A 72,089-nucleotide genomic window follows, 5' to 3' on the forward strand; every position below is an offset into this window, starting at 1 on the left:
TTTATTTAAAGGTGTAGTTTAAAATTTAACTGTTTAAGATTATTGTTAAAAAGTGAGTTTGAAAATATAAAATGTCTATTTTAAACATTATGTTCTAAATTAAAAATATAAATTTTAAATTATGTTTACACTTATTAATGCTATGATATCTAAAATATATTAATTTAAACTATAATAAAATATAAAAATTATTTTAAGATAACTCATTAATAATATTTTATAAATGAAATATTTTATTGAGAGAAAATATATTATCAATACTTTTTAAAGTGGATATAAAATTATTACAAAATAATAATTTATATACTTATTTTGACAAAAAAGAATATTACAAAAAATACATTAGTGGTTGTAAATTAAAGTGAAATAAACAATCAATGAGTGTTTGGTACAAGTGGTTGTGATTTATGAATTTGAGATTATAAAATCAAATTCGAATCCTACCACCGTCACTCTTAAATAATTAAAGTGAAATAAATCATGTATTTAATTACTTTTAAGTAACTAAAATAATTATTAACTAATAAATTATTTTTTAAGTATATCAATATTAAATTATTGAAATTAAATGTACACACATAACCGAGTGTAGCCCATGCATTAATAAGGATAAAATTATAATTTGTTTCCAAATGCAAAGTTGAAAATGAAAAATCTATGAATCTTAGTTTCGGTTTGAAACCATCGTTTCCACCACAAATTTGTTTTTATCTTTTAGTCGTTTGACATTAATTTTGCGGTCAAATGAGCTTTCTAGCTAAAATTGCGTTTAAAAAGTCACACCAAACGAGGTCTCGATAGGTATAAACGTGCATGAATCAAACGACTTGAGTGATAAAATAATTGTTATTATTCCTTGAGGTCCAGAGTTCGAGCACTAGAAATACTAGGAGTGTGAGCGTTCAATGTCAAATGGTTAAGAGTTATATTTGAACATATATTGTTTTATATTTTCCTTGTATTAATAAAAAAATAGGTACAACCGTATGATTTTATGTTAAATTTTGTAAAGTTTTAAAAGAAAATAAAATTATAATAAAATTATAAATTATAAAAAAATTAAATATATTTTTTTAAAAATAAATTAGGATAGCAATCGGTTCATCCAGATTAGTAACATAAAGTAATCAAACAATGTGTTCAAAGGGGTCAAAGAATTATGTTGCTTCGAATTGGATCAATTATTTGCTTTGGTTTCTTTCTGTTTTTTTCCCTTTTCTTCTTTTGTTTATGCACACACCGTGTTTATGCTGACGTGTCTCCAAGTCAAAGTCAACCAACTTGTCCCTTCTACCCATCTTTCTTCTGCAACTTTCTTTGATTTCTTCTCCTTCTTCGTTTTTTATTTGATTTCCTTTTCTAAGTAACGAAAACAAATAAAACGTCAAAAAAAAAACCCTAAACCATTTTATATAGTATTGACATTTACATTATATTATCACTTTGCTCTATCCAAAACTAACTGTATATATCTTTTACTTGTGATGCAATTTACTCAATCTGAGTAACATAATTCGAACAACTGATTCCGATTTTCAGAAAAACAAGGTTTTCGAAAGTTTTGAAGTTGGTGGGAAAATAATTAAAAGCCAGAAAACATGTCGACAGAAGGCGGAACACCTTCGAGATCATTGGAAGAAACACCGAAATGGGCTGTCGCGGTTGTTTGTTTTATTTTGGTTGTGATTTCAATCATCATCGAACATATAATCCATATGATCGGAAAGGTATCATCTGTGTTTTGGTTTTTTAATTAAAAGCTTATTCTTCGGCTGGTGTTTTGATTGATCATTTGTCTGCGTTTTGCAGTGGTTGAAGAAGAAATATAAACGAGCGCTTTATGATGCTCTGGAAAAGGTTAAGTCAGGTAAAAAAAAAAAAACTCAAACATATCAAATCATCATTCATTATTACTTTGATTTAAAAGTTGACTAATTTTTATTGGTTTGGGTGACAGAGCTTATGTTGCTGGGATTTATATCGTTGCTCCTAACGGTAGGATCAGGTACGATAACAGGCATATGCATATCGGAGCGACTTGGATCCACTTGGCATCCATGCCCTACGAATCGAGAAGAAAACTTGGATGAGCCGGCTGAAGATTCATCGGAGAACAAACAGCGCCGGAGACTTCTTATGATGTCTGATTCCGGTCGAGTTTTCCGGCGGTCATTGGCCGGAAGCTCAGAGGACAAATGCGCTGATCAGGTATGCAACACATATCCCCTACTTCCCCTTCAATTACGTTTCCCTGAAGCCGAGAAGAGTCTCTTTCTGCGCCATCTTACGTAAATTGACCAACGTACCAGGGAGGGAGAGAAAAGTGGTTAAATATAAGAGTATCGAAGATACACATGATTTGATAATTAATGTTTCTGGGGGTGATGAGTACGTGTATTTCATGTTGAGATTCTCTTTATAATTTCTTTAATTTTCGAAGTTGAATTTAATAATTATTATTATTATAAAAGAACCTGTTCTTTTTTCTACATAAAATATAAAGTGTTATTTACATTTCAGGGTAAAGTGCCATTTATTTCATACGATGCTATCGACCAACTCCATTACTTCATTTTCGTGCTAGCCATTGTCCACGTGATTTACTGTATTCTTACACTTGGATTGGGCAGAGCTAAGGTATAATTCGAATTGACCCGCGTCATATTTAATTTTGATATCTCAACAGATAGTTTCTACATATACAAAATTCGAACTTAAAATCTTACTTAAACGAGTTGATTACCACTTGAACCAATCTCCGCTTATTTTATCTTTCTAATCTTGAGGGTAATGATTTCTATGTTACAAATGTACATGTATATTTTTTGTTTTTACTTGTAGATGAGTAGGTGGAAGAGATGGGAAAAGGAAACTGAAACTATTGAATACCAATACACACATGGTTAGTACAAATTATATTCAAATTAAGCTTAAATACATTTACTTAACACGTCATCCGTGCATGTATTTAAGTACATAGATACATTAATTAATGCGATAGTTTAATGAAAATAACCGAGTCATTGAACAGACCCGGAACGATTCAGATTTGCAAGGGAAACATCATTTGGAAGAAGACATCTGAGCTCGTGGGCCAAAGTCCCTATTCTAATGTGGATTGTAAGCACTTTTATTTTTTTAACCCCTTTTGGTAAATTGTGTGCTATAAAAGTAAAATATCTACCGCCGATTTTGAATTATTAATCTCGGTAAAATTAAGTCTTAAATGACCAAAATTATAGTGAAAAAAATATTATAGTTAACGACAACGGCCGTCAACCACACAGCCATCCAATTATAGTCAATGAAATTCCCCAGAATAGAACCTCTTTGACTTTACATTTGTGGATGGAAAATTCATGGTTTTCAGAACCGAACCGGTTAGTGAACCGGTCATGCTATCGGTTCACCGGTTGAATCAGTCTGATCGATCGGAAGAACTGAACGACGTCATAATTATTTAAAAAATTAAATAAAAATATCAAAATATTTAATAAAAAATAATTTTTTATATCACAAGTCATATTCAAAGCAAGTCATAACATATATAAGTTAAAAACCATAAAATCAAGTGAAACAAAATGATTCAAATTAACTACAACATAATATTTAAGGTAAAACATATTAAATAATAAATATAATTATATAACTATAATTAAAAAATAAATTTGGGGCTAAAAATCATAACAAAATGATATTGTTTGGTTTAATTTTTTTTTAAAAACAATCTCACATGGCTAAAAAACATAGAAGAGCATCCCAAAAGTCTAAAGAGTAAAAATATGATAACAAAACAATCCCACATGGCTAAGAAACATAGAAGAGCACCCAACTAACTGTTGCGGAAGACGGCTATCGGATAGAGTAAAATCGCAACTAATAATTTTAGAAAATAAAAATGAAGATAAAAAGAGACACAAAATTTACGTGGAAAACCCCTAAATAAAATAGGATAAAAACCACGGGCAACAGTAGAAGAATTTCACTATGAGAAAATAGGAATTACAACCTCTCTCGATCTACCAAGGAGAAAACAATGATAATTCTCTCTCGATAAAAAGGAGAAAACAACTCTCAAGAAACTCTCTAAATTCTCTCTAGTATTGGAAGAAAGCTAGAATGCTTTGGGATGGTTTTGAAGCTAAATGGGATAGGGTATTTATAGCTAAATCTTAAAGACTTAATCTTGTAAATACCCTAAAATTTAGTGACTATAGTTTGTAATTATCCATATAAAAAATAAAAAATTATGCACCTACTTTCGGTGCCTTAATTGCACCGAAAGGTGCTTTGACATTCTACAATCTTCCACTTGAAGATTTGATTGGAACAATCATATCTTCACACCATTCTTTCTACCTTGTACCATCATGTTGCTTAAGTTTTTGACAGGCCACAAGAGGATCGACACCAAGTAAATTTATTGGCATTGATCGCCTTCGTCATGAAATCTGCTATGTTGTCTTTGGTATGGATCTTCTGCATATCTATCGTCCCTTCTTCCACCTTTTCACGAATGAAATGGTACTGAACTCGTATATGCTTTGTCCTTGAATAAAATGTTGGATTCCTTGCTAGATGCAAGGCACTTTGACTGTCACAAAATAAAGAGACATACTCTTGATTGTGCCCAAGCTCCTCCAATAGCATCTTCAACCAAATTGCTTCTTTACTGGTTTGTGTAGCTGCTACATATTCTGCCTCTGTTGTGGATGTAGCCACAACTGACTGCAATTTTGAAACCCAGCTTACAGCTCCACCAGCAACTTTGAACACATATCCTGTAGTAGATTTGCTTTTATCCAAATCCCCTGTATAGTTAGAATCTACATACCCATTGATTAGTAAGTTTGATCCTCCGTAACATAATGCAACATTTGAGGTCCCTTTGATGTATCTCAGGATCCTCTTTACTGTATTCCAATGCTCTTTGCCTGGATTCGCCATGTACCGACTAACCACTCCCTCTGCTTGTGCAATGTCTGGTCTTGTGCATATCATAGCGAACATTAAACTTCCCACTGCTGATGCATACAGTATTCGAGACATCTACATCCTCTCTTCTTCACTGCTAGGACTCATACTGGAGGATAATTTGAAGTTAATAGGAAGAGGGGTAGAAATTGGCTTACAATCTTGCATGCTAAATCGTGACAAGATTTTCTTCAAGTAATTCTTTTGTGAAAGCCAAATCTTCCTATTACTTCTGTCTCGGTGAATTTGCATCCCTAGAATCTTGTTTGCTGATCCCAAGTCCTTCATTTCAAATTCCCTAGCCAGTTGTGCCTTCAATTCTTCAATATGATCTTTGTTGGGTCCTACAACCAACATGTCATCCACATATAACAACAATATAACAAAATCGTTATCACCAGACCTCTTGAAATAAGCACAAGGGTCTGCATTAAGTCTGTTGTATCCAAAGCACATAATGAATGAATCAAATCTCTTATACCAACACCTCGACGCCTGCTTTAGACCGTACAGAGATTTGTTCAACTTACAAACCAAGTTCTTCTTTTCGTCTTCTTCAAAACCTTCAGGTTGGAGCATATAAATCTCTTCTTCAAGATTTCCATGAAGAAAAGTTGTTTTAACAACTAGCTATTCCAAATGTAAATTCAATGTAGCACACATTGCCAAGACTACTCGAACTGTTGTTAGTCGAACCACAGGACAAAAAATTTCATTGAAATCAATACCTTCTTTCTGAGCATATCCTTTGACCACCAGTCTTGCACGATACCTCTCCACTTGATCGTCACCATTTCGCTTGATTTTGAAAACCCATTTGTTACCAATTGACTTCCTTCCTTGTGGTAGTGGCACAAGGTCCCATGTATTATTTTTATGAAGGGCTTCGATTTCTTCTTGCAACGCCATCATCCACAGTGAAGCATCTGAGCTGTTTATTGCCTCATGGTATGTTGATGGCTCACCGTCCTCTGTTAAAAGGCAGTATGCAATATTACATTTTATAATATAATCTGAGTGCCAATTGGGACGTCTTCTCACACGATCTGATTGACGAGTTGTTGGAGCTTCAGAACTCTCTGGTTCTTATTCATCATGTATTGGTTCTGCTTCATAAGAATCTCATTCTTCAAACTCTTTTTCCACATGTATCTGAGTAGTCTCTGACTTTTCAGCGCTATCATCGTCTTCTTTTCTTTGTAGTTTATCTTCTACAAAGATAACATCCCTGCTAATGATCACTTTGCGGGCAGTGGGATCCCACAAGCGATACCCCTTTACTCCATCAGCATACCCCAAGAATTTGCATTTCCTGGATTTTGGATCCAGCTTTGAAATTTCTTGGGCGTTGTACATCACGTACACAATACTTCCAAATACATGGAGGTTTGAATAATCAACTGGTTTACCAGTCCACATCTCCATTGATGTCTTCAGCTCTATTGCAGTTGATGGAGCTCGATTCACCAAATAACAGGCTGTATTGACTGCTTCTGCCCAGAATGATTTTTCTAGGCCTGCGTCCCTCAACATTGCTCTTGTTCTTTCTAACAAGGTTCTGTTCATCCGCTCTGCCACTCCATTTTGTCGAGGAGTGTTCGCCATTGTGAACTGTCTTTTGATGCCTTCTTTCCTGCAAAAGTCATCAAATTCTTCGCTTGTGTATTCTCCTCCATTATCTGTTCTGAAACACTTGATCTTATTTCCAGAATCAAGTTCCACCCGCGCTTTGAAGTTTTTGAAAGTTGAAAACACGTCTGATTTCTTCTTAATAGGGCGCACCCAACATCTCCTGGAGTAGTCATCAATAAATGAGACAAAATATTTTGCTCCACCTAGGGACGTTACTGGTGCTTGCCATACGTCAGAGTGAACCATATCTAGAACACTTTTGCCTCTAGAATTTAATGTGTTGAATTTCAACCGGTGCTGCTTACTTGTTATGCAATGCTCACACAAAGAAAGTGATACCTTTGTTAAGCCTGGAAGTAGCTTTTGCTCCACAAGGACTTTCATTCCTTGTTCTGACATGTGTCCAAGTTTCTGATGCCATAGCATTGCCGAATCTGAACTACATGAGGCAACAGAGGCTTCTGCTTCTAGCAAAGTCTCTCCCTTCAGCATGTACAAGTTTGCTGCTATCTTTTCGCCTTTTAGCACCACAAGCGCTCCACGGAACACCTTCATGATTCCTTTCTGTGTCTCAATCTTGCTTGCATTATTATCAATCCGTAGGATAATAAATTTTTCTTCAGGCCTTTCACGTGCCGTACATCTCGAACAACTTTAATTGTTCCATCATACATCTTCAATTTGATGGTTCCCACACCAACGATCTCTAAGGCATGATCATTGAAACTATACACAGATCCTCATGAGACAAGTTCATAATGATGGAACCATTCTCTTCTTGAGGTCATGTGATATGTCGCTCCCAAATCAATGAGCCATATATCTGCAAATCTTTTTCTGCCTTCCACGGTGGTTGACGCTTCACAGCATAGAGCATCTCCATCATCTGAAGTGTTTGCGGTATTGCCTTGTGGATTGGAGTTTTTATTTAGACTCCAACAATCCTTCTTCAAGTGACCATTCTTTCCACAGTGGTAGCACTTTAAATTCTTCTTGCTCCTCGACTTCGATCTACCATGTTTATGACTGCTGCTTTGGCCACGTTATGTTGATCTCCCTCTCATCGTTGTCAACGCTTCTGCTTGTTGCTGATTTACTTGTATGTCTTCCTTGTTCTTGCGCCGATTTTCTTCTTGTAGAACAGCAGCTGCAACGTCATCGAAGACTAGACTGGTGACATTGTTGTTTGTCAAGTTGATGATGAGTTGATCGTACGAATCCGGTAGACTTTGAAGTAGAAGTTCAGCACGTTCTTGTTCTCCTATTTTACAGCTTAAGGATGTAAGCTGAGAAAATAAGGTGTTCAGTGTATTTAAGTGCTCTGTCACTGAAGTATATTCTGGCATACGGAGAGTGTACAATTTCCTCTTAAGGAAAATTTTATTGTGCAGCGATGTGGCCTCGTACAATTTGATGAGATGATCCCATATCTCCTTAGCTGTCTTCTTCTCCTCGATGCTTGACAATACTTCATCTGCTAATGCTAGATGAAAGTTTGCCATAGCATTCCCGTCCATCTCGTTCCATTTGATGTCATCTGCGAAATCCACCGGCCTTTCATTGATAGCCGCTAGACACCCGTCTTTCCTTAGGATGACCTTCATCTTCAATTTCCACAATGAGAAATTTCTCCCATTGAATTTTTCAATATCAAATTTTGTTGCCATAACTTCTTCTACGGATAGCTCCCACTATTTCACTATCTTGAATAGTTCTCTGGAACCTTCAAAGAATGGGTAATAACTTCTTATTTTCTTATGTTGAAGGATCCACCTTTTGGTGGCAACCACAAAGACAATAAGCAGATATTACACACTCTAATCTAGCTCGGATACTAATTGTTGCGGAAGACGGCTATCGGATAGAGCAAAATCGCAACTGATAATTTGAGAAAATAAAAATGAAGATAAAAAGAGACACAAAATTTACGTGAAAACCCCCTAAATAAAATAAGGTAAAAACCACGGGCAACGGTAGAAGAATTTCATTATGAAAAAATAGGAATTACAACCTCTCTCGATCTACCAAGAAGAAAAAAATGATAATTCTCTCTCGATAAAAAGGAGAAAACAACTCTCAAGAAACTTTCTAAATTCTCTCTAGTATTGGAAGAAAGCTAGAATGCTTTGGGATGATTTTGAAGCTAAATGAGATAGGGTATTTATAGCTAAATCTTAAGGACTTAATCTTGTAAATACCCTAATGTTTAGTGACTATAGTTTGTAATTTATCCATATAAAAAATAAAAAATTATGCACCTACTTTCGGTGCCTTAATTGCACCGAAAGATGCTTTGACATTCTACACTAACTTCTGTAAATAATAGAGGTAATTTGGCATTCAAAATCATGGAGCCTCTTGGTGAGTATTGAGTGAACTATTCTTTCACTTCAATCAAGCTCGAATTTTAGGCTTCAATCGAGCTTCTAAATTTTTTTTGAGTTCAAGTCTTTTCGAGTTCAAGTTTCAATATTATATTTCGAGTTCGAGTTGAACTTGATAATTTTTAGCTCGTGAGTTTGAGTCGAGTTGAGCTTACTTTTAAAGTTTTCAAGTTCAAGTCGAGCTCAGCAATACTCGAGTTCGACTTGGCTCGTTTAACAAACGACGTCGTTTGGTTTAATTTAAAAAAAAACAAAATTGACGGTTTTTTCTGGTTTTCAGCCGGTCCAGTTCGAATGGTTCAGCGGTTCCCGATTGAACAGGTTGAACTGACCGATCCGGTCCGGTTTTCAAAATACTTGGAAAATTATAATGTATGGTATTTTATAAAATAATTAAGGCAGTCCATATATTTTTATTAATCAAACTATAGTTTAGAAAATAATTATAGGAATAAACTCACTTTCTTTCTTTTTTTGGCAGGTTTGTTTCTTTAGACAATTCGTTCGATCAGTTCCTAAAGTTGATTATTTAACTCTTCGACATGGATTCATGATGGTAGTTTTTTTAATATAAATTATTTCCACATACTTTTTAATTCCAATATTTTCAATTTTAATTTTCTTAATTATAAACAGTCTTCAAATTTATTTATCAACAGGCACACCTGCCTCCCCAAAGCCAAAACAATTTTAATTTTCAGAAATACATAAATAGATCACTGGAAGAAGATTTCAGTGTTGTTGTTGGCATCAGGTAATTATTGTTCCTTACCTTTTTATTTTTTAAAAATATAAAATTTCTGTAAAATTCTCATACTTTAGTCTAACACAATTTACAGTATATTTTTCCAGTCCTCTAATATGGTTTTGCGCTGTGCTCTTCTTACTCTTCAACCCCCATGGTAAGTGTGTGTGTATGGTATTCTTTATATTTTATTTTTTTTATAAAAAATGTAATTTAAAATATAGGGTTAATTTTACGGTGCAGGATGGTACTCTTATCTGTGGCTGCCGTTCATCCCCTTGATTGTAAGCAAATACCATAAAATTTCGCATTAAAATTATGTAATGTTGATCAATGTTTGAGATCAACGGTTGCGATTTGGTGAAAACCCTGCAGGTGATCCTGTTAGTGGGGACAAAGCTGCAGGTGATAATAACCAAAATGGCTCTACGGATTCAAGAGAGAGGAGAAGTGGTTCGAGGAGTGCCGGTCGTTGAACCGGGCGACGATCTGTTCTGGTTCAACCGGCCCAGATTCCTCCTCTTTCTCATCAGCTTCGTTCTCTTTCAGGTATAATTATTGCCTTATTCATTACATAATTATCGAATGAACTTTTTCAACTCCCAAATTTAACCTCTGTTTACTTTTTACTCTCTTTTTTTTCGCAGAATGCCTTTCAGCTCGCATTCTTTGCATATACTTGGGTACGTAACAATGTTAATTTTAATCAGTTAATTGCTTTTTGACTGTGTAATTGGGGTTTGGGTTTTTCGTAAATAATTATTATTTCTCTAATCAAATTTCTCGTTCTTGTTCTTTTTACAGTATGAATTTGGGATAAGTTCTTGCTTTCATAAAGACTTGGCAGATCTAGTAATTTCAATTTCAATGGGGTAAAACAAGTTGAAAATTTATTTTATTTACCGTCATTCATGACTGCTTATTTGGAATTGTCACTCCAATAGGATTTTCTAACTTTTTTCTTTCTTTCAAAATAGGGTTGTCGTTCAAATTCTTTGCAGTTATGTCACTCTTCCCCTTTACGCCCTCGTTACTCAGGTAATTTAAATATATATTTTTTACCTTTATATAAATAAACAATATTTTCAACGTCTAGATACTGATATATATATATTTATTTATTTTTATATAATTGATTTTTTATTTTGCTATAATCAGATGGGTTCACATATGAAACCAACCATATTTAACGAAAGAGTAGCCACGGCTCTAAAGAATTGGCACGAAACGGCTAGGAAACACGTCAAGAGCAACAAGAGTTCAGTCACGGCCACCCCTTTTTCTAGCACACCCAACACCCCATCGCACCACACATCCCCGGCTCAGCTCTTGAGGCGATACCGGAACGAAACGGACAGCGTTAATGCTTCCCCGGGGAGATTGAGTCTCGATATCAAGCGATCGGAAACGGATTCTCCGTCCGTCTCGTACCACAATAATGCTGATGGTTCATCGTCCCATAATCCTAACATGGTGGAACAAGTTCAAGGAGGTACTGATAGAGATGTAAAAGAACCGAGTTTTAGTGAAGAACGCGAATCCGCATACCATTCGATCAACATCTTACCCAAAGAATTTTCGTTTGAGAGAAGAACGAGTATATGAAGATATATATGTATGTTGGATCACCACGTGTAGCATATTTTTGACAAAATATGGAGTTTCAAGGACTGAGATTTCTTTGTATAATTTGTGTTTATTGTATGGATAGGCTTACATAGTATTTCATTTTCTTTACAACCAAGGCTGCTAGTTCCTTTTCCTAATAAACATTTGCAGCGTACGTTGATTACCGATTTTCTTCTTACCTAAATATCACCGTCGAAAAATATACCAATATATAGCGATGGGTAAATAGGTCTGTCATTTGAGCAAATGTCACCTAAAAAGAGCAAATGATACTTGTCAAATAGGCTTTGCCTTTGAAATAAAAGATGAAACGTCAAAAAACATGGAGACGAAGGGAAGGGAAGGGAAAGAGAGAGAAATTGAAGAAGACCCGAAATAATCTCCTTGACACTGGGGATTATCGGAATATAGGAAGATCATATTTCGTACGTGGGTCGGAACTTGAAGCCGCTTCACTGACTGCAACAATGGCATCTGATGTTGCCCCTCCGAAGTCGCTTTCCATCTTTAGAAAGTAACTATGCCTGCACGAACAAACCATTTACCGCTTTAACTTAGCAACCAAAAATGAGAAACATTTAAAACCTCAGATGAGAACATGAACAAAACTGAAGAACTTAATTGAAGGTTAACATATTCATACCATCTGGTATCTGCAGTCAACTCAGGGTGGAAAGCAGTTCCTAGCAATTTTCCTTGCTTTACGGCAACTATTACTTTCTTTTCAGGCACAGCAGACTCCTGAAATACCCAAAATTTTAGATGACAAGAACCGATACAGATGGAGTTGAAGACTAGGAAACAGAGAGATGAAACAAATAAACGAAATAAATGTGGAATCAGTTACTTGGAAATTTACACGAAAGCATGATTAAAAAACCTAGACTCATTTAGTTAAGGGAATGCATACAATTTTATTGTTTTATGTTTGAATATAGTAATGAAGAATTCAATAGAAAGAATGTCGATATACCTCTTGAATTTCAACAGCTGAACTCGAGTATAGCACTTTATTTGATGGGATAGGATAATCAGCGAGCACTTCAACTTCAGGCCCCACCTCAAGGATGGCAGGAGCACGGATGAAAACACCGCGAAATGTGTCAGGGCCACCTTCTTTGGATGTAAGTTCTGGCACTAAAAGCTCTGCCTCAAAGCTTTGGATCTAAATAAAAGTTAGTTTGTTAAGAAAAACAATTTAGTTAAATGTTAGAAGCTTGAAAACAAATTGGGAAACAAGGATGGGGGGATGTTGAAATCTTCTTTGCCCCTGTAAAACTGATTTCAGTAAGTGAAAGAGGTTTCTACATCCTAGATATATGAAAACAAAAGTGTTTTATTCACAAAACAGACTTCTGATTTGTCACTGTTTTCTTAACGTCTACCTTTCAGTTCTTTTAGTTAACAAATATGTTTAAGCAAATTTATCACTATAAATGGGAACGGTGAAAGGTGATATCTTCAAGTAACAACACCACCACCAACATGCATAGCCTTTTGTCATGATAAAGAATTCAACTACCATATCCTAGTGAAATTAGTGAAAGTAAGCTCTATTCTTAGACTCCTTCAATCATCCCCTACCCATTTGACATAAATATTTTCAGTATATCCAACAATCATTTAACATCATCATAGCATCATTATTGCATCATCATGGCAGGAATCATTTAACTAATCCAACAATCATTTGAGGTTTTGGACCCATGTTCTATGAGTGGTATTTCTCTAAAGAAAATTTTGCATTTTTCTGGATTTCCATTCTACTAAATGGATGTCTTTATTAACTAATAGCAATGCAACTTCTGGCGGAAAAGGTTAGTTCAACTAAGCAATGCAATTATGCAATACAACGGTATACAGTTTATAAGCATCATAGAAGGCATATGTTAGTACCTGACTTCCAAAGTAGTTTCTATGGACGGTGCAATCCAGACCCCCGACTAATTCTTGCCCTCCTTCTTTCTGTCCTGAAAAGGTTGCACAATTTCAAATTCAAATGCTTTTGAATAATCTTTTTGGTAAATTGCTTGGTGCAAATTGTATACGGTTCACAAACAGAACATACCAACAGCTTTGTTTGCCAAAAATATAAGACCTGCACAAGTCCCCCAAACCGGTTTCCCCATTTGCACAAACTCACGCAGTGCTGGAAACTGACCAGAAATGAAGATTATTAACCAAACATTTGCAAAGGAGAGACACAGGAAATAAAAAAAGCTGTTTGGTCAGCCAGTCTTTGCAAATAACTCATTTGCACACTATAAGAATTATGAACTCAAATCAGAGTTAGGTTTAGCAACTATTTCATTTATGAGCAAAGCCTTCAGCTATATATATCCATCAAAGGATCTAACAATGTCAAACTCGTTCAAACCTTTTGCATAGATCAAAAAAGTCAATCTCAGGTACCAAAGCATCTCAAAATACACAAAATCAAAAACCTCCAGAGTTGCAATTATCTTCGTTTGAAGTACTACTTCATTCTAATTATTTACTCATTCTTAACCAAAATGATCTTGAATCTTAGCATTTGTTTTTTGCTTTAACTACTAGCAAAAAGCAAGAAACAACAAAACAAACCAAAACGGCGTTTCCGATCTTCCATGCTTTTTATTTATGGGGAAAAACAAATGCACATATAAAAAACTAAAGAGAGAGAATATACAAGATTGTGAAATTCAGCAAGTTTAGCCATGGTGGTGCTTTCTCCACCAGGAATGATAAGAGAGCTGATACTCTGAAGCTGCTCCGGCTTCCTTATCTCCACTCCTTTCACTCCTAACCTCCTCAGCGCTGCAAAAAGCAAATAATACAGCATAATATAAGGCTTTCAGCCAAACATGAAAACTCGTCAACAAAGCATTCGGAACATCAGGGTTCGAAGATTATTGCCCGCTATGTGTTCGTTGAAAGATCCCTGTAAGGCCAACACTCCGACAACGCCCATGCTTGATTCTTTCGCTCGGCGAGAGAAACAGAGACGTCGAGTAATTGAATTGTTTGCTTTCTTTGGTTGTCTTTCTATGGTTGTATTTTAATTCTTCAGTAGTGGAAATGTTAACCAATCAGAACGTAATCGGAAAAAGTTAAAAGAAATAGGTACTGGCGGCTGTTGCGCCGTTGCGTATTTGCCACCAAACCACTACCCACTCCCGCATCAAAATTATTAATATTTTTTGGGAAAACAAAAGTTTCATTTCATAAAAATGATTAACTGAATAATATTTCTAAAAATGTTTTAGTGTTTAAATTTTTTTATTAAACATTTTTTCCGTCGTTTTAAGTGTTTAATGTTTTTTTCGTTATTATTTTAGATAATCAGACGTTAATTATCGTTAAATAATCTCGTTAAGTGACACATATCATATTTTGGTATTTTTGAATTTTTAAAAAATATTTTATTAAAAATAAAAAAATTTTAAAAAAAACTCAGCATAGGTGCGTTTCTCCCCCTTCTCCCTTCTCGATTTTCTTCTCCCCCTCCCCTGCCACACCTAATTACCACGACCGACCAAACAGTAAACGACCAATCACCACATCCAATCAAATGATTGATTACCACAATTGATCTAAGAAATTTTTATGGTTTCTAAACTCTATAACAAAAATTTTCAATACATCATTTTTTGGCGTTCGATTGGTCGTGAAAGCATGGGGGTTATGGTCGTGGGTGGTTCACCGACCACAAATAATTAGGTATTCGACCAATTGACGGTGTTGGTGGTAACCATCAGTAGAAAAGGGATTAAAATGAAGTTTTTAAAAGTGGAGTTTATTACTGATGTGGTTTTTAAAAGGGATTAAAATTGACGGTCGGGGATAAGATTTGATTTCAGTTTTTTATTTTAAATTCTTATTTGGCATTAAATATTCATAATTTTTATTTTTTGTCAGTCTGATGTGATTATTTATTACTAAACTGTCCCATGTTATCAAGCTTTAAACTTTAAACTGTTCCCCGTTATAACGGTGTTATTAGTTTAACAGTGGAGTGAATAAAAATAATTCAATAGGTAAAATTTAATAAGTAAAATAAAAAAATTAAAAGTTAAGAAAAAGAGTAAAATTCAGTGATGAATGATGTGATTTATTCTATTTAAATTTACGTGTTTTAATTTGAAATATAATTTTTTAATGTCTCATAATTTATTTATTTTATAATGTAATTTTTAAATAAATTTGACGAATTTTAAAAAAATAATTGTTTAAAATTTGTTTTACAATATAATTGTTTTAATTAATACATAATAAACTATTTAAAATTCATATATTTTATTATAAAAATAAATATTACTAAAATGTATATACATATACCTCAAATACTAATTTGATTGAAGTATTAAAATATCAGACTCACTAAATAGTCTTTTCCGAAATGATTTTTTTGGATTAATATGATGTAAGTAGGCAATATATGTTTAAAGATAATTCTCAATAATTTGAGATTGAATGTTCACACTCTTGATATTTCTGATACTCGAATCTGAGACCTCAAGAAATGATAATATTTTTTTACCAACGAAGTTGTTTGGTTCGTATTTCCGAACCAAATTTGAATTGCTTGAAAGTATAATTACTTTTAGACCGTAATCCGGTTGGGAATAATTAGTCTAAGTTGGATGGTGTTAGGGTAATCAAACAAAACAAATTTTTTTCTTTTTTTTTTTTTTTTTTTTTCATTTTATTTAATTAATATTTATAATGTAATGACAAAAAAACCTTGAAAATATAAGAGAGCCACATTTTTCTAAAGTTACATTTTTCAAAACGTAAAAACAAAAAAGAACTTGTTTCTGTTGTTGTTGTTGTTTTTTTTTGTCGATACACGTTGCCTTCGTCACTCCTTGAATTCAACCCCAAAAGCAAAAGCAAGGCGAAGAAATAGTTAGGAATTCGAAGTTTCGATTTTCTTATTTGTGTTTAGAGCATCTCTAATATTGTGCTACAGTGGAGATATTTCCACTGTAGCGCGCTCCAGCCCTGCGCCACATCTGTCGTTACAATAACGAATTGCTACAGTACCACGCTACATCTAGCGCAGTACTATAGCTAACGCTACATTTTTTTTCTTTTTATTTTAATTAAAATATATTAAATTATAAAATAGATAAAAATACATTAAAATTAGATAAATAATCATATAAATTTTTTTTATAATTTTTCAGATTTTTTTATATTTATAAAATTATAATTATAATATTTAAATATTATTAATAAAATAAAATTGATGATAATATAGAGATGACGTTGAAGATGAATTATTGTTTTATTTATAAAATAGAGATATATAGATGCTCTGACCTTAGAGTTGGAAAAGCAGAGACCGAAATCGTAACTGGGATCCAAGATTCAAATTCCTCGGGTTAATCAAATTTTCTATTTGGCTTTGAAATTTGTAATTTCTTTTTCCCCTGTTTCATTAGTTTTTTTACGGATTAAATCGAATTCAAAACTAGGCTTTCTATTCATGATTTCTTAGATATTTGGGGAAAATATTGGGGGAAAAAGGTCAACTGGAGGTTTAGCGATTAGCAATGTTGGGTGTCGATCATCGTGGCTTTGATGTTGAAAGTTGTTCCTTTCATTTAGCTGAATGGCATCCTTTGGAGCAGTAAAGCTGATTAGGGCTTCAAGCTCTCCTTCCTCCTTCTTTATTTTTTAAATCAGGTATATTTTTTTTCCAAATCGGTTTCCCCTTTTTATTACGTTTTATTTTATACTTTTTTTTTCTTCTTAATGTAGTGTGTATGTTTGTTTAAGTTAATTTTTATATTAGCCTGAAACTTCTATTGGCAATTTCTTGATAGGCGGTTATGTTCTCTTTGCAGGTCCAAGAATTCGTTCTTCATTTGTAACTTACAACTTTCAAGGTTTCAGGTGTTCTAATGTTAAGTAACAGCTTTTCATTTGCTAGAGCAATGGGCTGCTTTGGTTGCTTCGGCTTCACAACGAAGCCCAAACAACCCTCTAGGCCCAATTGCAGGTCAAATTTTCAACTGTCCCAGGAAATTTTGTTAGATGAAGAAATAGAAGATGATGATTGCTCATATAATGGTGGTGTTACCAGCACTGCTGTTGGAGACGAGGCTGAGCTTCTAGGCCGTGGCAAGCTTTCTGAAGAGATTTTGAGGTTCATACTTAACAATGGATTAGCTTGCAGGCAGTATCCTGTCAAGGAAACTAACATGATTATACGCTCTGAGGCAAGCATTTGAAATGAGTCACAAAATGCTATTGTGTATGTTAATATTGTTTTCTTGTGGATGTGTTTCCAGCATGTGAAGTATCTTTCCTGTTTCATTATTCTGTGATTATACCAGTAATCTTCATTTCGTTGTTTCTGTCTCTTATGCTTATGAAGGAATGAGATCCTGATTCATTTTTCAGGATGAAAATGGGAATAAGATGATTAATGAGTATGTACGGGAATGTAAGATTGGTTCTGGCAGCTATGGGAAAGTGGTAAGGATATTGTTGGAAATTCACTTTTTACGTAATTTTCATAAAAGATTCAAATGTTAACTATTTTGTTTGCTTTTGTGGCAGGTTCTTTATCGGAATAATGTAGACGGGAAACACTATGCTATTAAGGTTAGTAGCTTGTGTCAGTGGAACAATTGAGAACAAATTCTTTCAGGAAATTCAGTTTCATTTATATGTTTGGCAGCATAGTTTTTAAATTCAAGAAATATTTGTTTCATTATGCTCTTTTATAGGTTAAACTTGGTTGTGTTTTGTGGATCTAGTGCAATTTATGCGAAATTAAGTTCTCCTTTCCTTTCAGTAATGAATTCTTTTTACATTGAACTACAGGCCTTTCATAAGTCTCATTTATTGAAGTTGCGGGTTGGTCCATCAGAGACTGCAATGACTGATGTTCTTCGTGAGGTATTGGCTTGATAGTTTGTGGACAGAGCTACCTTTGTAATCTACTGTTGTCATGTGAAGTTCCTTTTTTTATTTGACCATATTTCTTCATCCATTTCCCTTCAGGTTCTGATCATGAAAATTTTGGAACATCCCAATATAGTTAATCTCATTGAGGTGATTGATGACCCAGCAATGGATCAATTCTACATGGGTATTTATGTTTCCTTTTCTTCTTCTTTTTCTCTATCAAGTGATGTGGTTAAAAGACTGATTGGGTCAGCCTTTCTTTTTGTTTAGTTCTTGAATATGTTGAAGGCAAATGGGCTTGTGAGGATTCTGTTCCTCGAGGAGGCATTGGAGAAGAGACTGCTAGGAAATACATGCGAGATATCGTATCTGGGCTTATGTACCTCCATGCTCATGTATGATTTAAAACCCAATTTTTGTGCATTATTTAATTTTTTTCCAGTACTCTATTAGGGTCGTGTGTTTTGTCTGTTATATGTTCCTGTTTTAGATAAATATGATGAAGTTTTTTTCTGAACATGGCCAGAGATTTTTTCCCCTTGTTTGCTGTTTTTCCTTTTTCATTCATATTTGTGTAAACACAAACACAATACTTAAAGAATTAAGGTTGTCAGCTAAAAGCAACATCCTGAAGAAGAGAGTTAGCTAGTTGTGGATTGTGATATCTATGATGTATATTGCAGTATGTCCCTGCATGTCTGATGTTCTATCTTTTGATACTTCATTGATGAAATTTATTCATCTTGAAATCTTCTAATCTTCTGTGTGTCATCAGCCTTGCAATTTTCTTTCCTAGAATTTTGCTTCTTTATCCTTAATACTACTCGAGTGGAAAGTTTTTGCATGCTCCCATTTACTTTACTTTTTATACCCTTTATCTTGTTTGCTGCACTAGACAATAAAATAATCTATTAAATGTTGTGCTTACTTGGATCTTTTCTTTTTTAAAACAGAATATTGTGCATGGTGATATAAAACCTGATAATTTGTTGATTACTGGCACGGGTACTGTGAAGATAGGAGATTTTAGTGTCAGCCAGGTGTTTGAGGTAATGATACTACACTCATAAACTTCCTCTTAATGGACTCTCTCTCTCTTTCACTCTGGATGAGCCTCTTTTTATCTTGTGCGTTTTACTGTATCATTTCTAATACTCCCTCCATCCCACTAAATGTATCTCTTTTGGTTTTTAAAATTGTCCAATTCAAAATGTCCTATTAGAAAAGTCAACAAACAACAATACTTATATTTCTTTTTTACCCTTATATTCCCCACTCCTTTACACCTATCAAAACAAATCTATCAATCACCTTATAGGGATAATTTTGTCATTTCTCTTGGTCAAATATCTCTCCTGCTATGTGCATAGTCAATATCAGACAGATTATGGGACGGAGTATAATATTAGACCTGGCATCTAGTGTAACTGTGTCATTTTTCTCTACTTTTCATGTCATAATTGTGTTCAAGGTTTATGTTGTATGGGTTTTGGAACGTTGGTGCATTTATGCTATTTTTGTGGTGTGTTATGTTTTTTCCCTTGTTTTTCTGTACTTTTCATGTCATAATCGTGTTTAAGGTTATGTTGTATGGATTTTAGCTTGTCCGTGTATTCTTGTAGTATTTGTGCTATTTTTTGTGTCGTGTTGTGTTTTCGTGGTGTTTTAATTATTCTTCCCGTGTCATGTTTGTGTTGTGTAATTGTGAGGTCTATAAAATAGAATCTAAATGACAAATTTTTTGAATAGGCTCTTCTTCATATGCGAGCTAGGTTACTTGCAATTGAATAGGGTCATGCACATGTACTTGATAGGTGGTTACTTGCAATTAAAGTAAATAAGCTTAGTGTTTAAAAGGTTCATGTGGTTGATGCCCATTTAAAATTGTTTTGGTCGGAAATTTTAACAGATTTTATCCTTCTTAGATGTTATTTGGTTGGAAAGTAAGTTTTACAATATCTTATTTTCAGGACGATAATGATGAGCTTCGCCGTTCTCCCGGGACTCCTGTTTTCACTGCACCTGAGTGCTGTCTAGGTCAGGGTTCACTCCGTTAGCTGAGACTATGCTCTCTAGTTTTGGAGAAATAATTTAACATAATATGCGTTTGTTTTAACCGTGTTTGAAAATGATCAACAGGTTTAACATACAATGGAAAAGCTGCAGACACGTGGGCTCTAGGAGTTACTTTGTACTGTATGGTACTAGGACGATATCCGTTTCTTGGTGAAACGCTACAAGATACATATGACAAGGTATGGAATTTGCTCAATCTGTCTCCAGTTCCTCTTTTCTTTTCCTTCTCCCTCACACCCAACAACAACATGGCTCATATTCTCTTTCTTCAGATTGTTAATAACCCTCTAATTCTGCCACATGACATGACCCCGGAGTTGAGGAACTTACTCGAAGGCCTTCTCTGCAAAGGTTAGTGAAATCGTTCTCTCTGAGCTCGGGGTCCTTTATACCCAACACTAATGTTAATCAATTGCCCCCACCATGTATTTCTAACATAGTTCTGGAAATGTAAACATTTTTTCAGACCCAAAACAGAGGATGACTTTGAATGATGTAGCAGAGCATTGTTGGGTTATGCGAGAAGACGCCCCGACCCCCCAGTATTTATGTTGGTGTAAGCAAAATAGCTATTACCCGACGGAAGAATATAACATTTGATGGCAACTGGTTAGAATATCTTCTTCTACTGTCGACATTTCAGCTTAGGAAAAGATGCAGAAAAGCCCTGTGACCTGTGCAAAATGAAGTGAGGATTTGCGCATCCACATCCACATGTGACCAAAAAGAGACCATAGGATCCGACCGCTACTATTATTATTATTATTTAATGGTTGCGAAATTGTTTGTCCCTTGACCTGGCTATTCTCTTTATTTATTTATTTATTTCTTCTTAATAACTTATTCGTCCTATCTTAGATTGTCGTGAAAGTAAATATCGAATAAATTTGATGATTACTTGCATTTCCTAATGCCTTCATACCTTTTTTTAACTTCTTCAGCAAAAAGTAAAAGTAAAAGTTGTGGTGTTCTTTTTCTTGCAAAATGCGCAAACCTTACATTTCCCCTAATTGTGCTTTTAACTTCAGCGGAAATATGTGTAATTAATTAAGACACGATTAAGTTAATTAGTTGTTCATATATTACCACATTTTATGTATCATTGGAAAGCACATTCCCACGTTAATCCCTTCCTCCATCCTTATCTCTTATTTAAAATGTTATGTTTTTTGAATCCACAATGAACAATAATTTATTTAATTTTTCAAATAATAACTTAATTAATATTAAAAGGGATCGTAGTAAAAATATTTAATTTAATGATTAATGACATTTTTTTCACAAACAAGTTACACACATCTAATTAAAACATTAGCCTAGAATTTCCTCCGATAATGTCATATTTTTCTAATATTTTTTCGTCTTATAAAATCAAAACTGAAAAGATCTATACAGTTGTAAGATATCTAAATTGTAGAATAAACAAAGTCTATAAATTATTAATAACGATTATGAAAGAAATAATAAACACGATCAATTAATCAAATTCAAATTTAATTCGATTCATTCAGTTGCAATAAAACGTAACACTTAATAAAATTAATCTTTTTCGTATAAGCTTACTACTTTTATAACAAAAAGAGAATCAATTAAAATTTAGAAATTGTCAAATCCCCATCGAACTTTTAACCGTGTCCTAAATATTATCACATCCTCTCCCATTTTTTCTCTTGATATTGATTGAGAGGTCACAAGAATTTGAATCAAGTTTTATCTTCATTCTTCAATCTCGATATCGACCTGCAACTCACGTCGCTTCTGTACTTCAGGGTTTCCTTTTCTCATCATGGTCACAAACTCATCGTAGTTGATCCTTCCGTCCTGTAAAAATATGTCAAAATCTTGTAAATTCTATGCTTTGGATTTACTTCAGAAACAAAATATATTATTTACATTGTCAGCGTCAACTTCAGAAAGGATTTCTTTTAGGTTTGCATCATCCATTCCATGTTCACGTAGAGCTTGCTCTAGTTCTTCAGTTGTGATGTATCTAAAACCATAGACGAACGTAAGATTTTATGTCGAATGAATGGATTTATAAGATTTGGGAACTAGATTTTATGTTCATTACCCGCTGTTGTCTTTATCGAAGTGTTGGAAGGCATGGTACAGATGGTCCTCCCGGTCCATTCGGTTCATCTGCATCGTCGCCGTGATGAACTCCTCGTAGTCTATGGTTCCGTTCCCGTCTGCATCGGCCTATATGTTTTTCAAAGAAAACACCATGAATTTGTCTCATGTGTCACTTTAAAGGAAAGATGAAATTGGTGTTTTGGAAATGACTTACGGCCTCCATTAGTTGTTGAACTTCATATTCAGTGAGTTTCGTTCCTTGTTTAGAAAGGCCTTGTTTCAATTCTTCGAGTGTTATGGTCCCGCTGTTGTCGGTATCCATGCCCTTGAACATCTCCTTCAACCCCATGATTTCTTCCTCTGATAAACATCCCGCAATGACCTGTACTAGATTGTTTTTTTTCCAGGAAAATTTTGTAATGTCAGTTTCTCGGAAAGTTTAATCATTGAGATGGTTAAATATGGGATTCCATTAATAGTACCCTCAAAGCAACTTTCTTGAAGTTGTTCATTGCTTTAAACTGTTTGATCCTAGAAATCACAGCATTGTCCAGAGGTGTATCAGGTGCTTCGCCATCCTCTTTGATCCATGGATGACCTGTTAGTGGCCATGGCCATATTAACCTTACAATTACATGTACTGAATTTAAAGGCACACACGACAACATTGAGCCATACTTACTTAGAACCTGCACTGCTGTTAACCTCTGTTTGGGATCCATGTTGAGCATCTTCTTCACAAGCTCCTTCGCTTGAGGTGAAATTGCAGGCCAGGATCGCTCGTGAAATCGATGTGGCCGCGTAATATCGAATTGAATATCCCGTTTTCGGATTCTATATATCAACATAATTATCTTATGAACTTCGAGCTAGAGGTGATCAATACCAGGAAATGAGAATGAGTAGTGACTTACCAGCCCAGAAGGGAGGAACACCAGATAGAAAAATATACAACATAACTCCAACACTCCATATATCTGCTTCTGGTCCATATTTCCTCTTCAAGACTTCAGGCGCAATATAATATGCACTACCAACAATTTCTTTGAATTCTTCACCTGTTCCAACTAACCGGGCTATCAAAATATAATGAAACTGAGGAAATCATCAAGGAATGAGAACAAAAGAAAGCAGATTAGGGTGGGTAAAAATAACTCAACCCGACTTGTAAAACACTGATAGACCAAAATCCGTGGCCTTGAGAGGGGAATCCTCTTCCTTGTTCAAGAGCAAGAAATTCTCAGGCTTGAGATCCCTATGGATGACCCCCATAGAATGGCAAGTATGCACAATCTGAACGACGGTCCGAAGCAACGAAGCGGCGGCACGCTCGGTGTAATGGCCTTTAGCGATGATCCTATCGAACAGTTCTCCTCCGGCGCATAGTTCCATGACCAAATGAACCGACTGCTTATCCTCGTAAGCTCCCTTGAGCTCAACGATGTTAGATTGTCCCGTCAAATGGTGCATAATCTGAACCTCCCTTCGAACATCCTCAATATCCTCCTTGCTAGCAAGCTTCCTCTTGGCGATCGTCTTGCAGGCGAATTGTTCGCCACTTACCTTATGTGTACACAGATGAGTTACCCCAAACTGTCCCCTACCCAATTCTTTGCCGATGTTGTAGATTTGTTTAATATCTTCCATAGGCCGGCCCAGGACCGTACCAATGGGTTCTGTTTCGAAGAAGGCTTGGTGGAATCATTAGTGGATGAAGTTTTAGTTGGAGCATTGGCGGGACCATTCTCATCGGCCGAACTGTTGGGATCGTTGGTGCCATTATCAGGCGTCGCTTCTCCCTGATCGGCGGTCTGCTCGCGGAGTCGCCACTAGCGCATAAATTCCCCATCGTGGAAGAGAGATAAAGAGGAGATGAAGTTGAAAAGGGGGGGGGGATGGGGAAAGAGACTTAAGCAGTGGGAGAATGGGAAATTTTGAGGTTAAATTTCTTAAGGGAGGAGGAAGAAGAAGATGGGTGAAAGAAAGTATTGACCAGCTTGGATTTTGGTGTAGAAATTGGAGGGACTGATGGGGCGAGGTTTCAGGGTTCAGCCCTGTCTAATAATTGTCCTCGAACAGGTGCCTTCCAAAACATGTTTTTTTAGACATTCTGTTTGTTTCCCTTGTATTGGAAAACCGTTTTTCCCTCTATGTTGGGGACTTCCATATATAAAACACCAACAACATCATATGCATTAGTATCAACTTTCATAAAAAAGGGGGTAAATTACACATCTAGTATAAAAACTATAAGTCTTGATTTATTTTAGTACTTAAATTTCAATTTTTTCAAAATCATTTATGAAGTTTAGTTTTTGTTTCATTTTAGTACACTGTCATTAAAAACTTTAGTTTTTGCTCCATTTTAGTACCCGTTTAAAATTTATCGTTAAATTTTGAAAAAATTGAAAGTTTAGGTACTAGAACGGACTAAAATTTATAGTTTAGGTACTAAATACGTTAAATTTTTAATAGGGGTAGTAAAATGAAACAAAAACTAAACATTAGGTATGACTTTGAAAAAAATTGAAAGTTTAAGTATTAAAATGGATCAAAACTGATAATTAAGTACTAAATGCGTAGTTTACCCTAAAAAATTTATTTAATTTTTGTTCCCATGGTTAAAATGAATGAAAGGGAGGAAATGAAATTTAGCATTTCTTATTTGGTTAAACATTAGAAAGAAAAAGGAATGGGTTGTTTAAATTATTTTTCAATTATGTTATTTAGGAAAATAACATATAGCAATAAAATAAAATTAAAAATATTTTAAAAACAATACAAATATTCGTGTTTGCACGGCGTGTATTGTCAATAAGTTAAGAAACACTAATACTACCTTATAATTCCCATACTATAAAAAATATGATAAAGTACACAAATAGTCCCATGACTATAGGATACTACTTTATTAAGTCATTCGACTATTAAAAGTTACAAAATGATCCTTCGACTATAGAGTGTTGCTTTGTTGAGTCCCTCGACTATTAAAAGTTACAAAATGGTCACCCGACTATTCATACGTTCCAAACTTGTCCTTTTTTTTGTTAAAAAAATCAGTATTCTGAGCTGAACGTTAACTTGTTGATCGTGATATGATAAAGTTTAATCCTAGAATCACAAACGACTATCATATCCCAGACATCATGTTAACGTTCAGCTGAGACAACCGATAATTTTTTAACGAAAAATGACGAGTTTTGGATATAATGAATAGTTGGGTGACCATTTTTTAACTTTTAATAGTCGATGGACTCAACAAAATAACACTCTATAGTCAGAGGATCATTTTATAACTTTCTATAGTCCAAAGACTTAATAAAGTGGTACCCTTTAGTCAGGGGACCATTTGTGTACTTTACCCAAAACAATAGTACATAAAACGTAACATTCCGTTTGATTTTAAATCCTTCTATTAATTTATAGAATCATTAAATATTTAAAAATATATTAGTAACTTATAGTCAAACAGTTATTAAATGAAACACCACTGCTTTGTATCTGCAACCAAATCATTTTCATCAATTATTTTGTCCTGTTTTAGAGATACATTCAAGGAAGAAAATACGTAACAATCAATGGATTCCAATCCTTGTTTAACACAATTATACCCAGACACATGCTAAAAGCTGGTGTCTTTAATTAAGCATAAGCATCTGAATTCTGAAGAAGATAGGCTTCCACAACTTTATGCGTAGCCAAGGCCTTTTCTTTGCCGCCGTCAACTTCCTCTTTACTTAGCTCGAACTCACCCTTGGTGTAGTAAGTGCTTGTCATCTTGTTTTTGCTCCCACCATCTGCTGTGCTCTCAAATTTAAACTCACATGTGATTTTTTCAAGCTTCTCCATTAGTCCATCACCTTCAATCAAGCTAATACTTGAATGAAAAATTCTTGTCGTCGAGCTCATCCAACCGATTCTTGATGTATTTGACTTTGCTACCTGCATAATTATACTTGATCAGTGTATATATAGACATTGGGTAGCAAGTTTAGTAGTTTATTTCGCCTTCAGCAAAGTTGATATGCCTGATGCTGCCGGCTCCTCCGTCACCGGTAATTTTCGATGCTTTTAATATCCAATGGCATGAGTTTTGAGATGAGATTGCGTGAATCCACAATCAAGGCTTTGAATAGCCTGGCTGGAGGGATTGTGGAGCTGTACTCATCACTGTAACTGGTGACACCCATTGTGTGTATCAGAAAAATGGAGATGGTTAAGGCGTTGTTTGGCTCAGTTTTGTGAAAATTGTAGAGGTGCAGGGTTGTTTATATAGGTTGAAGTTCAATGATGCTCTGCCTTGAAATTGTTTTCTGTTTTCTTTAAGGTGGAGTTTCCAAGGACATGACATTATGAATGAACCAAGGCATCTAGAAATTATATGTTATTACAAATGCAAAAAACAAAATTATGGATATCTGTTTGCTTATACATTCAATTGCTACAAATGCCAATTGCTGAAATGCTGAATCAATGATCCAAAAACAATTATACTAATGATATATGCTGTCTGCTAAGGAGTTCTTTGTTTGTTTGTTTTGGTTATTTTACCACAATCCTTGCCAAAATGACCCCCAAAAAGATGTCTTTCATTTCAAAAGTTGATAACTTTGAGGAGGTTGAAGAAAGTGCCATGTCAGTTTTGGAGCTACCAGATTTGGTCTTGGAATGCATTCTTGAGAGGTTGCTGCTCTTTGTAGCATGGCTGGTGTTTGCAGTTCTTTAAGAAGTAGGTGTGTTAAAGACCATTTCTGGGAAAAGCACATGAGAAAGAAGTGGGGTAGAATTATTGGTCCTGCTGCTTATAGAGAGTGGAAATGACATATTGCTTCAAGAACAAGAAAGGATTCAAGTAACTTGAAACAGGGGAAACCAAAAGGTTTGATGAGGATTCAATCAAAGGTTGATGACAGTAGTAAGCAGTGTTCATTGCCAGGTGATTCGATTATGTCCTGGTTTCTTGCTCTTGAAACCTGCAGATTCTGGTTCCCTGCTCAGGTCTATAACCGTGAGGTATTGTTTATGACTCTCCAACTATGCCAAACCAATTTAACCAGTCTATTCCCTGCTGCTTTTTCTAATTTTATTTCGATTCTAAATGCCGTGCCTTTATGTAAAATGGCCATGTTGGGTTCATGTTGTCATGTTATGATGCCGAACTTAGTTATGATCCCCGTACCGACACTTTCCAAGCCAGGTAATCATTGGAGATCAACATAATTATTTTCTATAGAGAATCAAATTAGGCCTGATACTTGGAAACTAATCTTAGATCGGTTTGATATTTAGGTACCTTCCGCATGGAATGAGGGCTGTGACCATAGAAAACAATGTGCCATGGGAAAGGCTCCAAGCAGGCGAGCACTGCCTTTCGACACTTCTCCACACGATCTTCATATTTCTGATTGTTTGAATGAGCTACGCCCTGGAGATAACATTGAGATTCAATGGAGAAGAAACAAAGAATTCCCTTATGGTTAGTTCTTCATTATAATAACAATTCTTACCATACATCTTATGCAGTTAGTATGCCACCAAATTCTTTTAAAGAATACATAATCATTTTATAATGATTTTATAGCTGATACGGTTGCCGTATAAGTTGCAGGTTGGTGGTACGGTGTAGTTGGTCACTTAAATCATGTGATGGGGAACAAAAACTGTTGCCGATGCCATAATAGTGGTAAGTTTATCTCATCTTTTATTCTTTCAAATGATACTCTATTATCATAGCTGACACCGAGTTAGGGCAGGTCGTGTTCACGAATCTTATTTTCTCTGCAATACATGGTTCACGACTTGTGCTGTTGTGTTGGTCCCGAAAGGCGGATCGCTTTCGTTAGCTCGTAATTTCAACCAGCATGTTGATAACCTCTATATCAGCAGAGTATTTATGGCCAACCACACTGGAAGAACCCAATGTCTCCTATGGACCCTGTGTGTTTTGCTTATTTTGAATCTTTCCGCTATGTGGGGCTACATTGATTGTTCTACACTTGTGTATTTTTCATTCATTTTTCTGTCCCTTTTCAACTTACAATAGCACTAGTTTCCCATCCTTTCTCCATCAAAATAAAGATGAAGGGAAAGGGGTCTCTTTTGGTGATCATTTTCAACTTGGAAAAAGCTGAGAGCAATAAGAAGATAAATATACTTTAAGCAAACAAGAATTGCCCGGTGCATATCGGTGCACCCGTCGGGTGTTCGGTTTCGGGCTCAGCAAAACACACTTTCATCCATTGTTCAAGAGTGCATTGTAGTTATTGATGTTTGAATCGTTGTCTGGTTTCAAACATCTTGGTGGTGATAACAGACACCGCGGTGTTGGAGTTCAATCAGTACACCCCGGCTCAAGGTGGAGGTTCACGCCAGTCCATCGGAACGAACATCGAGGCAGATGGATTTTATGGAGGAATCAGAAAAATTGGCAACGAGGAGATTCCGACATGGCAACGCCTTTGGCCATCAGAGATCCTGGAATAGCCTGCCTTTTGCTTAGATATGCTTACTAAAAATGTCACCATCGTTTCTTCTATACAAGAAATACCTGGGCAAAATTGATCAAGTTGTTGCTGTATAAATGAAGTTCATGGAAATCGAAGATCCACTCAACGTCAAAGTTGCATGAATGAGCTTGTAGAGCTCTGAAATCGTAAATTTTATTGAACAAAAACCAAAATTAATAATTGATAGTAAACCTAGGGTTCATGCATACGAAATTCAAGTAAGTAGGATATTAAAACCAAGGCCAGAGGCCAAAATTGTAAAAGAAAAACAATTAGGTGGTCAAATTGTAGTTTAAAACCAAGGCCAGAGGTCAAATTACCGCTTAAAGCCAATATCAGGGTTCAAATTGTATATTAAAACCAAACCAGGGGCCAAAAGTTATATTACCCCAGGAAGAAAACCCCCAAGCAGTGGACTGAATTTTGACATTAGAAGACGTTGGATAAGCATATAGAATAGCCCCTGGCGTAAAAAAAATTTCCTGGGTTGAAGCTGAAGCTGAAGCAAAAGCAGAATCAGAATGGCAATGAATTGAAAGACATATATATATATATATATATATATCCATGGAAATTCAGCTTCTTCCTCAGACTCATCGCATGAACTCACTCACTTTCAAGCTTAATAAACCCTTCTTTTCTCTTCCTCTTCCAGATTTGTACCCTTCACTTCATCTTCATCTTCAACGACAGGGAACAACCTCAAGCTCTCTGCTGCTCCTCTCAAGGCGGATTGGTTGGACTCTTTGTCTTGCCCTCCCGCCGAAGACCCTACCCCGACCAATGCGGATTCTACTTGGGTCATTGGTATTGATCCTGACCTCTCCGGGGCCTTGGCCCTCGTGAAAACCGATTCCTCTGGTTGCTCCGCTCAGGTAAACATTTTCTTCTCTTATTTAAGTTATTGCTAAAATAAAATTCAAGTATCAGTTACTATAATTGAGTAATGAGAATCCTGTAACGGGGTTTAAGTTGGACATGGGTTTTCTTATGTTTAGTTGTTCGATATTTAGATATTTGATTCGCCGTACTTGCCTGTTCAAGTTGGAAACAGAGTTCGAAAACGTTTAGATGCCAGGTCAATCGTTCACTTGGTTAAAAGTTTAGAGGCTCCTACTGGTATTCCTCTCTCTGTATCTTTCTCTTTGTGTTGAGATATTGCTTTCATCTCCTGTTTATCTTATTTGTGCATTGGTTGACCTTGCCTTAGGCACTGTTGCATATATAGAGCAATCTATCCCCTTTCCTAAAGATGGGAAACAGGTTAGCATTTGTCACCACACAATTGAATTCTGTTGAACCATTTCAATCATTGATTATATGCATCGTTTTCGTGTCATCATCATCACTGCCATTATTTGTCTCTCTTTGTTGCTACTCTAATCTGTTATTCCATGTTTTTATATTGGCGCAATCTATTTCTGATCTATACATTCGGTGTTTCCTCTTGCAAATTATGTTGCCTTAAATGTTTTTCTGAGTTATTTTGCATTTGGTACTTATATTATAGCCATGAACTGCAAAAAGGACAGGCTGCTCTTTCCCATCCCGAAAAATCCGGCCTTCCATTCCTGAAGTCTGAATCTGAGACCTTCAAGTGGAAATCTCAACTTCTAATAACTATTTGGGGTCCCTTTAGGGACTTTCTTTAGCTTATTTCCTTCTGTGTTCTTATGCACTCACACTCGTCAGTTTGAAAAGAAATGTTTGATGATCCAAGGTTTTAATAGTTCTTGCTGATATTGTTATTTTCTTATTTATCAATTTAGGGTTGGTGGAGTGGAGGATTTGGGTATGGATTATGGATCGGGATACTAGTTGCCTCAGGGTTTTCTGTAGTTCCAGTATCATCGTTGTTGTGGAAGAAAGAGTTTGAACTCACTGGAGCTGGCTCTACAAAGGTTAGTATAGTAGTGTTATTGTCTAATCACTGATTCATGCCTGTTGACCAAATACTATTCGATAAAAATGAGGTAAATATAGTTCATTTATGCATGCATAAAATTGAAGAAACTTGTGGATAATAGAGCTATGGAAAGGAAAAGAAAGAGCTGTTATGCCTGTGTATGGACCAATATTGGTAGATGAATGCAAAAGAAATCAGCTGAGCCATTCTTCTTAACTTGCAGTGTATTGCCCTTGAATTGAAATGCCAAGCAGATTGCATTTTCAGCCATTTAGTCCCTTCTTGTTCTCTTTCTCTTTTTCTTTTTCTTCAGTGGGATGAGTGAAATGGTCAGTGGAGCAGTTTCTCGGTTTCGGAATTTGCAACTGAAACAGTAGATGACTTACTGATGATTGTATATCATACTTGTAAGTTATAGCATCACTCTATACCCATAGTCATACGTACATTTAGATTTTAATAACAAGTAATTTATATAGCAAAGCCAATTGGATTGATATTGTAAGTGAATTTAATCTGAAACTTTTCACTAACTTAACTTATTGAAAGGTAGAAGAAACTCTGTTATTGCAATTCAATTACGAATTTTGCTTAGCAGTAAGAGTACACAAAACCAGGTAAGTTGTCAATTTGAGGCCCATCACATGACAGCCATGCTCTTAAGCGATAACCTTTGAATTAATGATGAAAAGGAATAGAAGAATCACATTATTTTACATAAATCTTTTATATTTGTAACGAATCCAATTTTTTCAAGAAGTTTCAAGCAGTATGGTGTCCTCCCCTTTAATTGGTAAGATGGAGATTCATTGCATCTTGACTGTCACATGTGCTTATGGCACCAGAAGCTGTAGCTCTGGGTCTAAGTAAATAAGCAAAGCTTTTGAACTTTTTCATTCTGTAAGTATCAGTCTCAACCACTGCATGCAGGAATCATCTTAACTTTCAAAGCGATCCTTTAAGACATTGTGATGCCTCACAGCCTGAGTTATGATTTTTGTAAGTATTTATTATCCATTCTGGTTTTTGACAGGATGATAGTCGGAGAGTTGCATCAACTTTATTTCCCTCATTGAGTGATATGTTGAAAAGGAAAAAGGATCATGGTAGGTGTTCTGGTTTCCAAAGATCTTCTAAATCTCTATTCGTTATTGTTATTTCTTAATACTTAACTGTAAAGAATCACCGTTTGCATTCCACTAAGTTTCCTGTCAGCTGCTTTATGATGGAAACAGTTACGGTCCATATTCATAATTTTCTTTCCCCCTTTATTTCCAAATAGCCATTAATCTCATTTGTTATTAGGAAATTGCTTATAAGCTCTTAATAGTTAAAGCTATGTGACTCTCTCTGTTCTCTGCCTTGTTCGCGATCACATGCTGGAATAAACCTGTCACTTATTGACTTGTTGGTTGATGCTACTAAGAAAACCCTTTGTGCCTATGCTATCTTTGAACCTTGACAAATAATCATGTTGATCTGTGAACCAGCGTATTTTCTTTTACGCCTATGCTAATTGTGGAGATGAAAAAGTTAGTTAGTGCAGTTACTTTCTCATCCTCATAGACCTTAGAATCTGGTGACTGACCATTCCCAGTGTTTTACATCTGAAAGAATACAGCCTGTAGAAGAAACTAAAACTGATAGCCATATATATATGTTGCCACCAAACATCTTTCTTGTACATTAATTGAGCATCTTGGATCACATGCTCCTCATTATTTGCTACTCATAGTAAATGATCTTTCCGGTTGTAAATTGAGTTTTGTCCTGAGATTGGAAGATAAAGTTTGATTTAAGCAAGGCCTTGTATCGTGTTTATGTAGCTTCTCTTACTGACATTTTCTAACTTGATTATTCTCATCGGGTTCTGTATTCTTTTGAGCTTTTTAAGGAAGGGCTGAGGCTCTGCTTATTGCTGCATATGGAAAAGGCCTGAGAATGAAGGTAGACCCATCACTTGTTTTGGAAAGCTCAGTTCATACAGGTTCCGAACTTCCCATAATTATTATCATCTTTTAACTAGTAACCATCGTCTTAAGGCTGATTTGAATGGCGAACGGTATGAAAATAGGAAATTGTAGACGCCGAGTGGATATTGAATTTGGAAAGCATAGTGAGAAACAGTAAGCTTTCTTGATTGGTGCGGAATTGTTGATATCCATTATTTCTGTGATATGTTGTAATCTTTGGCTTTTAGACAATTAGCATTAGTTCTTGGCATTGTTTCATTCCCCATCCTTATGATACCAGTAATCCCTGTTGCTGGATCGTGATTTTAATGCTAAACGTAGTTCGCATGGCCTCTAAATTTCTTGGTTAGGGTCCATGTGTTCTCAATGCTATTTACAAGTCCAATTTGAAGTAGGAAATATTTCATTAGACATTCTGTTAAAATATAGACACGAACATTTTATTAAAATATAAGTAAAATATGACATTATCCAAAATGAATTTTGATAATATATGTAGATGGCCACGTGGTTCCTAGTGATTGGCTATGAATCGCCCCCAGACGGCAAGATTTAAAAAACAACATATTTATTTGTCTACCTAAGATCAGAAAACAAAAACCTTGGTAGAGTAAGAGCTTCATCTTCAACTTCGGTCTGCCCCTAATAATGTGAGAATAAAGTCCTTGTAGTCCCCAGAACAGTCTCTTCCAACCGCTTCATCAAGTGACACATTGTTTCTCTTCAGATAAAGTTCATTTATCTCCTTCAATTCCTTCTCCAAGCGGGTGACGATCTCCCGACTCAGAACGTCTTCATCCGTGCCGGCCGTGTTAATGGCCGCTCGCAACACCTGCATCACAGTACGCATTAAACACCTGCATATTACGTGCTGTACATGTCTGTAATTACAGTTAAATTCGATGCCCTACCTTTGCAAAGTGCTTTTGAGGGTCTTGAATGCAACGGATTACAGCATGCTGCGTAGAGAAATAGTCACCGCCCAGGAAAGCCTTTAAAAATGCGAAAATGGAACCAAGCCGATCGATCAATGCATAATATAGCTTACAGTTTGGGGTTAAAACAACAGATAAAGCCTGTAATCTTTGCGGATTTTGATCAGGGTATTGTACCTTTGTGATGAAACGACCATAGATGTCTTTGTAGACGTTGAATGTTGCATTGAGTTGTGCTTGACTCCTTGTACTCACGATTCGGATCACTTCCTCTTGGTGGAATCCCGTTCCATGGATTCATGATTGAGAATGGTGGCCTCAGAATGTGCCATGTCTCATCGTACTCATCCCCATCGTATCTGTATGCACTAATTATTCCCACTAGAAGCTGCAATATGACAACACAGAATCGAATTCGACATAGTATCCGTTACATGATTACGAAAATACGAGTTCAAATATCACAGTTAACTTAAAACGTACTTTCCGGCGGTGCAAGAAGCGAGTCTTCTTCAAGGGAGCGCTTGTATCGAAACTTATAAGCACGTTTCACTGCCAGGAGATCTTAAGGGGATCTGATACATGTAATTTCGATAAGTGCTCTATAATCAACAACACTCTTCGGCAAAGCTTCATTGGCTAAAACAACATCTTGATCTGCAGGATCCAGAGTCCATAGACTTATAGCTCTCTGTATCCAGAAAAAAAATGGCATTAAAAAATGCATCGTTTCGAATCGTAAAAGTTAGTTTTCGGAAACAAAACGTGAACCTCGAAGTCTCCGGAGAGCTCGCATTTGAGCTGCTGGAGGAGATCTTGATGATAAATCTCTTGGAAAGCTAGTCTAACAAGCCTATTTTTTTGTGCCTACAACCCTATTTTTCCCTTTCCTTTTGTTTATTTTATAGCATTTTACTATTATTTTTGTAGCCTATAAAGCAAGATAATTACGACATAGACTCAATTTTTGTTATATGAATAAAAATTTAGTCGAAATTAGTTCTGAACAAAACCCGTGCCATCTTAGATCTATCCTGCAATCTTTAAGGTTGTAGATAAAAACAGTGCAAGTACATGAACTCTTCTTCTCAATGGTAATATAGATTTTTTATTCTCATTAATAAATGTGCAGCTATTGAAGGATGGATTGTTTTGGTCAGTGGTGCACATGAGGAAGCACAAGAGGATGATTTGCACAATGCATTTGGTGAATTTGGAGAGATCAAGAATTTGCATTTAAATCTCGACCGTCGCACTGGATTTGTCAAGGTTGTTAACTTACTCAATTGGTGTTATCTTTTCGACCATTGATTTTTTTTTCTTGCAATGGTATACTTTTTAAGTTCTCTTTATGGTGATGGAACTCTTTCACATTGCTTATTTCATAGCATTGGACTATTGTTTGAAGATAATGATACAAAGGACTATTCTTTGACAAACTCCCGCCTTTGTTTAGCATTTTCCTGATAATGTGTATCTTTGTTCAAGTAAAATTTCATGTCAGTGCTTCCAATTAGGGATATGCGCTGATCGAGTATGAAGCGTTTGAAGAAGCAAAAGAATGCCATATCCACAATGGATGGAGCAGAACTTCTTACACAGACTATCAATGCCAGTTGGGCCTTTAGCAATGGACCCTGTACTGGAGCCTTCAAAAGAAAAAATATGAGGTTTGTCACTCTTAATATGCTGCTGAGTTCGCATTGATACGTAAAATATATAAATAGAACATGTTAAATTCATGGAACATGTTGATCCTTGGAATTGAATCAATCCAAATTTGAACCATCGAGTCTAAGATGACTGAAGTTAGAAATGATCTGCCTGAGCACAACTCGACCTAAATGCCAAGTGCCAATCTTGAAACTTAGCTCAATTACCTGAAAATTGGAACTGTCTTGAGGTTCTTTCCTTGTGTAAATGCAAAATTAGGGCTGTACTATGGGACCTAACAATAATACGCTGTAAACTTCTGCAGATCTGGGCGGACACACCGCTCAAGGAGCCCTCGGAGAAGATACTAAATTCTTGAGCTCCATTTAACAAGAGAAGATGTATTAGAAAATTTGGATTTTTTATTTGGTTTTGGCTGATGACAGACGCCCCTCATTCTGTCCTTTTTCTTGTATGGTGTCCCAAGTGCAAGTGATGATGATTTTGCTTGGCTTTTATTGGGAGTAACGCTTCTCTCTAATCGTGATTTTCTTTTGTTTATTTTATTGTTTATAATATATTAATTAGAGACACATCTTAGCTATATATATATATAGGTAGTTTTCTATGTTCTTTCTGAGCCATTGGAAGTAATTGTTTGGCCTTCGGGAAGATGACTGATTCTATGAACAAAGGTGGTCGACGTGCCCATTAACTAGCAGTAGCACATTCATAAGTGTAACTTGTGACATAGTATTTTAAAATTAATTAGCAAATTTGCATGTGTAACTTGTGACATAGGATTTTAAAATTAGAGGTTCCACACTTTTATAATAATTTGTTAACCTAAAAAATATTTATTTTTTCTTATTGTACGCAAAAGTGAAGAAAAATTAGAGGTCCCACACTTTAAAAAGAATTTATTAACCTAAAAAATATTTTTTTTATTATACGCACAAGTGAAGAAAAATTTGATTTCATAAGTATGAATTTTTATTTTATTTTATATGAAACAATTGTAATACAATAAATTTTGATATTTTATAATTTTATCTTACTATAAAATATTTTAAAAGTCTTATTTTAAAAAATAACACGAGGTTTTCACATCTTTTGGGAAGAATATGACGGTCGAACCATAAGATAACTCATCTTGGAGCTATATCTCAATAAAGTTTTTGTCGAAACGATTTTTCCCTTAAAAGGTGAAAAGGGGTGATTTTAAAAAAATTAATTTTTAAGTTACCTCCTTTTAATTTAAAAACCAATGCGATTTAAAAGGCCTCTCGTTTCGAAAAATTTTGGATTTCCTTTACGATCGAAAAATACGGTTCAAGAGTCGCCACCAATCCTTGCTTAGGGTGTGATTGGGCACCCAAAAATGTTTTGTCATTTTAAATGAAAACTAATTTAATTAAAACAACAAATTGAAGTCTGCGTTACCAAAATCCGAGTTCGGGAGTCGATTACGTGTGGGGAAGGATTAGCACCCCCACAACGCCCTAAATAGGTACCTAGTCGATTAATTAACGTCTTTGCAATGAACTTTACAAATTCGAATTTATTTTGAGTTTTGATCCCATAAAAAATGTAAATTTAAACGTTCAAAAACACTCAAGCAAATTAAATTAAAATTACCAAGTCATTTTAGAAAGATAAAGAATATTCGATTATTTACAAATATCGAGACCAGATCTTAAAGATATAACAACCTTTTCTCGATATATTTAAATAAACGAACATTTCTTTTTCTCTCGTTCCCAAATTTTAGGTGATGAATCAATTATTTTGGTTTCACTTTCGGGATACACTTTTATTTTAAAATCATTAAAAGCGGACCTCAAATCAGTTATGACTGCCCACTTAAAACAATTTTAAATTAAAAGTGTATTACCCTTAATTCGATTATGAATATGTCGAGTTATACAAGTGAGGCTATCATACATATTATGCAATAGTATTTATTAAGTAAATGATATGAATATGCCAAAACTTATATGCATCCTAATAGAAGGTAAATACCAATATTCACAACACTAATTTATTCGACATATTAAATAAAATAAAGCAAGACACAAAGTTATCCTATATTACTTATTATGCATATATACGCAAGCAATGACCATATTACATTAATAATTAAATTATCATAATGTTACATGTTATCATGCAAATATAAAAAAACGACATATGACTTAAATGAATAAACACAAAACTCTAAGGCTAAAATCATAGATTATACAAAGATCAAATCATAGGACAATAAGATCATATTTCATGTACTAAAATTGAATAAACCCACAAATGTATGCAGGACTAAACGTAATCTTCAAAGGAAACATATCAAATGTACAAACAAATAAAATATCAAAGTAAGGGAATCTCGGGGCTAAAATGAAATGCAACAACCTCAAAGGCTAATTCTAACAAGAAATTAAATACAAGACAGGAGGACTAAAATTAAATGTGCATCAAACATAAAGACCGAATTAAACTTAAGACTCGATTTACAGACTAAAATGAAAATATATAAAACGTGAATGACTCGTACCGTGAAAAATCCATGCGCGAAACGGGTCTCCTAACCCCTAAACGACGCCGTTTTATGCTTTGCCTATAACCCTACTTAAACTAAAATTAAAACCCTACTCATCATTTACAGGTTTCAGCCGCAAACCCCCATTTCTTCTCAAACAGCACCTCTCACCCCTCTCCCTCACTTACAGCACGTTCGAGAGCTCCAAAGCTCGCCGGCCACCATACGTGGTGGCCTCCTTTCACTCAACCACAACCGTTCACCCACCCCAACCTAGGGAGACCAAAACCTCTGCGCAACTCCGGTAAACCTAACACCTACTCCAACGAAGACTCAAACACAAGAAATAAGCTAAGTTGAAACTCCTCTTTGTTTTCTATACTCTATAAAACTAAAGGAGACAACCCTGTTTGGAGCAGGACCCTCGGTCGCTCAAGCCTCTCCACTCCGATGGCTTCAACTCCGGCGTCGAGACCCTCTCTGGATGGTAAGTAATTTCTCTCTACTCTTTGCACAATATATTTATTAAGAACAAAAATGGATATGACCTGTCGATTTTAAAAGAAAAAATACCTCTGAAGAAATTACTTGGTTTTCACTGTCCTTTGAATGGGTGAATCGAAAATGCTTTATATTGCTTTGTTATCTTCTTCACAACAGAAAAGGAAAAAGTGCTTTTCGTTTGAAAATGGGAGCTCCAACCCCTAGTACATTGTTTTCAAAACAGAAAATTCCAGATGAAAAGTAAAAGCCCCTGTTATCATTCTTGTTCTCTTCCTGTTGTGCCCTTCGTGAACTCTTGTCATTGTTGGAAATATTTCCTCCTCCCTTGTTGTTGAACCGAGCCCATTAATTTCTATTTTCTGATTTTTTTTTTCTGATGGTTCTTGCCCCCTTCTCCTAATGGTCTCTGTTTTCTCTATGTAATCCTCCTTTTTTGTTTATGAGTGGTTATTTCATTAAAACGACCATCCAGTAAAAAAAACTGCTCCTTTCAGTTTCTATCACCTCGAAGAAATATCCAAATGGCCTCCACGTTTTTCCTGTTTTAAACCCCCCAAAATTGTTTCATTTGCAAGTGATATATGGGACCCGGACAAATCAAGCATCTACAGCTGCCCCTCTTTGCTCATTGTCGTATAACGAGAATAGAGCAAAGATAAAAGATGATGAATTTGTCCGGTCATGAAACTTCAAGAGATTAATCCACTCCACTGTTCCTTCAGGATAAATGAAACTTGAGAAGTATTTGAATAGGACAAACACCCTTCAGTCTGAGGAAGGAATACCTCCAGGATGAAATTCCATTTCAATCCACCGAGATGCATAGAGATGCATAGATTTTTTTTAAAAATGCAAGGAAGACATACCTCTGTTCTATGTTTCCTCTCATGATTACAGAAGGCAAGCGTTGTATCAAAATCTTGCTGAAGAAACCTCCTTCAAAATTTATATAAATACATTTAAGTACAAGGAAAGAAGTTGACAAATTATTAAGTCGATCTTCAACAGACAAATATTATATACATTGTTTACTATTTCAAGTAGTTAAAGAGTGCGTAGTAAAAGCTTCACCAATAAGGATAAAATAATATATAAATTATCGTTCAGTAGGAAGTAGGAACACTTCAAAACCACCATATTACATGTAATAACTACCACTTCAATAATAAATAGTGTTCATAACCATGTGGCAAAAAAGTTTTCTTCCTCGCTGGAATTTAGTCATTAATTGTTTTATAAGTAGTAGTGACCACATCCCTTTCAAACATCAAGCCCAAGCCTAATTAGTATAAGACTGTTGCTTTAACGATTCAAAACTACCAAAAAGATGGCTCTCCTCCCACAATCCACTCACAAGATCCACCTATAAGAAATGCATATTTTTCAAGACTATTTGAAGACATAATAAATCTATCCTCTTAAGAGCTTGAATCACCTTAATAGCAAAAGACCTTCACTAATTTATATGTCGGTTTCAGAATCTTCAAGAAAGAACTTGAAATATAACTCCTAATGCAATGAACCAACAGTCGAAACAGGTCGCATGATGATTTCATGCACCAATAAGGAAAGATAAACATTCATCTGATAAAGTACATTCAAAATCTTAATCCAGTACTGACATGAGTAATTGCTTCATTGATAACAATCATTATTCATTATGACCTCATGAATCTTAGACATATAGAGCTTTAGAAATAAATGAACAGAAAGATTCCATTAACTCGTTGTTCAAAAAAATATTCCATTAACTTACTGTTGAGAGTTATGATTTTGGACATGTTGATAATGGTCACATGCATCAGATAGAGAACCAAAATGATGTTGTCGCTGCTGATTCAGCTGCTGATGGAGTTCTGCAACTTTCTGCTTCAATCTAGCCACATCAGCTTCAGCAAGAGCAATCTCCTCTAGCTCAGCCCTCGTCTTCACGTCATTTCAAGTTATAAGAATGAAGAATGCTAGATTTATAAAGAATAATGGTTCTCTTGACATCAGTACCAACCTTGGAATCTATTCCACGAGAACTAGAAAATTGTCCAGATGACATGCTCAATCCAACTTCAAGGGCTGCTCTAAGATCCCTTTCAGCTTGCAGCTGCTCTTGCAATCTAGAAACCTGCAAAATATTTTTAGGGTTAGTAGGAACACAACCAGTACCATAAATCTTCAACAAAAGGTTAGAACAATTGTCGAAGAAAAAACATTTTCGAAAGAAAGAAGATAGAATTTTGTTATGTTAGAGATTCTGCACAACACTTTCAATATAACTATTTCACAATAAATGCAAGCCATAAAATTGTCAAGTTAGCATGATCCTCTGCAGATTGAATTTCAAGTCATCTAAGCACCATCATCAATCCAAAAACCCTCACTTCCCAAACGCATTTATATTGGGTGTATGTAAGAAACAGCAGAAGAAAGATATTTGCAACTGCATGAGCTTGTTATGTTGTTACTGTCCAGAAAATTTAAACCATTTCTTTCAAGAGACAAGAAGTTCACGGATCTAGCAATTTAAGAAAGACTCACTAAAGCAAACAAAGAAATATGCAGAAACAGGCCTTAACAAAGCACATAGTACTAACCCAAAATGATTGTAAATAAGAAATTCCCAACACTCAATTACTTGCCTAACATGTACAAATATCAGCAGGCAGATAAGAAGTAAAAATCTCCAGGTTAAAATAGGTGTTCAATAAGTAAGAAGGAAATACATCTTGTTCAAGTGCCAAGCGACGTTCATGCAAGGCTTGCTTTCTTCTTTCCAAGCTAGCTTGTAAAATAGCATTTCCTCTAGCCTGTAGAAGGTTGTGAGCAAACTGTCAGAACACAGGAAATATACTTTGATTGAGCATATTATGATTTCTAAGAAATAATGCTCACTGCTTACCTCTTTTGCAATACGATGTTGTAGATCATTCTTAGCAATCTCAAGCCTCTGTATAGCAAGTCTGAATGAAGGGGGGGAAACCAACAAATTGATTTTGCAAATATAATATAAATGTAAGCTATATTTAGACAGTTTTAAAATAAGAACTCAACTGCACGCTGTTTTAACATGTGGGATCTTACAACAAATCGAGTTAAAAGTAGCAGCAGACGGATTTTTTTTTTATAGAAATTGGATAGACCTCGTTAAAAACCCCCTTCTTAACCTCCATGTTACAACAATAACATGAAGGGCATAGGAAGGAGGAAAAGAGTGCCTAAAAATTCATTAATACCTGAATAATACATATCCATCCTAAGAAGTTCTGTTACAACATAAAACTTAAAAACCAAACACAGAACATAAATAACCAGCTCAATAATTGTGCAACCTAGTCAATAATCTAATATTCATCCTATTCCTTCTTTAGCTAGTTTATCCGCTTCACAATTAGCAGCTCTCAAAATATGCCTAACAATTACCCCTCTACTCTCCACTAATGCAGCAATGTCTTTCACCAACGGCTGGAACATAGGAGTACATACACCCGGATTTTTAATCCATTTCTGTGCATTAAGGGAATCTGATTCCAAGATGACCCTTGGAAATGAAACCAAAGATTTCTCCTCAATATACATCAGCCCTCTTTTTATAGCCAATAGCTCTGAAAGAATAGATGGATTTTTAAGATGGACTAAAATTCAGGCTTGAGCTAACTAAGAGTTGCAAAAGCACAAAGCCCGAGTAATAGCTTTCAAATGCAGACTACTAGCTTAAAGAAATCCAAATAATAAAACAGAAAGCTATAAGATCTAATGAGTAACTTACTCTTCTTCACCAGAAGAATCAACAGATTCCATTGATGGTGTCTTTCTGGCCTGTATAACAACGCAAATGAAGATTCAAGTGAGTATAGTTTTACTCTGTCAACAAAACTGTGAAAATAAGTAAGACATATCATTGTGTTCCCATGTGTGAAACCAAAGCACATGTACCTCCGCCAACAAAATAAGGAGCAACAATTAAGATGCAATGCTTTACTGAAGAATGCAGTAACAGTTTTTAGAAATATGCTTGTTCCCTTATGTAGTCTAAATACAGGGGAAGGTAATGAATGCACATTATCAAGCCAGTCAGACATGTAAATGGGCAATTTCTAAGAAAAGATAGGATCGCCATTAACATTTCTTAGCTAGTTGACGCAACAATCATATTTGCTATTTGAGTGCAAAAAAACGAGCAGCCTTCCAGGTAAGTCCAGAGCCAAAAGAATTTGACAAGAGTTGGAACACAATGGAGGAAGTAGATAAGAGTAAATTTATTAATGAAATAAAAACTGGAGCAGCCTTCCAAACTGGTTTGATATGAGCTGAAGCTATACTACCCACAAACATTGAACTGAGAACAATAAATGCAATGTCTGTATCACTTGGAGCTTTATCTATGGAATGATGGAATAGTTATAGCCTTGCAGTTGTAGGCACAAAGTTTGTTTGTTAAGCACTTAAGCATTGCACGCAGGGTTCATCAAAAGCTAGAGAGAGAGAAAGAAAAAACTGTGACTTGTGTGATGGAAAATCCAAGAAAGCAGGAATGAAGCTCAAAGCGATGATGCAAGAATTAAAAGCCTTCAACTTTATTCTAAGACTCCTTCAAAGAAAATTTCTCCGTGTCTCCATCATTGGAAAGTTTACCAAGACAGATCATGTCCAAGTTAACCAACCATATCTAAAATCCATTCCAAAATTGTTGAATAAAATTGTGTGTCTAGTGCATGTAAACTGATGGATCCACACAATTATGCAATACATCATAGAATGGTAACTTACATTGCTTCTTCCCCAAAATGTTGATTTCTTCACAGGAATAATGGAGCCTCTAGCTTTACCAATACCAACTGGCTTCTCAGTAGAAGATTCGAGTCCAGGCACAGATATAAGCTGGCCAGGATCCATTGAAGACAGAATCCCACCCATTGATTGGTAAGATTCACCAGTAGGTAACACACTTGGGACATCTATCTCATCAGTTAGGTTTTCATTTCCTTTATTTTGCTTATCCTGATCCTCCAGCTGAGGATCAGGATATCTCATCTGCAAAGGGTCTACAGCTAAGGTTGAACTCTCAGCCTGATTATTATTGTTTCTAGGGGATGCAACATCTGAACCATCAAACCCAAATGCCTGTACACAGAAAATGAATGTATCAATTGGTTAAAGGATTATCACTCAAGTTCTCCAACTATCTGAACAGGAAGCAATGACCAATCAGAATTAAATTTAGCATCCACGTTGTGACAAAGTTCACGAGGATGACGTCAAGGGGGATAGTGTTATTAAGATAACATTGGACGTGGGAACATCAAACAATCTATAACACAAAAACAACGTTTAGTTCATTCAGTCTCCAATCTTTTATCAAGATAATGTTTAGCATGTAACAGAAACCTAAAACTAGATGGGGTAAGTCATATACATAAAAGCATGCTTTTCATATGATACAGGATGAAATCTTCTCATCCTCTCGAGGAGCATATCATTACTTAATATTATTTCAAATTATGAAACTATTGGTGCTGAAGTTCTGCTAATTAATCTTCACTGCTTTTCCACAACATGTAAATACTTGTTTTTCAATTTATCCTCTTTGATACTACCATCAAATGACAATTTCATCTAAAAACTACACACTCCATCACTTGAATTTTATGAATAGTATGCACTTCCATATCTCTATAGATAACCAGAAGCCCAGCTACTTGTTGCATGACATGATTGTTCAAGTTGTATAGTCACAGAGAATCTCAAAGAATCAAAACAAATGATCCCAGCAACAGAATATGCACAAAAGAGCAAGGAAATGAAATGTTCACATGTACGAGCCCCATCATCTTCTCAAGTTCAACACAAGAGTACAATGGCACAATCAAAGAATCTTTAACTACTTCCCACATCCAAGATATCCGGGCGTCGTTTCTGAACACTGATTATCACAACAGACATCATAACAGTTCTCATGTGAAGTCATTGCATGTGTTTTTATGAGTATGAGTCAATGGGATGGGACCGATTGACATAATGAAAATGTTAGCTAAACCAGAGTCAGGTCAGATCTGGCCCAGCAACCCAGCGATTCATATTTTAAATTAAATATCTTTATTTTTTACTATAATAATATAGCAATATCCTCAGGCCAAGAACGTTAGGCCATTGGCTGGTGGACAATTCAAGTATGCAGTCATTGATGTATAACCTTTATGTTTTCATTTTAGAGAAAAGGGGGGGAAAGAACCTTGCAGGCATACAGATCACAGCCTGCATAACCACTGCTTTCACTTAATTTCCCACTGAGAACACGTTCAGGGTCTTCATCTGAGTCTGGACTGGCTTCATTTTCTGCATCATGGTAGCCATTGTCTTTCACATCTGGATTTTCATTATCAGTTGAATCCTCACTACCACTATTTTCAACCCGAGAATCAGCTGAAACAGAACATCTTTGTAGATTTTCATCCTGAAATAACAGAAATAATCATCACAAATAGCACCATATGAAAAGAGATCACAAACATAGGGCTCTGACAATGCAAAGCTTGACAATATTTGAAAATAGAATTATGAGAAAGAAAAGTTTGCATCATAAGAAACATTCAAAGTGAACAAAAAGCTTTGGAAGCCTTCCATAACTAATGAAAGCCTGGTCAACTCAAGTTTGTGATCAAATGATAATTCATGAAATGGCATTGCCATCACATTCATGTCAACTGTACAAACTTATTATTTAAATCATTCAAATAAAATGCTCTAAATAAGATTATGATTCACTAATACTAAGAGATAAATGGCTATAAATGTTATCATATAATTGAAAAAACCCAGAGTATATATTAACTTCATTTTCATGATACATTACTTGAAAACAGACTTGGGTACGAATTATTCTAAAACGTTCTTTTTTTGACAAAAAATACTCTTAGCATAAGAGATCATAGAGAAACATTTAGATTGATATGCCACATTAAACGACATTGAAGCTGGGAGCTTCTTACATCAAAAATGTTCTCATACTCCTCCAAAAGAGTTGCAATGATGCCTTGAGCATTATTGGCAGCATTTGCAGCAGCAAGAAGCTGTGCAGAATTATCACCATTAGCATCAAAGTCATCCTCTAACTCACATTCACCAGCTAATAAAGGACGTAAAGCAAGGGGGCCATGCAAGCAGCTACAGCCGATGGGGTCATTCTACTCTCATGAGAATGGGATGAGATTGTATGCATCATCTTCAGAATCCTACAAATCATGGTGCATATCAAGTTATATAAATTAATACATATTTATAACTTCAGAAAGATTAATAACCTCTTCAAAATATTTATACGTCAAAAAATGTTGGGAAAAGCACTTCCTTCAATTCAAATCTCCCAAGAATAGATATTCCTGTGGATCAAGTAGCTGTCTCTCTACTTTATGTAGCCTAAATGCTTAATATCGGTTGAATCATTCCCACAAATGACATGCTTTATTATCAAATAAGTAAGATAAATAAACAGATGGCTAATACACTTTCTTCTCAAAGAATCACAAGTAAGCATCTGCTTACATGTAAAAGCATTGTGTTAATTAAACCATATAAACAGAAGCAAAATCATCCTTTCCGAATTCATGTTTCATGTCAACAAGATGTCAAAGACAAAGCAAGCACTGTGTAAGTAGGACCGAGATTAAATTAAAAAATTTAGAGGGGTCAAAGTTTAAAAAAATTCTAAAAGGGCTTAAATGAAAGATTTTTAGGAGGGGACAAAAAAGAGAATTTTCCACTTAATCAAAAAGGGTTAAAAGGCTTAAAATGAATTTTTAATACTTAGGAGGGACTAAAAATGCAATTACTCCACAGCTTCTTCGCTGCATGCAATTTGCAAGTTATTAAATAAAAACTAACAAAAACAAATACTTATTTTATAAAAAGAATGGTTTTTTAAAAACTAAAAAATCAATCATAAGATTTTTAATTACAGGAGTACCATAAAGCACAATAGGTGCAAACAAGGGGAAAAGTAAAACATGTAATGTTAGAAAGCGACAGGGACATTACCTTTGTAACAAGCGGCGGTTTGGTTCAGGAAATGTCTCAAATATTGCAGAGCACATTGCACTTATCCGAGCATCCTTCCGATCAATTTCTTATCCAATGAAATCATAAAGCAACAGTATTAATTTTTACAGACGCATTAGCAATTATACAACTAAAATGCAAAATGCTTTTTTAAAATATAATATAAAGCGTGTGAAACAATTCCAGATGATATATCATACAGTCTAGCAGTTGAACTTACAGCCCAAAAAAGTGTACTAGTTGCAGCAGACTAACATGGAACAAAAACCATAGAAAACTGCTTAAAGTTCAAAGGCACAAAAGCTTGTTCATTCAAGTCCAATCATTTTATACACACAAAAGCAATTAGAGAGAGGCAGTGCCAACAGGACAATAACAACATTGGCTTATTCAAGTCCCCTCATAAAGTGATTCAGTTCCAGTGACAGCAAAAATGGACCACTTAGTCATGAAATTGAGAATGCTAACGTATAAACAGAAAACCTGTTACGAAATACCCAAGATTTTTTTATTTCCCTATAATACTTTTCTATGTTTCCATACTCCTTAGTAAATTATTCTCTTTCCGTGTAATTTACAATGCTGATTGCTGACTGTTATTCACTCTAGACTTGCCAAGTCAATATATCAATTCAGCACGCAAAAACTCATGAGTACAGCCGTACAGTGTAAAAAACTTATGGGCACAGGGTAAAGCGAGCATGTAAAGAATCAGAACTTTACAAGTCGTGATTTCACTTTTTGCTTTAAATATACAATATAACGCACCAAAAATTGCCCCAAGAATACATGCTGAGATTTAAAATGAATAAATCTCTTTTAACATCTTAAAGACATATTATCAAAATTCAAAAAAAGTTTAAAAAAAATAAAAGAGAAAACAAAGCAAAGAGTTAAACGTACTGTAAGCCTCCAGCAATGCAGTACAGCAGGATACAGGAACCGGGGATGAGGGTAGCTCCCTTAAAACGTGCTGTGGATCAACAAATTTAAATGATAAGGAATATGAACATCAATCTGTTAAAACATGATATGATGTACTGGAAGGGCTACCTTAACGCAGTCTCCCACAACATGAGCATCCTCATCAGAACCAAATTCAGTCTTGCCTACGTTATGAAAATATGATATGTAAGAGCATTAGGATGATTGTTAAGAATGCAACTTATCCACTAGAAAACCTTAAAATGAGCTGAGAGATCCAGATATACAAATATGTAGATATGCTTAAATAGTCATCCATTAGATATAAAAAGATACCCTGTTCATATTCTTGAACCCTGCGATCAACCTCCTCAACATCTGCAGACTGACGTAGAATTCCTTCAACTTTAGTTCCTACGGTAGAAATAATATTATGAGTGAAAAGAAATATTAACAAAGAAGAAAGAAACTATTTTCTTTCACTTTATCTCTTTCAGGTCTCTCCTTGTAATCACAGAAATCCCCCAGCTTATTCTTCCAAAATTGCATTGCTAGTAATAAGTTTTACAAGGTCAACCAGCTTATGAAGTTTTAACTCATATCCGACTATTGTAATTTCTAAATTGATTGGAGGGGGGGATGCAACCGCTAGTAGGTTTGAGCAATCTAGCCAAGATGATAACCTAGAATGTGTAGAAAATAATAGATTATCAAAAGAGTGTATGTGCATAGAAATTTTTGCCTAAGTTCATCAAAATTTCACATTACAACTGAAAATGCAAACTGCTAGCCTAGCAAAGGATCTTACTTTGCTACACTTGGGAAGGCATAGGACTCCATGCTACGCAAAATAAAAAAAATAGTAGCCAAGTGAGAGGAAGAAAAAGGTGTAAAAAGTAATTTTATTGCCAGTTTCATTTTCCTCCTTGATATTACTTAAAGCAACACCAATCTTGCAGCAATTGCAATCTGATCATTTGAGCATGTACAGGTGTTATGACCATTGGCCATCTAATAGTAGTATATTAAAATAAAACTTAACTACCATAGATCCTTACAGAAGCATACAGTTTTACTACATAAACTTATGAATTCCCATGCTCTAACAAAACAGATGATCTGACATCTTCCCCATTGATAAGATCACACAGATAAAACCTTCGGCTGCTGAACAAAACCAAATCAAAAAGATCAAGAACTCAATTTTCTAGATAAGTGTATGTGAGAAAAACTTCACTTTCCATCAGACCTAACACAACTGCAGAAGGACTAGATTGAGTAATATAAGTAATAATAAATAAGTCACCACTTACCAAACTTCTCAAGAAATTGCAGAGCTTTCTCTAGGAATGATGGGCTCCCATCAATATCTTCAAGCGCAAGCAAAATCGGTCTTCCAACAACCAATGATTTAGCAGTGCGTTTGTCTCTCCCTAATAAAATCCAAAAATCTAATAAAAATAAGTAAAGGAATTGCAGAAGAATCAGTTGACAAGGAATGATGACATCAAAAAAATTAAGAAACACTGGGGGACAAACATTGATGGAATGACCCTTCAATTGTATCGGTCGTGTCAGTTCTGAAAATCCCATTGTGTCCCATGACAAGTGCAGCACTTGGCGCTTGTGTGAGGGCATATTCTAGAGCTGTCTTCCACTCGTACAAATCTTCTGATGTTTCTGCCTGAATTTTAGCAAGTAACAAGTATTCAATTAAGTCCTAAAAGAGTACATAAAATAAGAGCTGAAAGCCTGAAACAATAGTCAACCACACATGATGCACCTTAAGAGTGAATGCCCGCCCATCACGTCCATCGGGAAACAATACAGTCAACAACTTTTTATCTTCTCTAACAACAACACTGCAAAGAAGAGGAACTATAAGCAAGACTACAATCACAAACCATACTAGAAAATATGTAATTGCTATCCACACCTTCCAGAATTGTTCAAGTGAATACCCCCCAAAGTCAAATTAACTTCACCACCTCTCTGTGGCAGGGCACTCTGCAAGAAAATTAAAGCAATAAGCATTTGTTTTAATTAATTTCTGAAAATAAACTTTTAATGATCATTTAAAACATTAAAAGGAAGACAATGATCAGATTGTACTTCCTGCATAGGGCAAAGCATCAGGAAGTGGGAAAATCTAAAATATTCATAACATGATGGTCCTCAACCGTTCCCCAAAATTTCATGATGACTGTGTCACTCGGTGTTACATAAAATCATATCATATCATGAGCTTCCTATTCTATGTACAACAATCCTGAATGATTTAAAATGTACTATTAACCATTCTAAGGGTAAAACATTGAAAAGACGAGGTACAGACGTATGTATAAAAAGTGAGGGAAAAAGCTAAAAAAAATTGAATATGATACAACACCAATAAACATCAGGCAACTATGAAATTAATTATCAGACAACAGATTCCTAATTCGAGCATGTCTCTGGAAACAGTAGCACAGAAGAAATTCCGGAAAAGATATGTCATAATATAATGACTAAAATAATGGAAACAGTAGTAAGTACTAACAGGATCACTTTTAAAGAACACCAAGGATGTGCGTGTGAGAATAAACCACCTCTTCTTCCAAGATTTCCAACCGATCCCTGCAGAATTTCAAAATTTATAAAATAATTTTAAGACAAACTATGTTGATAACTGAATCAAAGGAGTATTTGAAAAACATTCATATAACTAGGCTCCACACATCAAAGAGGTGATTACAGGTAAAAATGAATGCAGGAGACTTCAATCCAGATATCAATTTCAACAAATACTAATATGAAAGATGGATGTCCTCCAAGATTTAAAGATTATAATTGATGGAGCTCCTGGTTGTATGCATTCTGTTGTTAAGGACATTGTGTCTACTGTTTCTGTAAAACAGGTTTTTTTTTTTTATAGGAATAGGAGGACTCATTAGGAACCTCCCTCATAGTTTACATTTGATGTAAACTGATTGAGGGAGGAAAAGAGCACCTCATTTTATTGAAAAACCAGAATTACATAAGATACACAAAACATCCTGATCCTGAGAAACACAGGATAAACATAACACTCTAACCCTCGAAAATACACCATGACCATAATACAAATAGCGATGGGAAAAAATCACCCATCAGCCTAACCCCACACCAACACTATCGTAAAGTACAACACTAAGCCTTCAACACTCATCCGATTGCCTGTTTAGCTAACCTATCTGCCTCCATATTGCAACTCCTAGAAACCCATCTCAGAACAACACCCTTTGTAGTAACAAGAACTCCTATTTCCTCCACCAACTCACTGAAAATAGTAGGGGAAGGATGCCGTTTTAAAATCCAATCTACTGCATATTTGTTATCACTTTCCAAAATAAGTCTTCCCTTGTTGGCCCAATCGGATGAAAAGAAGAAGAGCAATCCTTTCTTAATCGCTTTCAGTTCAGATAGTATAGGGGGACCAGGGCCCACTGCGGAAGAAAAATTAGCTAAAGTGCAGCTGCAGGAGTCTCTCAAAACACCACCAATACCACCCTGCATCCCATCTCCAGTCACTGCCCCGTCAACATTGAGTTTGAACATATCAGATGGAGGAGGAGTCCAGCAAATAACCTTCTTAGAACTCGAATTAGAGGGTAATAAATCCGCCCGCGTAGGATCCCCTACTAGAAGGTCTGTCAGAATCCGAACCCCAGGGTATTTAGCCAAGAACCATTTAGCCAATCTAAATCTAGTAATGAAGAACAAAACAGTAGAGTCACATATGCCGTTTTCAAATACAACCTGATTTCTGGCCTTCCAAATAGACCAAAATATGACAGCCAGAATAAACCTCCAAATAAGGGAATTATTCCTAAGGTTCGACCACGAACACAAAATTGAAGAAGGGTCTTGAGGCATCACCGTAGAGATATTCCATAACCTTAGAAATTTACTCCACAAATCCGAGGCAATAGGGCACGATAGGAACAGGTGTGCAATAGTTTCATCCTGAGCATGACACAGAGGACAAAGAACATCCGAAATCTGAAGTCCTCTTCTCTTCAATTCCACTCTCACTGCCACTTTCTGATGACAGATCTGCCATAATAAAGTTTGTACTCTTGGAGGCGCCAATCCATCCCAAACCCACTTCTTCCATACAAAACTCCCTTCCGACCTATCTTGTAACGATAATCGACAAGATTTGACCGAGAAAATGCCATCCCCCTTTCCTGACCAACCCAAAAAATCATCCACACATCGTGACAGCGACGACTTGTCAATCAAAGACATAAAAGCAATCCACTGGTCCAATTCCCAATCACACAAAATTCTTCTAAGTTGTATATTCCAAACCCAAACATCATCTTCATACTCACCAAACTCAGAGACCATCCCCCATTTGTTTGTCGACAAAGCATAAATTCTTGGGAATTGTCTTTTTAAAGGCAGATTAGTAATCCAAACATCATTCCAAAAAGCAATCGACCGCCCATTCCCTACAATGACCTTTGAATTATTTCTCAAACATCCACCAATCTGATCATTCTTATTATAGTTACTGAGGATACCTCTCCATATCCAGGAATCAAAAGGTGTAGTCGCTTCTGAAATTGAGAGAGACAAAATGCTAACGTTGGATTTGCTGCAAATCAGATTCTTCCACTGACTATATTTTTCATTGGCAAATTTCCAAACCCATTTCCCTAGAAGGACCCTATTAATCAACCTTAAATCCAGTATTCCCAGACCACCCTCTTCGATTGGTTGACAAACCGACTTCCAATTCACCCAGTGGATTCGTTTTTTCTCAAGATCATAACCCCAAAGGAAGTTGGCCATCAGCGAGTTCAACTTCTGAGACACTTTGTGTGGAATCTTGAAAATAGATAGGTAAAAAATTGGCAAAGATGAAAGCACGGATTTAACCAAAACAAGTCTGCCCGCCAACGACAGTGAATTTACTTTCCACCCAGCTAACTTCTTATTAAAATTTTGGACAACCGGTTCCCACATACCCACTGAATTTTTCCTAGATCCAATCGGTAAACCAAGATAAGACATTGGAAAATACCCCACTCCACATCTTGCTTTCCTAGCACAATCCTGAACCCTGTCAGCATCCATATTAACCCCAAATACAGTACACTTTGACAGATTTAAATGCACCCCAGACATCACACCGAAGACCCTCAACACTCTTCTCAAGTTTAGAAATTGCATTGTTGAATCGCTGCAGAAGAGTATTAAATCATCAGCAAACTGCAGGTGAGTCAACTGGAAGGAATTGCCAATCCTACCAATGCTAAACCCTTGAAACAGACCTTTATCAACTGCCTTAATCAACATAAGATTTAATAATTCCCCCACTAAATTGAATAGGAGAGGGGATAGGCTGCACCCTTGTCTCAACCCTTTACTAATATTGAATTCCTCGGTAGGGGAACCATTAACTAACACCGAAATAGATGCAGTTGAAACACAACATTTAATCCATGAGATCCATTTATCCCCAAAACCCATGTCCTTCAAAATCCTGAATAAGATAGGCCACTCAACCGAATCATAGGCCCTACGGAAGTCAGCTTTAAAGACAATTCCTTTCCTCCCTTGTTTTCTCCAATATTCGATTCCTTCATTTGCCAAAAGTGCACAATCTAGCAACTGCCTACCCGGAATAAATGAGAATTGTGAAGGGCTAACCAAACCTTGAATAACAGAGACTAGTCTTTTCGATAGTATTTTAGAAATAATCTTGTAGAGACTGCCAACGAGACTAATAGGTCTGAAGTCCTCAATTCCCTGTGGATTAACCTTCTTTGGAATTAACGTAATAAAGGAATGATTCACTCCCTTTTCCCATAATTTCCCTCTTTGAAAATCTTGAACAAACTGCATGACAAGGTCTTTCAGTATAGTCCATTATTTTTTAAAGAAACCCATAGTAAATCCATCCGGACCAGGTGCCTTAGCACTATCCGCCTTAAAAACAGCATCCCACACTTCCTGTTCATTGATACTAACCTCTAATCCAGCCTTTTGTTCCACGGTCAATTTGGCAAAATTCAGATTCCATTCCTCCACCTCCAGAGATGTTATCTCATTGTAATTTACTTTAAAGTAATCAAAGATAGCCGATTTAATCATGCTGGGATCAGAAATATCAATCCCAGCCACTTTCAAAGACGAAATAGCATTCATTCTGCTCCTACTCAGAGCGCAAATGTGGTAATATCTGGTATTTCTATCCCCATCCTTGATCCATTTATTTCGTGATTTTTGGAACCAAATACTCTCCTCCTTCCTATGCAGACCCCACAATTCATTCCTCCAAGCTACTAGTTGACCCCATTCTTGTGTTGAAGTTCCCCTACCCTGAGTCTTTAATTCCAAGTCGTTTATCCTATTTTCGAGCTCTGAAATCTTTTCTGAAATCCCCATATTATTGTTGTATGGCCACTTCTTAATGGCTTTCTTCGTTCCTTGAAGAATACTCAACATACCCCTTCTTGCATTCTCCCTCTTTAAATCATACACAGCATTATGAACCAACCCATCAAACCCTTCATCCTCTAGTAAATAGTTAAAAAACCGGAAAGGTTTAGGGCCCCAATTGTTGTGGTCATCTTCCAGAATTATAGGGTTATGATCAGATAAGGATTTCGGCAACAATTTCTGGATAACTTTTGGAAATACCTGAAAAAATGCACCACTTAATAGAAACCGATCTAATCTAATCCACGTTGAAGCTTCTCTATTGTTGCACCAAGTAAATCTCCCTCCAACTAAAGGAAGATCCATAAGGTTAAGATTAAATACAAAGTTGGAAAATAACTCCATAGAATGCCAATTCTGTTGGACTCCAATCTTCTCCTCGGGATCTAGATAAGCATTGAAATCCCCCCCTAAGCATACAGGCAAATCAAGTTGTTGTGTAAAACACATTAGCTCACTTAAAAACTCCTCTTTATCAGTCTCAACCGACGGCCCATACACATTAATAACCACACAATCAAAGTTAACAGTCTTAACCTTTCCTGATAAAGCAAGGAACCTATTATGCTTAAACTCCCTGCTAACTTCAAACAGATTTTCGTTCCACAGACAGATTAGACCCCCTGCAGAACCAGTAGATGGCTGAAAGCTAGACCCTTTTAGGAAATTACCCCCTATTTTCCTCAACAATCCCTTTCGACATTTATTCAACTTAGTTTCCTGGAGAAACAGAATCATCGGTTTGTTTTTTGAAACTAATCTAGCAACAGCTCTTGATTTTTCCTTTTTTCCAAGCCCTCTCACATTCCATGAAATCAATTTGATTTGTGACATAATTAATAAAAGCAAAAACCTTTACTATCTTGAAAAAATCAGTCAAGAGCTTCTACTATTCTCACTAAGCTCCATCTTCAAGATCTCCTTTTCCAGAATTTGATTACCCCCTTTGAAAGAGATCCCCAACATATCACAAACATCTCTAGAAGCAGCAGCCTCCAATCTTGCTTCAATAGATTTGTTTGGGGGCGCTGAATTAACACTGGTTCGATCCAAACTTTCCCTATCCAGACCTCTATCAAGTCTTTCATAAACTCGATCATGAAAACTAAATGACACTTCACCCTCCAAACCAGAACTATCAGACCACGTTGGAGCAATCCTTAACTTCTTTTTCTTTATAATCCGCCCCTGGAAACCAGCTAGAATAACTGGATTCTCAACCCTTTCCACCTCTGTTCCGTCCGCATTACCCCCTCCTTTATCCCGAATTACTCTTTCCTCCATCAAGACCTCATTAGAAACAATAGTCTGTAATCTGACGTTCGTACCATCCTTAAGCAAAAATGGTACGCAAACCGGCGTAGCTCTATCCCGACCCTGCCTATTTGAGTAATCCATCTCCTTTTGCTGTAAGTCTCCAAGTTCCACCACCCCAGATTCTATTAGATTACCACAGCCCAGCTGCTTTAAAATAACAACTGGCCCAGCCGTAGAAAGTCTAATGGGCTCACTCAAGTCCTCTGATTGGGCCTTATCATTTTCATTAGAAAAGTTACTCCTATTCCCAATACCCTGATAATTCCCTCTCAAATTCAAATCCTCTGCTGGAAAGTCTGACACCTTTACTCCACTAGATTGACCTTCTCCCTCCTTCCACAGTAAATTCTGACCGGCTTCATCGCCTACTAAAGCTGAACTTCCATCCCCTACTAACCATCTGTCTACTCTGTCCCTAGTATCCTCAACTGGCAGGTCTGGTCTACCACCCCCAACAGCGCACTGTTCTTCTTCATCCTCTGAAAATTCATCATCTCTGGACCTATCCTCTCCGGCAACCATTGAATTTCCTACCAAAAAACTTTCCTGTTTAATAAAGACCGACCCCACGTTAATTTTAACTTTAAAAGATCTCCCATACGAGCCCAGCGTAACAGACTCCTGAAGATCATAGGGACTGGCCACCCTCAGTAAGGCCCTGGCCACCGCCATGTCCTCTCTTTTCACCGTCGAATCGTGGATACAGACTAGCTTCCCCCACTTTGAGACAAGTTTCTCCATAAAGAGGACATTCCAGCATAATAACGGGATACCAATTAACTCAACTGAACAGAAAGCCATCGGTACCCCGTCATCATTTAGAAGGATATCAATCCAATCAAACCAGAAGGACAATTCCACTAATCTGCTCGACCACGCCTCTTTAAAATCTTCCTCCGAATCAAAGGTTAATATGCAAGAGTTCCACGCATAACCCCAACTAGCTCCCTTAACCTTGAACCCATCACTTGCCAATCCCTTCAGCACTAGCTCCAGATCAAAGTGAGGTTTGATAATCCCAGTCAATGCTCTCTTCACCCAATCCCTTTCATCAGAGGGAATTTGCATCTCCCAAAGATTTCTTATTCCATTATCTTTACAAGGGTGACCCTCCCTACCCTTTTCATCAACCGGAACTTTCCTCATCCCATCAGACGAGGTTAAAGCAACCATATATGACCTCTCATCCCTAAACCGACTAAAAGACTCAGATCCCGCTCTACTCCTCTGTTTCGCTCCCTTAGTCGACTTATCTTCATCTTTTCTGGACTTACTTCCACCAACTTGCAAGGACCTCTGCCTCCGATATTTAGCTACACATACCGAAACTCTCTTCCTGTCAATCCAAGTACCATTGACCTTCTCTATCGCCTTCAGCATTCCTTTCTCCTTCGCAAACTGAACGAACGCAAATGAATGATCTCTATAATTTGGTTTGTTAGAACTATTCGGGATATAAACTCTCAAAACACTCCCATGGTGACTAAAAATTTCCTTTAATGATCTCCAAGTGACTCTTTTGCTAAGATAATCAACAAACACCGTCCACTCCTCGCCGGAGTGCGGACCTCCTAAGACTCTCTCTCTCACCATAGTCCTTTTTCTACCTTTATTTTTTCATCATCGAATAAGTTCCTTTCAGCCCTGCATCCTCTGAGCAGTCACTTCAAAGCAGCTTTACGAAGAATTGGGGATCCTGTAAAACAGGTTATTGTCAGGTGGATTCCTAGGTGTTGTAATAGCGAGGCTGATAAGCTAACTAAGGAGGGAATTGGGTGATTGTTGTTGCTGTTTTGGTTGGTTCGTTTGTATTAGAGGGGAGTTGGTTTAGGAGTGTTTTAAATCTTTTGTTTTCTGTAGGAGTGTTAAGTTTTTAGTCTTTTGTTTTGTAACAGTGTTGTTGTGTCTTTTGTAAACTGATTTTTCTTTAATAAATTGATGCACTCTTTTCCTCCTTCCGCTAATGGGTTCCTGCCTAACGGCAGAGAATCAATAAGAGGGAGGTTTTTATCGAGGCATCCTATTCCTATAAAAAAAATTGATGGAGCAAAACATGAATCATCACTTCAAGAACACAACTGAAAAAATAATACTAATACCACCAATAAAGAAGGACAAGCACTTGAATATGGTTTGCCAAGAAGATAAGCAAACATAAGTAGATTGGCATACACATACCTACATACACAAACACAAACACGGAGGGAGAATAAATTTACAGATATAATACTCACAGATATGTGCATATACAAACTACTGATGCAATTTATATACAAAGTTACTCCAAATAAACAGTGTGATTATCCTTATCTTTATAAGTAAATAGATATAAGCATTAGTTATAGATGTAGAAGCGATGGGCATACAGTAAACTTCGAAGCAAGTTATAACCATGAGAATAGTTTAAAGGAAGGAAACAGTAGTCAAGTACTTTACAAACCTTTTGAGGATATGAAAAGAGGGCCGCTCTTGAAAACCTGTGAAACTGTCGCACGTCAAAAGCCAAAAAGAGCACCAAATGCATAGTATAAAACTAAATATACTCTTGCAGAAAGAGCTTTTAATCAATTCAAGTCAAGGGAGCAGATACAGAATATGCATAATTGGCAGTACAAAAAAAACCAAAATTTTATTGTTATACTATCAGTTGATGCCATGCAAATCAATCAATCAATGATTGAAGCAATGCTTGTATACATGATAAACAAGGTTGTTTTTCTCAAAAAAAATACTTAACTACCAATTGATTTGATTATACAATGATTAGTACTACTGGACAATGTTGTTGATGTCTTTCTTGAAAATTATGAACGACCTTGAAGTTGTGACAACACGTGGATTTACCAGCTGATATTAAAATGTGACTGTAGAAAGCAAAACAATTCAATGTCATACCTAGCAGCTGGGAAAATATGTTACACTGTGGACCATAAGTTCATGTATTCAACATCCATCGCAAACAATTCTATGAAGCGGTTAAAGAAGATATTACACTTTGCAGTTCTTAAAATTATGTTTTTAAAAATGTAACAATGAGACTGGAATGAAGTGTAAATTCATAGATTTCAAAAAAGATGTTGGAAGAATTTCCAATCCTCCTCCACATTTTTTCTTTTCCCTGTTTTATGTATCTATCCATATTGATTTCATTTTCTTTTACACAATATTTTTTAACTCAGCAAACGATATACTCAACAGTATGAGGACTCTCTCTTTGTAACTTTTTTTTTATAGAACTCTCTCTTTGTAACTTGATTAGAAGTTGATTTTGCAGAATTTCACCAAATCTAATTTAGGAGATGGGGAAAAAGGGATTTGGCTCATGCATGCTGATATAGTTTTGTGTAAGGATACACAATTCTAAACCTAAGGATACAAATTTATTTTAGTATTTAGATATAGAAATCTCATAATTAAACTGCACAGTAAAATTTCCAATGCTTCCAATGACGCCTCATAAGATCAGAACAACGTTATTGATCAATCATATTTCAAATTTTAGAAATTTAGCTACATTGGTTCTTTAGACGTTTCGTTCTTTCAAATTGAATGATAACAGTAAATACTACTCAAACCAAGCTGAACTGAAGTTCAATTTAAGAATCTCAAAATAAAATTCAACTTCTACCAAAAATAGTAATGAAAGGCCTTAACCAAAAGTTCATTATCTGTAACACCATGCAATAAATTAATCCAAACAACGCACACAAAAGAACCTACAACTTCCTTTTTTATCCACATTCCATTCCATTTTCTCAGCAACCAAACAGAAAATAAACTAAAAAATAAAAGGAAAAAAAGTAAAAAAAAAAAGATGTTACCGTGTAGGAGGCTCCCCCCCTTGGCCGCTCGAATGCCGCTAATGTAGTCGACATTTCCGTAGATTAACATTGAAAAAAATCAAGAAAGAAAGAAAGAAAAAAGTCTCCTCATCATTTCAACCTCTCAGCGAATCAATCAGTGTTCAGCATTGAGTCAACACAACAGATCGACAAGTTAACTCCAATCGAGTCGAGATCTAAGAACTTGGAGAAAATAATAAGCGAACCTTTAAGCTTAGGGTTTTTCCTTCTTCTGAAAAACAAATAGATAAAAAAGATTAATGGAACAATAAAGAACAATCAATCACCAACCAGAAGAACTACACACACTATAAATATAAAATTATTATTCACCTAAATAATACCTTCCCTTTCGTCTTTTTTAATTTTTTTTTTTAAAAGAGAAATTAATAGTTTATATATATGATATGGGAAAATATAATGTTATTTATTTTGGATTAGATAGAAAGCAATAGTGGTTGTAGTAATATGGAAATCTGAGAGAAAGAGACAGGGTTTGCTTTTCACATACTTCACTGGTTTTGGAGAGAGAAAACAGTGGAGAAATAGCTACGGTTATCTACACTCGGTTTTACCCCAAACCCAAGTATTCTGTACATCGTAACAGGGGATAATTGTTTCTTTGTCGTAGTATAAATTATATTTTATGTTATTTCGATCTACCATGTGTGTCTTTATTTATTTTTAGGGTAAATTATGTGAATAATCCTCTTTGTTTTAGGTATGATTGATTTTATTCAGGTAAATAATCTTTAACATTATTGATCTTTTTGATTTTAGTTCTAATGTTATTGGTTCGTCCGGTTTAAGTTTTTCCATCGTTAACCTCTTAACGAAAGTCTGAACTAGCAATTAAAATATAAAAAAATAAAAAACTAAACCCACGTGTCTTCTTCTTCTTCGAACATTTTCAAAATCATCACCCGAGATCGTTCAGTGTTTCTGAGTTCCAGTATTGTAAGTAGGGCTATAAATGAGACGAGACAGATCGCGAGCTACTCGGGATCGACTCGGTCAATGCTCGATAAATACTCGGATCGAATGGACTCGACTCGAACTCGATCTCGACTCGAATTCTTAACGAGCCGAAACGAGCTACTTGATACTCGACTCGAAAAGCTCGTGAGTAACTCGAAAATATAATATATTAAGATTTTATTTTTTAAAAAATAAATTATTAATAATATTAACATTTATGTGTTTATTTTTAAAAAAATACAATAAGGCTTTCATGTATTTAAGTTTCAGGTTCGAGTTTGAATTTGAGTATTCAATTTTATTAAGTTTAAGATTTTTTTTTTCATTTCGAGCCTTTTCGAGCTGTTCACGAGCTTCAGTTCAGGATTTCGAGTTCGAGTCGAGCTTAAAAATTTTAAACTCGCGAGTTTTCGAGTCGAGTCGAGCTCCATTTCAGAGTTTTCGAGTCGAGTCGAGTTCAACAATATCCGAGCTCGACTCGGCTTGTTTACACCCCTAATTGTAAGCCTTAATAGCTCGATGAAAGAAATGCGAACACTAACATTTCGCCTCTTTCCTTTCTTTTTCCGTCTCTTCTTTCTCCTGGCAGCAACGCCACCACTATCCGTCGTCGCCAAATCTCTTTAACCATCTAGTTTCTCGTCATAGGCCAGCAACCATGTGCTATATCATTCAAAGTTTCCAAAAAACCATTTCACTCCCAGTCACACAAACCGAATCCAAATACCATCTCTCAGCAGCCTAAGTACCCAAAGCATATATTTATTTTATGGTATTATTTTACATGGTTGATATCTAGAAAACTTGTATGGTTTCTTTTGCTAAACCAGATGGATAAAACTTTCTGGGTTTGGATAATGCAATGTGGGAATTTGACCTTCCAAAGGAGATTTATGTTTATTTATTTGGAAGAAGGAAAAAGAATCCTACATTTTAATCCGTATTAAATACATATGTGTAAACGTTGAGGATTATAATTAGGGATGGCAACGGGCCGGGTTCGGGCCGGGTATTGGTCTCCCCGTCCCCGTTCCCGTTTAAAAAACCGGTATCCGTCCCCGTTTAAAAAATCGCGGGGATTTAAACGGGGATCCCCGTCGGGTAATCGGGGAAAACCGCGGGGAAACGGGTATCCCCGTTTAGCACAAACGATTATTTAAACGGGTATTGGGCCAGGTATTGGGTCGGGTATTGGGTCGGTATTGGGCTGGGAATCGGGCCGGGTATATATATATATTTAAATTAAATATATTTTTATTTAAATTAAATTTATTAATATATATATATATATATATAAAATAATTATTTTAATATTTATCGGGTCGGGTATCGGGGCGGGTAATTGGGGCGGGTAATCGGGTAATCGGGGCGGGGATTACCAAACCCGTCCCCGTCCCCGTTTAAAATAAATGGGTTTTTCCCGTCCCCGTTTATCATCCCCGAACCCGACCCGTTTAATTCGGTTTTCGGTTTTCCCCGTCGGGTTCGGGTTTTTTTGCCATCCCTAATTATAATGCTTCACAAAAAAAAGGAGTTAAAGGTTATTTGTGTAAATGTTGAGGGTTAATTTTATCATTATGTCTATTTTCTTAATCATACTTAATGTTACGCTTTATTTTCATTTTGATCATTCGTATTTAAAAATTAATTATAATATTTTTAATTTTAAAATTTTATATCATTTATTATTTTATCATCACCAACAATTAAAACATCATTCATTTTTGTGTAAATTACACGCTTACTCACTGAATTTTATTCTCTATCCTATTTCACTCGTCGTATTTTCAATTTTTTCAATTTGCTTAGTGGACTTTATACATTATTATTTTTTTAATCATTCCACCGTTAAATTTTAAACGATGTTAGACATTAATTAAATAAACATTTGTTAATCATTAAAATACAAGTAAAAATAATTAAAAAGGAAAATAATTTTTAAAAATAAGATACCCTTAACCCCAATACCTTTCATTTTCTCAAATCCAAGCTCCACCACCGCTTCTCTTTGGCTTCCTCCCACCATTTTTCTCTACTTCATTTTCTTTTTACTTTCATAGCTGCCAATCCTTGCCCTTACTCTTCAGGTTTACACTCTTGTCCTCATATGGAATTCTTTTTGTTATCAATGTGCTTTGCAAATCTTTTTGCCTTTGAAAACATGAAGAAATTATCAATGGGAGGCCTGGTTTTTTTTATTTACAATGTTTTGATTAACGGGTATTTGGAAATGGGGATTTTGACGAGGCTTGAGGTTTTATAAAATGATGGAAAAAGACAATTGTTGCAAATGTTCTTCTTTATCCATATATGTTTTTTCCCAAGACTATCTCAATCGCCGGAAAATTTTGTCGGCGACGGACCCACCTTTCTACTTGCATCGGAAATAGAATAAGATGAGGAAAGTAGCGACGATAGAAGCGGAAAATTCGACGATGGATTCCATTGTTACTATCAACAATTAGTTGAATTTATTAATTTTAATCAATCAAAAATTAAAATAAGATAATATAATATATTTTGATAAAATCAAAGGTAAATATAAGATAATGTATGTTCAAATATTGAATTTAACATGTATATTTATTTCAAAATTATACTATGATCAATACAAAATACTATTAATTGACAATTTGATATCAATGGGCATTAGATAATGTGATCAATATAAGCCTAGTCTGAAATGATATGATATCAATATTATTTAACACATCAAATTTTTTAAAATTAATTTAATGTGTTTCGGTGCTCACAAACGGTAGTATATGTTTTGAATATTTTCAATCATTTTGTAACACCCCCAACCCGTACCCGACCCGGATACGAGTCTGACGTGTCACATTGACTTTTCAAATCTTGACTCTTAAGAAAAATCCCGGGAAATTTAAAACTTTATTTAAAACAAAATACAGACTTGATCAGAGTGCTCGTACTTAATGACTTATTACATGCCAACACTTTATACATAACCAAATACATACTTTGTCAAATACTTCTGATCTGATCTTTTAGTAGTGATACTATCTTTGCCACTTCTATTCTTTCACTTCTCGTTCTTGGTACCTACGTGTAAATCACTTACACGCTAAGTCATAGACTTAGTGAGGCATATAAAACATATAATATAACCATATATCATTTCATATAAATAAAAGACATACATATACAAACACTATCAATAATCCTTTCCACTTACCATATACTCATCATATAACACATATAATTCATGTATGTGCATTCATATCATTGAATCACTACATATCAATATGCATGAATCTATGGTATGATAACAATATACAATCAGGTCATGCATACATGCAACTTACCTTCTTTTATCACTTTCACTTTCATTTGTCTTTCAATTTCATTGCCCATGTATATTATTGAGAATAGAGGTATGTGAGTACATTGAGGTTGTGCACTAATGTTGTCACCACAGCTCGTATAAATGTCCCGAAGGACCTATCCAGAGGTCACACAGACCCCGGTAACTATCCAGAGGTCATAAAGAACCTCGGCAACTGTCCATAGGTCCCAAAGAACCTAGGTAAATTGTCCATATGTTCCTTAGAACATAGGTATACTGTCCATATGTCTCGAAAGACATAGGTAAAACCCTCGACTCTTGGCATGCCAACTATACCTATAGCTTTCGTATCATATACTATGGGCATTTATTTATACATTTCGTATCACTTGTTCTTTCTCTTCTGTCACATACCACATGTATGCATAACCATATATCTCATATCATATCACATGTATTATATATATATATATATATATATATATATATATATATATATATATATATATATATATATATATATATATATATATATATATATATATATGTATTCATGTAAATCATTTCATGTAATTCATATCACATATATCACATGTGCATATAAGCTTATAGCTTCTTTCACATATACATGTAGTCACATAGCTTTCTTTCATGTAACCATGCATGTCATGTCAAATAACATATATCATATGTTGCATTTTCACTTAAGCATATAAATCATATAACATAGCATCCATCTATTTCTATGTATTAATGCATACATGGTAATCACATAACAATTTAGAAGTTACTTCTTACCATAGTAACTCTATCACTGGCTCATCACAAGCCAATGTTAATTCAATAAAATAAGTACAAAATAAATTGCACTCACCTTAGCTTTGCTTTGATTCGATTCTAATTCCTCAATTGTCCTGAAACGGATCACTTTCTATCTCTACATAACAATACACAAATTCATATCAATATTCCAATTGATATATTCTAAACTGTCACTTCTTAGGCTAAGAGAAAAGCCCATTTCCTCTTTCAATGAAGGTATGCATCGATGCACTACTTGTGCATCGGTGCATAAAATGCATTCGATGTTTTTATTTTAAAAGGATGCATCGATGCATTAGCTATGCATCGATGCATCAAAGGCATTCGATGTTCTTTCTTTTAAAGGAATGCATCGATGCACTTATGAATGTGCATCGATGCACCTTGTCCAGAAATTGCATTTCAAGCCCGAAATTCATCAATTCTTCATTCAATTCTTCTATTTTAATCCCCTATTATGACTTTAAACTCAACTATCATTATTGAAACCAACTTATGTCCATATAAATCATATTATCTTCCATATTTCATCAGATTCTTAAAATTAAGAATCTTACTAAACTTTCAAATTTGTTATAAATCTTTTCTAACTTCATAAATCTCTTATTCTTCTTGATGACAAGTCAAATTCCATCTTAAAAATCTCTTTTAACTCTTTTCCAAAATTTCCTTTAAAAACCCATTTTCTTTAATCTTTCATAACTTCTTTATCTTTCAATCTTAAGATAACCTAAGCTTTCCTTAAGCTTAGTTATTATCTAATGATCAAAACCCAACCATAAATTTAGCAAATAACCAACTAACAAAGAAACTCACATTTGCAAGCTGGCTCTTCACGTTTGAGAGAAGATGAAGATGAAGAAGATAAGTCTAAAACTTATCTCTTCAATCATATCTCTCATATATTATAATACCCATTTATTAATATTTAATATTATCTTTGTTCAATGACCATTTTGCCCTTCATCTACTTTAATAATTACTAACAACTTTTAGGAATTATTTCCAAATAAATCATCGAATTATTCCATTCTTCTACTTAATTCATCAAATTCTTAAACTTTACAATTTAGCCACTAACCCCTAGTTTGGGATGTTACAATTCTCCCCTCCTTAAGAAAATTCGTCCTCGAATTTTCACTTTATAACAATATGAAGCAATCCTTATATACATTCCTCTTTAATTACTCAATACATATCTCTTTCACTCATGCTATAAATAATCTAACACCACTTATAACATTTATCCTACTTGATTCTTTAAACTCTATCATTCTCATATCTTTCTCTATTTATTCCTCATTATCAAGATTTCCTTATAGCATAACTAAACCATATATTTTCTCATGTTCTCATACGCTATTTAATCCACTCAAGTAACCATAAATCTTATTTACCTGAACACTATACCTTAATAGGTTTATATCAATAAAACTACTACAATTAACTTATAACTAAAATTAGTACTTCTCTCATCAATTTACTATTCAAATGTAATTATGCTAGCCTAAATCAACCAATATCATAACGCATTTACTATACAACCGAAAGATACCTGCTAATAATTCTGGGTCCTCACTGTCTTCATTATCATTAAGATTATATATATTCTAGCAGTGGAGCGCATCTCCTGTTGAGTAGAAGATTCTGTTTGATTTCTTTCTCTACCTCTACCCCTACCTCTTTGAGACATCAAAACAGATCGTTCTGATTGTGCAAGCTCTCTGTCCTTCAATGGACAATCTCTCATGAAATGTCCTATTTCCCCACATCGGAAACAAGCTCCAGATTTAATTCTACATATCCCACAATGATATCTTCCACAATTCTGACAATGTCTCAATTGTGCTCTTCCATCACCAGACTCTACAAATTGAGTCTGTCTATCTCTCATCTGACTTGAACCTCTAGCGGAGGATGTCATCGACTCTGACCGTGCTTGAGATCGAAAACCAGAATCTCTACTTCTTTTGGGTGATACTAAACTCGATGAAGGCCCCGTTCTTTTAAAAGATTGAACTCTTTGATCCCCATAACGTTCATTCTGAGCTCTTTCAAGAGCTTTTGCACGATTCACTACCTCTTGAAACGAGGACAGATTTAACACAATCAACATCTCCTTTAATCTCGGGCGTAAGCCCTCCACAAACCATTCGCGTGCATCTTTTTCTGTTGGAACTAACTCAGCCGCAAAACGACTCAACTTATTGAATTCACACTCATATTCATATATAGTGTGATCCAATTGCTTCAGATTCAAGAATTCTTGTTTCATTTGCTTGATGAACTGGTCTCCTATATACTTGTGTTTGAACTCTTCTAAAAACAAGAACCAGGTCACTTGGTCACTTGTCATTCTTAGAGTAACGTTCGTCCACCATATTCTCGCTTGTCCACGAAGCAAGGAGACTACTCCGTCTAACTTTTCCATATCAGAACAATGAAGTCCATCTAGCATAATCTTTACGTCATTGAGCCAAAAGTCCGCTTCAACAGGACTCTCCTCAACTTCACCTTTGAATTCAGGAGCTCCTAATCCTTTTAAATCTTTTGATATATTCCTTCTTGGAGTGGAAGGAGCAGGAGATTGGAAACGCATCAACACCGCGTCTAACGTTCTAAAGAAAACGTCTTGGTCTTGCACAGGCACTCCAGAAAGTGTCTGTCCTTCACCTTGCCTGGCCAGGGCAGGTGAATTACTACCTTCAGCTAATCTATCATTTCCCGCTACGTCTCGGGAGTTGTCTTGTCCAGACATCTAATAAAATACAATCATATCATTCTATTAGCAAAACAGTATACTTACTTTCTATCAGATCAGAAGTTTTCACTATTTCGTTGGCATGTATACTTTTTAAAACACTTTTGACTTCGTTTTTTTAGCCTAGAATCGGCTAAACTGTAGCTCTGATACCATTAAATGTAACACCCACAACCCATACCCGACCCGGATACGAGTCCGACGTGTCACATTGACTTTTCAAATCTTGACTCTTAAGAAAAATCCCGGGAAATTTAAACTTTATTTAAAACAAAATACAGACTTGATCAGAGTGCTCGTACTTAATGATTTATTACATGCCAACACTTTATACATAACCAAATACATACTTTGTCAAATACTTCTGATCTGATCTTTTAGTAGTGATATTGTCTTTGCCACTTCTATTCTTTCACTTCTCGTTCTTGGTACATACGTGTAAATCACTTACACACTAAGTCATAGACTTAGAGAGGCATATAAAACATATAATATAACCATATATCATTTCATATAAATAAAAGACATACATATACAAACACTATCAATAATCCTTTCCACTTACCATATACTCATCATATAACACATATAATTCATGTATGTGCATTCATATCATTGAATCACTACATATCAATATGCATGAATATATGGTATGATAACAATATACAATCAGGTCATGCACACATGCAACTTACCTTCTTTTATCACTTTCACTTTCATTTGTCTTTCAATTTCATTGCCCATGTATATTATTGAGAATAGAGGTATGTGAGTACATTGAGGTTGTGCACTAATGTTGTCACCACAACTCGTATAAATGTCCCGAAGGACCTATCCAGAGGTCACACAGACCCCGGTAACTATCCAGAGGTCATAAAGAACCTCGGCAACTGTCCATAGGTCCCAAAGAACCTAGGTAAACTGTCCATATGTTCCTTAGAACATAGGTATACTGTTCATATGTCTCGAAAGACATAGGTAAAACCCTCGACTCTTGGCATGCCAACTATACCTATAGCTCTCGTATCATATACTATGGGCATTTATTTATACATTTCGTATCACTTGTTCTTTCTCTTCTGTCACATACCACATGTATGTGTAACCATATCTCATATCATATCACATGTATTATATATATATATGTATTCATGTAAATCATTTCATGTAATTCATATCACATATATCACATGTGCATATAAGCTTATAGCTTCTTTCACATATACATGTAGTCACATAGCTTTCTTTCATGTAACCATGCATGTCATGTCAAATAACATATATCATATGTTGCATTTTCACTTAAGCATATAAATCATATAACATAGCATCCATCAATTTCTATGTATTAATGCATACATGGTAATCACATAACAATTTAGAAGTTACTTCTTACCATAGTAACTCCATCACTGGCTCATCACAAGCCAATGTTAATTCAATAAAATAAGTACAAAATAAATTGCACTCACCATAGCTTTGCTTTGATTCGATTCTAATTCCTCAATTGTCCTGAAACGAATCACTTTCTATCTCTACATAACAATACACAGATTCATATCAATATTCCAATTGATATATTCTAAACTGTCACTTCTTAGGCTAAGAGAAAAGCCCATTTCCTCTTTCAATGAAGGTATGCATCGATGCACTACTTGTGCATCGGTGCATAAAATGCATTCGATGTTTTATTTTAAAAGGATGCATCGATGCATTAGCTATGCATCGATGCATCAAAGGCATTCGATGTTCTTTCTTTTAAAGGAATGCATCGATGCACTTATGAATGTGCATCGATGCACCTTGTCAAGAATTGCATTTCAAGCCCGAAATTCATCAATTCTTCATTCAATTCTTCTATTTTAATCCCCTATTATGACTTTAAACTCACTATCATTATTGAAACCAACTTATGTCCATATAAATCATATTTATCTTCCATATTTCATCAAGATTCTTAAAATTAAGAATCTTACTAAACTTTCAAATTTGTTATAAATCTTTTCTAACTTCATAAATCTCTTATTCTTCTTGATGACAAGTCAAATTCCATCTTAAAAATCTCTTATTAACTCTTTTCCAAAATTTCCTTTAAAAACCCATTTTCTTTAATCTTTCATAACTTCTTTATCTTTCAATCTTAAGATAACCTAAGCTTTCCTTAAGCTTAGTTATTATCTAATAATCAAAACCCAACCATAAATTTAGCAAATAACCAACTAACAAAGAAACTCACCTTTGCAAGCTGGCTCTTCACGTTTGAGAGAAGATGAAGATGAAGAAGATAAGTCTAAAACTTATCTCTTCAATCATATCTCTCATATATAATATCCATTTATTAATATTTAATATTATCTTTGTTCAATGACCATTTTGCCCTTCATCTACTTTAATAAATACTAACAACTTTTAGGAATTATTTCCAAATAAATCATCGAATTATTCTATTCTTCTACTTAATTCATCAAATTCTTAAACTTTACAATTTAGCCACTAACCCCTAGTTTGGGATGTTACACATTTAACAATAAACGTTCAAATACTCTACAATCTCTAATGTTCGAACATGAGACCTATAAAAGTAACAACTATTCGTTTAACTATTGAAGTGTTTTTTTTACGTCGAGTGTGCGTCGAAAAAGTTATATTTTCCCCAGTTTTGAGGAAGCAACTCATTTGACAACACAAATTACAATTACAAAGCTTGGGAAAATTAATTGACTCCACCCGTTGAGTTTAATATTTTCAGTTATGCAACTGGAAACCTACGTTCTAATTGGACTCAAGTGTAAGTAGATCTAGGTCTATAATTTTGATATATTTAAAAAAATTAATTTCATTAAAAAGTAGTATAATTAAAGACATATAATTATATTTTTAGATTTTTTTTTAAAAAAAAGGAGTGAGAATTAATGTAATTACATAAGTTATATATACAAATAACGATGGTTTATGTCTATATGATTTTTTATTATAACAACAATTATATATAATAATTTACATTTTTTTGTGTTACAATAATATATTACATTTTCCTTTGTATATAAAGTAAGTTCTTGCATATATTATTTTTTACAACATCAACTTATAATAAGAGGCGGAGTTAGAATATTTATTTTAGGGTGTTAAATTTAATAAACAAAATTATTTTGATGTGTCAAATTTTAAAATGTATATATTTTAAAGTATTAATTTGTAAATTTAAAAAAAAAATGGAGCGTCATATGACACCCCTCACATATAATTGACTACGCCCATGCTTATAATGTACTTATTATTATTGCTATATATTAGGATTTTATATTATTATATACATTTATAAACCATTTTTTCAACACTAATAATTTTATTTTTATTAGTAATTTTATTATTGAATATTTAAATATTTTCAGATTATAAAGTTAGTTTTTATATAAATATACACTTACATTTATATAACCAACGTAATACAAAAAAATTAAAATGTAACTATATTATGTTTGTCCAATATGCCTCAATAATTAAAATTCCTAATAAATATACCATAATATAATTACTAAATCAATAATTATATTTTGATATAATTATATTATTATATCAAAATACACTTTATATATATATATTAAAGATACACTTTATTTATTATTAATCATACAAGAATAAAATAATATGAAAAGTAACAAAATATTCAAGTAAAAATTAACTAATACTATTGAATAAATCCTCAATCTATAGGCAAAAGAGGTTGAATAATGCAATGAAAAAAATTCTTGAAATATTGCACTCGAAGAATTATTGCTCATTTGGGGCAATTGCTACAGTGTTGTCATTGGTCGCTAAGTGCTTCGAACGACCTCCATAGATCGTCAAGTGCTCCATAGATTGCTGCAACTTTTCGCGTGCATGGCCTATAGAGATAGTTCGGAGCACTTGGCGACCAATAACAACACTGTAGCAATCGCCCCAAATGAGCAAATAATTTTCGCGTGCAATATTTGAATAATTTTTTTCATTGCATTATTCAACCACTTTTACCTAATCTATAATAAGAAACGAAGCATGCGATGGAGAAAGAATAAATAGCTGTCAAACAATTTTACTATTAATTTATTCTAACAAAATTTAAATCTAATTTAAAAAATAAATAAAACTTAAAAGAATATGAAAGGATAGAGATTAACATCTTAATCTATAAACTTAATGTACTTGTTTACTCTTATTAATAGCTCTCTATCAATCATCAACCTTATAAAATCTATTATTGAATTTTTGTTTAAACTTAACTAACCTATAAATATTTCTAATTAATGGTAATATTTGTCTCACTTTTTTTTTATTGTTTATCACTTTTTATTGCTCACGTGAAAGCAAAGGCGGGGGATTTTTTTTTCACTTTAATTCCAATGCTTTTCCTAATTAATCTGAATCGACCTGAGTCACACATCTGTTTTTAGTGGGTGAGTCTCTCAGTAGAGATTTTTTGCATATACAAGAACTCGAACCTGAAATGTTGCTTAAATAAAATCGAGAGATTTTGCACTCATATTTATCCGAAGAGAACGGTGATCGGTGAAGTGATGTTTCATATTTTTGCACCCTTCTTTTAATGAGAGTAAGGTTATGACTGCCTTTTTTTTTATTAAATTTAGGACGAATATAAGGTAGTATTTGATATAACAAATCTGAAAGAGTTTTTTTTTTCATTTTTTTGGGTAAAATACACAAATGATCCATGACTATAAGAAATTATTTTGTCGAGTCTCTTAATTATTAAAAGTTATAAAATGATATTATGATTGTAAGGTTATATTTTGTTGAGTTTTATGATAATTAAAAGTTTCAAAATGGTAATCAGACTATTAATATATTCCAAATTCATTATTTTCCATTAAAAATTTGATGATCGTTTGAGATGAACATTAACTTGGTGATTGAGATGTGATAAAATTATATTTTAATGATGTCTATCGGTACTCTAATTGCTTTCAAGCATTGACTACATGACATAATGTTTCAATCATTAACTTAAAGCCATAATGCAAATAGAAAGTCGATTTACAAAATACAACCCAAACAATTTTGAGATCAAATATTATCATATATCAGTCAACATGTTAATATCCAACTCAAAAGACATCATATTTTTAACGGAAAATAACGAGTTTGAAATATATGAATTATCAAATGATCTTTTTGTAATTTTTAATAGTCGAATA

The 72,089-nt window shown here is 35.0% G+C and overlaps 4 protein-coding genes and 6 pseudogenes across 4 annotated transcripts; 5 read left to right on the forward strand and 5 right to left on the reverse strand.

Annotated features, from left to right (window-relative positions):
* The first annotated feature begins 1,700 nt into the window (after window positions 1–1,700).
* On the forward strand, window positions 1,701–10,611 carry LOC120192757 (MLO-like protein 6). Its single transcript, XM_039195479.1, has 13 exons — window positions 1,701–1,727; window positions 1,810–1,867; window positions 1,958–2,208; window positions 2,521–2,637; window positions 2,842–2,902; window positions 3,032–3,120; window positions 9,472–9,546; window positions 9,650–9,744; window positions 9,843–9,892; window positions 9,979–10,019; window positions 10,111–10,284; window positions 10,383–10,418; window positions 10,540–10,611. Exons 1-13 carry the CDS (start codon window positions 1,716–1,718, stop codon window positions 10,609–10,611), a joined length of 1,131 nt encoding a protein of 376 aa, XP_039051410.1. The 5' UTR covers window positions 1,701–1,715.
* Window positions 10,612–11,679: 1,068 nt separating this feature from the next.
* LOC120192758 (probable pyridoxal 5'-phosphate synthase subunit PDX2) lies at window positions 11,680–14,440 on the reverse strand. The gene is made up of 7 exons (XM_039195481.1): window positions 14,260–14,440; window positions 14,033–14,160; window positions 13,433–13,520; window positions 13,261–13,334; window positions 12,338–12,529; window positions 12,008–12,105; window positions 11,680–11,888 (listed from the first exon to the last, which is right to left on the reverse strand). The coding sequence occupies exons 1-7, from the start codon at window positions 14,312–14,314 to the stop codon at window positions 11,762–11,764; spliced, it is 762 nt and encodes a 253-aa protein (XP_039051412.1). The 5' UTR covers window positions 14,315–14,440; the 3' UTR covers window positions 11,680–11,761.
* A 2,241-nt stretch (window positions 14,441–16,681) lies between these two features.
* Window positions 16,682–21,132, forward strand: LOC120192759 (serine/threonine-protein kinase GRIK1-like). Its single transcript, XM_039195482.1, has 12 exons — window positions 16,682–17,034; window positions 17,196–17,570; window positions 17,755–17,829; window positions 17,914–17,958; window positions 18,181–18,255; window positions 18,361–18,448; window positions 18,535–18,659; window positions 19,218–19,313; window positions 20,235–20,301; window positions 20,404–20,519; window positions 20,613–20,691; window positions 20,807–21,132. The coding sequence occupies exons 2-12, from the start codon at window positions 17,253–17,255 to the stop codon at window positions 20,938–20,940; spliced, it is 1,218 nt and encodes a 405-aa protein (XP_039051413.1). The 5' UTR covers window positions 16,682–17,034; window positions 17,196–17,252; the 3' UTR covers window positions 20,941–21,132.
* An 828-nt stretch (window positions 21,133–21,960) lies between these two features.
* LOC120192755 lies at window positions 21,961–24,474 on the reverse strand (annotated as a pseudogene).
* A 1,581-nt stretch (window positions 24,475–26,055) lies between these two features.
* Window positions 26,056–26,617, reverse strand: LOC120192764 (annotated as a pseudogene).
* A 377-nt stretch (window positions 26,618–26,994) lies between these two features.
* LOC120192762 lies at window positions 26,995–28,896 on the forward strand (annotated as a pseudogene).
* A 652-nt stretch (window positions 28,897–29,548) lies between these two features.
* On the forward strand, window positions 29,549–32,955 carry LOC120192763 (Holliday junction resolvase MOC1, chloroplastic-like; the record flags this gene model as incomplete). The annotated part of the gene is made up of 6 exons (XM_039195483.1): window positions 29,549–29,794; window positions 29,933–30,038; window positions 30,130–30,182; window positions 30,689–30,820; window positions 31,859–31,931; window positions 32,720–32,955. Coding segments are annotated over 6 exons (738 nt in total), but the record flags the coding sequence as incomplete, so codon positions are not given.
* A 468-nt stretch (window positions 32,956–33,423) lies between these two features.
* Window positions 33,424–34,755, reverse strand: LOC120192765 (annotated as a pseudogene).
* Window positions 34,756–34,831: 76 nt separating this feature from the next.
* On the forward strand, window positions 34,832–35,811 carry LOC120192766 (annotated as a pseudogene).
* A 4,367-nt stretch (window positions 35,812–40,178) lies between these two features.
* LOC120192761 lies at window positions 40,179–59,400 on the reverse strand (annotated as a pseudogene).
* Window positions 59,401–72,089: the final 12,689 nt, after the last annotated feature.

The sequence above is a fragment of the Hibiscus syriacus genome, unplaced genomic scaffold (genome assembly GCF_006381635.1).
Source record: "Hibiscus syriacus cultivar Baekdansim isolate YM2019G1 unplaced genomic scaffold, ASM638163v2 tig00116979_pilon, whole genome shotgun sequence".
In the NCBI taxonomy this organism is placed as follows: domain Eukaryota; kingdom Viridiplantae; phylum Streptophyta; class Magnoliopsida; order Malvales; family Malvaceae; genus Hibiscus; species Hibiscus syriacus.

Excerpts from the sequence above, each read along its gene's own strand:
- LOC120192757 (XM_039195479.1), top strand. Across the intron at positions 3,121-9,471 it reads TCCCTATTCTAATGTGGATT|GTTTGTTTCTTTAGACAATT; the intron begins GTAAGCACTTTT and ends TTTTTTTGGCAG. Across the intron at positions 9,547-9,649 it reads TTCGACATGGATTCATGATG|GCACACCTGCCTCCCCAAAG; the intron begins GTAGTTTTTTTA and ends ATTTATCAACAG.
- LOC120192758 (XM_039195481.1), bottom strand. The coding sequence starts at position 14,314 with ATGGGCGTTGTCGGAGTGTTGGCCTTACAGGGATCTTTCAACGAACAC. Across the intron at positions 14,161-14,259 it reads TTTCAACGAACACATAGCGG|CGCTGAGGAGGTTAGGAGTG; the intron begins GCAATAATCTTC and ends TGCTTTTTGCAG. Across the intron at positions 13,521-14,032 it reads TTGCTGAATTTCACAATCTT|TTTCCAGCACTGCGTGAGTT; the intron begins GTATATTCTCTC and ends ATTTCTGGTCAG.
- LOC120192759 (XM_039195482.1), top strand. The coding sequence starts at position 17,253 with ATGTTAAGTAACAGCTTTTCATTTGCTAGAGCAATGGGCTGCTTTGGT. Across the intron at positions 17,830-17,913 it reads CTGGCAGCTATGGGAAAGTG|GTTCTTTATCGGAATAATGT; the intron begins GTAAGGATATTG and ends CTTTTGTGGCAG. Across the intron at positions 18,449-18,534 it reads AATGGATCAATTCTACATGG|TTCTTGAATATGTTGAAGGC; the intron begins GTATTTATGTTT and ends CTTTTTGTTTAG.